Source organism: Arachis ipaensis, chromosome B10 (assembly GCF_059453495.1).
Source record: "Arachis ipaensis isolate K30076 ecotype BB chromosome B10, ASM5945349v1, whole genome shotgun sequence".
NCBI lineage: Eukaryota > Viridiplantae > Streptophyta > Magnoliopsida > Fabales > Fabaceae > Arachis > Arachis ipaensis.
In genome coordinates this window covers 109507781-109579869 of record NC_142435.1, presented here as the reverse complement: position 1 = coordinate 109579869, position 72089 = coordinate 109507781, and the positions used below count along the sequence as shown (strand labels likewise).

General features: G+C 37.5%; 1 non-coding gene across 1 annotated transcript; it reads right to left on the bottom strand.

Moving 5' to 3' along the window:
* Nucleotides 1–60799: 60799 nt before the first annotated feature.
* Nucleotides 60800–60903, bottom strand: LOC148581280 (small nucleolar RNA R71). Its single transcript, XR_015899331.1, has one exon. It is a non-coding gene; the product is annotated as a small nucleolar RNA R71 (small nucleolar RNA).
* Nucleotides 60904–72089: the final 11186 nt, after the last annotated feature.

The window sequence follows — 72089 nt, the reverse complement described above, 5'->3', positions numbered from 1 at the left end:
GTAATGTCTGCCTCATTAATGCATTCAGTTCATTGGTGAACAAGGGGGGTTCATCCTCCCAAGTCTTAGTACCAAATAACTTGGCATTCAGCTTTATGATTGCTCCTAGATATTTAGCAACTTTCTCCTCAGTGATGTCTTCATCCTCTTCAGAGGAAGAATATTCATCAGAGCTCATGAATGGCAGAAGAAAGTTCAATGGAATCTCTATGGTCTCTGTATGAGCCTCAGATTCCTTTGGTTCCTCAAAGGGAAACTCCTTTCTGTCCAGAGGACGTCCCATGAGGCTTTTCTCACTGGGACTCACGTCCTTCTCACTCTCTCCAGGTTCGGCCATGTTAGCCATGGTTATGGCCTTGCACTCTCTCGGGATTTTCTTCTGTGTTGCTTGGGAGAGTACTGGGAGGAGTTTCAGTAATCTTCTCACTCAGCTGACCCACCTGTGCCTCCAAATTTCTAATGGAGGACCTTGTTTCATTCATGAAACTTAGTGTGGTCTTGGATAGATCAGAGACTATGGTTGCCAGGCCAGAATGGCTCTATTCAGAATCCTCTGTCTGTTGCTAAGAAGATGATGGAAAAGGCTTGCTATTGCTAAACTTATTTCTTCCACCATTATTATTGAAGCCTTGTTGAGGCTTCTGTTGGTCCTTCATGAGAGATTAGGATGATTTTTCCTTGAAGGATTATAGGTGTTTCCATAGGGTTCTCCCATGTAATTCACCTCTGCCATTGCAGGGTTCTCAGGATCATAAGCTTCTTCTTCAGAAGATGCTTCTTTAGTACTGTTGGATGCAGCTTGCAATCCATTCAGACTCTGAGAAATCATATTGACTTGCTGAGTTAATATTTTGTTCTGAGCCAATATGGCATTTAGAGTATCAATTTCAAGAACTCCCTTCTTCTGAGGCGTCCCATTGTTCACAAGATTCCTCTCAGAGGTGTACAAGAACTGGTTATTTTCAACCATTTCAATGAGTTCCTGAGCTTCTGCAGGGGTTTTCAGATAGAAAGATCCTCCTGTAGAATGGTCCAATGACATTTTTGACAACTTAGACAGACCATCATAGAATATAGATATGATGCTCTATTCTGGAAGCATGTCAGTAGGACACCTTTTGATCAATTGCTTATATCTTTCCCAAGCTTCATAGAGGGACTTACCTTCCTGCTGTCTGAAGGTTTGGATTTCCACTCTAAGCTTGCTCATCTTTTGAGGTGGAAAGAATTTGTCCAGGAAAGCACTGACCATCTTTTCCCAAGAGTTCAGGCTTTCCTTATGTTGTGAATCCAACCATGTTCTAGCTCTGTCTCTTACAACAAAAGGGAAAAACATAAGCCTGTAGACCTCGGGATCAACTCCATTGGTCTTGACAGTGTCACAGATTTGCAAGAATTTAGCTAAGAACTGATGAGGATCTTCCAATGGAAGTCCATGAAACTTGCAATTCTGTTGTATTAGAGAAACTAATTGAGGCTTAAGCTCAAAGTTGTTTGCTCCAATGGCAGGAATTGAGATGCTTCTTCCATAGAAATTGGAAGTTGGTGTAGTGAAATCACCAAGCACCTTCCTTGCATTATTGTTGTTATTGGGTTCGGCCATGTCTCCTTCTTTTTCGAAAATTTATGTTAGGTCCTCTCCAGGGAGTTGTGCTTTAGCTTCTCTTAGCTTCCTCTTCAAGGTCTTTTCAGGTTCAGGATCAGCTTCAACAAGAATTCCTTTGTCCTTGTTTCTGCTCATATGAAAGAGAAGAGAGCAAGAAAGTATGAAATCCTCTATGTCACAGTATAGAGATTCCTTTATGTGAGTAGAAGAAAAGAGGAGAGAATAATTCGAACACAGAGTGGGGGAGAGGGTTCGAATTTTTTAAGAAGAAGAGAGGTGGTAGTAAATAAATAAATAAATAGAAGGAGATGAGAGAGGGAAGAATTTGAATTTAAATTAAAATAAAAGAAAAAATATTTTTGTTTTTATTTTAATTATTAATTAGAATTTGAAAATTAAAAAGAGAAATAAATTAAATTAAAATTTAAAATAATTAGTTAATTAAAAGAAATTTTGAAAAAGGGGTTAATAGTTTTCGAAAATTGGAGAGAGAAAATTAGTTAGGTGATTTTGAAAAAGATATGATTGAAATAGAAAACTTTTAAAATCAAACAACAAGTTAAGTAGTTAATTGAGAAAGATTTGAAAATCAATTTTGAAAAGATAAGAGGTTAGAAAAGAATTTGAAATTGATTTTGAAAAAAAAAAAGATATGATTGAAATGATTGAAATTTAATTTGAAAAGGAAATTAAAAAGATTTAATTTTTGAAATTAAAGTTGATTACTTGACTAACAAGAAACTAAAAGATATGATTTTAAAATTCAAAAATTAAACCTTTCTTAATAGGCAAGTAACAACTTGAAAAATTTTTGAATTAAAACATTAAATGTTAGTGAGATTTCGAAAATATGAAGTAAGAATAAGAAAAAGATTTTGAAAATCAATTAAAAAAAATTTTGAAAATATGTAAAAATAAATGAAAAAGATTTTATTTTTGAAAAAGATTTGAAAAGATAGAATTTTGAAATTGAAATTGATGAGTAAAACAAGGAAAGATATATTTTTTATTTTTGGATTTTTAGTAAAGAGAGAGAAAAACATAAAATTGATGCAAAACACAAGAAATTATGAATAAAAAAAAACTAATGCATGCAAGAACACTTTGAATGTCAAGATGAACACCAAGAAAACTTTTAAGATTAAGATGAACATCAAGACTTATTTTTGAAAATTTTTAAGCAAAGAAAAACATGCAAGACACCAAACTTAAAAATTTTTAAACTTTAGACACTAATAATTCAAAAATGCATATGAAAAACAAGAAAAGACACAAAACATAAAAATGCAAAGATCAAACAAAGAAGATCATCAAGAACAACTTGAAGATCATGAGGAACACATGTATGAATTTTCGAAAATTTTTAAGAAAAGTTAAAAAGATGCAATTGACACCAAACTTACAATTTGACACTAGAATCAAACAAGAAACACAAAATTCTTTTGGTTTTATGATTTTATTAATTTTTTTGGATTTTTCAAAAATTATTTGGAAAAAGAAAATAAGGAATTCAAAATTCTTAATGAGAATTCCAAGAATCATGCAATGCTAATCTAAAACTCCGGTCCAGGAATTAGACATGGCTTACTAGCCAGCCAAACTTTCAATGAAAGCTTCGGTCCAAAACACTAGACATGGCCAATGGCCAGCCAAGCTTTAGCAGATCATTACATTCAACAGCAAGATTGATAGAAATCAACAAGCTCTTGTGATGATAAGTTGAAATCTCGGTCCAAAAGATTAGACATGGTTTCACAGCCAATCAGACTTTAACAGATCATCATGAAACTCTAGAATTCATTCTTAAAAATTCTGAAGTCATAGAATAATTTATTTTTTTGAAATTTTTTTTCAAAAATAAAAATAATAAAAACAAAAAGCTTAAAATTAAAATAAAATTACCTAATCTGAGAAACAAGATGAACCGTCAGTTGTCCAAACTCGAACAATCCCCGGCAACGGCGCCAAAAACTTGGTGCACAAAATTGTGATCTCTAAAACGGCGCCAAAAACTTGGTACCCACGAATGTAATCTCAACTCTTTTTCACAACTCCGCACAACTAACCAGCAAGTGCACTGGGTCGTCCAAGTAATAAACCTTACGTGAGTAAGGGTCGATCCCACAGAGATTGTCGGCTTGAAGCAAGCTATGGTCATCCTTGTAAATCTCAGTCAGGCGGATTCAAATGGTTATGGGATTTTGATAATTAAAAGATAAATAAAATATAAAATAAGATAGAAATACTTATGTAATTCATTGGTGAGAATTTTATATAAGCGTATGGAGATGCTTTGCTCCTTCTGAATCTCTGCTTTCCTACTGCCTTCATTCAATCATTCATACTCCTTTCTATGGCAAGCTGTATGTTGGGGGATCACCGTTGTCAATGGCTACCGTCCGTCCTCTCAGTGAAAATGGTCTAAGTGCGCTGTCACCGCACGGCTAATCATCTGTCGGTTCTCACTCATGTTGGAATAGGATCCATTGATCCTTTTGCGTTTGTCACTACACCCAACACTCGCGAGTTTGAAGCTCGTCACAGTCATCCCCTCCCAGATCCTACTCGGAATACCACAGACAAGGTTTAGACTTTTCGGATCTCAGGAATGGCCACCAATAATTCTAGCCTATACCACGAAGACTCTGATCGTGAACCAGGAGGCTAAGAGATATGCATTCAAGCTTGTTTTCATGTAGAACGGAAGTGTTTGTCAGGCACGCATTCAAAAGTGAGAATGGTGATGAGTGTCACATAATCATCACATTCATCATGTTCTTGTGTGCGAATGAATATCTTAGAAGAAGAATAATCTTGAGTTGAATAGAAAAATAATAGTACTTTGCATTAATCCATGAGGAACAGTAGAGCTCCACACCTTAATCTATGGGGTGTAGAAACTCCATCGTTGAAAATACATAAGTGAAAATAGGGTAGACATGGCTGAGTGACCAGCCTCCCATGGAGGTCTCAGAACATAAAAGTTACATAATGTGTTCCAGAGATATAAAATAAATCACTAAAAGTATTTTTTATACTAAACTAGTAGCTAGGGTTATAGAAAATAAGTAACTAAGTGCAGATAGTGCAGAAATCCACTTTCGGGGCCCACTTGATGTGTGCTTGGGCTAAGCATTGAAGCTTTCATGTGTAGAGACTCTTCTTGGAGTTAAATGCCAGGTTGAAGCCTGTTTGTGGCATTTAACTCTGGTTTGTAACTTGTTTCTGGCATTTAACTTCAGAATAGGGCAGGAAGTTGGCGTTTGAACGCCAGTTTGCGTCATCAAAACTCGGGAAAAGTATGGACTATTATATATTGCTGGAAAGCCCTGGATGTCTACTTTCCAACGCAATTGAGAGCGCGCCAATTGGGTTTCTATAGCTCCAGCAAATCCATTTCGAGTGCAGGGAGGTCAGAATCCAACAGCATCTGCAGTCCTTTTTCAGCCTTTGAATCAGATTTTTGCTCAGATCCCTCAATTTCAGCCAGAAAATACCTGAAATCACAGGAAAATACACAAACTCATAGTAAAGTCCAAAAATGTGAATTTTTCTTGAAAACTAATAAAAATATACTAAAAAGTAGCTAGATCCTACTAAAAACTACCTAAAAATAATGCCAAAAAGCGTATAAATTATCCGCTCATCAGCTTCCAAATTTGATCCTCATGTATTCCTGGATCCCATATCTTGTCCCTACACCCCTCTTCAAGTTGATTATCATTAGTCTATCCGGGTGGCATGACCTTATAATTCTCACTTAAGCGACCAAACATCATCCTAGACCCAAGCAATCTAGTTCTACACCAACCCTTGCTATTAAGCCTTGAACATGTAACCATCATGAACTTTGATTTACAATGCCAACCACTAACCATCTCCCTTTTGCTCTTAAAGCCACAAAGAGCTCTAAGTTGACCATCTGTCTCAAGCAAACCATATTCAAATGGAATCATGAAGCTTAGGGATAAGAGATTTACTCACTTGAATGAAAGAATGGATGGTGATGGCTTGGGGAGAGGTGATTCCAATGATCTTGCAAGCTCTACTCCCTTGTGTTCTTCCTTAATTACTTCCACCTCTAGGCAAGCTTCTTCAATTTCAACCTCTTCCTGTTGGTAGCTTTCCTCCAATTCAATCTCTTCTTCATTGCTTACCAAGGGCATAGGAGGGTGTGCACCTTCTTCCTTAATCTCTATATCAAGTCCGATGGGAGAAGATTCAATTGTAGATAAGAATTCACCAATGATTGAATCCATCTCTTGATAAACCTCTTCAAAGTCTTCAACTATGATATACTTTGGAGGTTGTACACCCTACTCAACATCAATTTCAAGCTTCTTGGAAGAGGGCTCCATGATTCTATATTCCCACAGACTTTCAACATCTTCTAAATCTTCGACCACTTCTTCCTCTTCAACAACAATCATAGCTTCCTCCAATTGCTCTAATACAAAATTCCACTCCTTATTCTCCACTAGAGTTTCTAATCTCTCATTCATGCTACACTCATCATTTGATTCTTCACAATTAGCAATGGAAGTTCCTTGAGTGCTCAAACATTGGGAGGCTAATCAGTTTACTACCTTGTCCAAGGCGGCCATGAATCCTAATACCTCTATTTTCATCTCTTCTTGTCCTTGAAGGATAAGACCAAGGGTTTCATCTATTGGAGATTGGGGTGGATAGGAGGGTTCATTGTTTTGAAGGAAGGGTTCATAATAGGAAGGTGGTTCTTCTTGGTGAAAATATGGAGGTGGTGTATATGAAATGTGTGGTTCTTGGGAGTAATTGTATTGGAATGTGGGTGGCTCTATGGATTTTCTTACATAATGGTCACAAGGATGAGGTAAAGGTAATTGGTTATATGATGGATGAGGGCCATAGGAAGGTATTTGGTAAAAAGGAGCTTGTGAGTATGGTTAAGGGCTATGTTGAGGGTGAGGTTCATAGGCATATGGTGGTGGTTGTTGACAACCACAATGAGGATCACCACATCCATTAGATTGATATGCATTAGTAGTGGAATTATACCTATAAGAAACCAGAGGAAGTTGTTGCCAAGAAGGTTGTCCATAAGCTTGAGGCTCCTCCCACCTTTGATCGTTCCATCCTTGATGCATATCCTTATTGAAGCTTCCATTTCTTACAACATAGTTTGAACCAAACTCATAGCCAAAAGGATGAGAATTCGTGGTAGCAAAGGAAAATAAAAAATGAAAACTAGTAATAAATAAAGAGAACAAACTCCTACAACTACCAAAAACTAACAAAGACGCAAAATGCAAACATATTCACAATATTCACATATATACAATAACCAATAACAAGGCACACATTTGCCATTCCCCGGCAATGGCGCCATTTTGATGTTAGAAAAATTGTCGGTATAGAATTTCTCAACTGAAATCTTGTTGCAAGTATAGTTTCTAAACCAACAAACAATCCTCAATCAAAAATTTGTTTGTCACAAGTACAAACCCCAATAAAAATAACTGAAGTATTCAAACCTCGGGTCGTCTCTCAAGGAATTACAGGGAAGTGTGCTCAATTATTGGTTATAGCAAAGTACATTTTGGGGTTTTGAATAAAGGACAAGAAAAATAAATGACAAGAAAGTAAAGGAACTCAAATGGTAAAAAGGTCTTGGCAAGGGTTGATGATTAAGGATCTTTATCCTTGTTACTAACCACAACATGATAATTGCAAGGATTAATCTCATTAAGTCATCCTTTAACAAGTAAAGGAAAGTCACATGAGCTATATCAATCCTAATCCATAAGTCCTAGCCACCTCACTAATTAATTTAGTGAAAGCTAGAGTCAATGGACACCAATTATCAATCACTTGGACATTAGCAACTCAAGTTCACCTAAGTTACCATCCCAAGCCAAGAACACAAAAATCTACTCTAACACCCTTCCAAGCATTTTATCAAACACTTGGATGGCATAAAAGGAAAGCAAAATAAGATTGCAAGAAATATGAATCTAAAACTACCAATTGAAAGAAAATTAACAACAACAACTCAAGTCAACAATGAAAGGAATCAAATATAAATTACATTAAAGGAAAATAAAAGAAACAAGAGTGCATCAACAACAAAGTAAACAAATACAAAGAGTAAAATACTAAACTAGGAAAGCAAAGGTAAAGGAACAAGAAATTAGAAAGGAAAAGTAAATTAAAGCATGAATTAAACCTAGATCTAAAGAAATCCTAATCTACATCTAACCTAATTTTAGAGAGAAGAGAGAGCTTCTCTCTCTAGAAACTATCCTAAAGCATGATACAAAACTCTACTATATGCTCCCCCCATTGACCCCTCTTGATTTCTGCATGAAATAGTCTCTGGAATCAGTTGGATTTGGGCCTGGTAAGCTCAGAAATCACCCCAGCGTTTTCACTTTAATGAGATCACGTGCGAGCTACAATGCGTACGTGTCATGTCACGCGTACACGTCGCCATCGACTTCATATCCACGCATGCGCGTTTGTTACGTATGCGCGTCGATGTATGCACTCCAGATCCTTGATTTTCCATGAATTCTCTACTTTGCATGCTTTTCTCTTCACTCCTTTGATCCATTCTTAGCCTTTCAACCTGAATTCACTAACAAACACATCAAGGCATCTAGTGGACTCAAAGGTGAATTAAAATTAGCTATTTTAAGGCCTAAAAAGCATATTTTCACACTTAAGCACAAATTAAGGGAGAATTACAAAACCATGCTATTTCATTGAATAAATGTGAGAAAAGTTAATAAAATTCCCTAAATTAAGCACAAGATAAACCACTAAATTGAGGTTTATCAAATCTCCCCTTACTTATACCAAGCATGTCCTCATGCTAAACCAAGAAAGAGACAAAGTGTGTCAACATTATTTTAATATAAACTACCTAGATGCAACTACCTACATGCAATCTATCTAAATGAATGCAGTTACTTTGTCAAAATAAAAAAAATTATCTAAATGAATGTAAAAAAATTTATTTAATGCAAACTACCTAGATGCAACTACCTACATGCAATCTATCTAAATGAAATATCATAAATAGAACAGAACAAAAAAATTTAATTAAAAAATAAAAAATCAAGAACAACCTAACCAAAGAATCAAGAATAATCAAACCAAATGTACAACAAGACTAAACTAGAATTAAAAAAAATCAAAATCAGAATAAAAAACAATCAAAAGAAACTTGAGGCTGAGGCTCTATTGGAAAAGACGAACGAGATGTTGCTACAGAGGCGACAAGGCTAGAAGAACTGGAGAGAAAATTGAAATGAAGAATAAATTAAAAAATTAACAATAGTAGTGAACAAAAACAAATCAAGAACAGCAATCAATAATCAAGAAAAAATTTATAGCAAGAACAGAAAACGAAAAAATAGCAGACAGAGAATGAAAAATCAGAAAGAAAATCAAGAACAAACCTACGTGGTGAATGACATGATGGTTGGACTGCGCTGCACGGAGGGCAACATCGTGCTATTGATACGTGAACGACGACACTGGTGCATGCTGCTGCCGTGTCACTGCGTAGGGGATGATGGAGAGAGAACGGCTAGGAGGAAAGGAGAGGGAGAGGATAAAGAAGGAAAAGGCACTGCAGCCATGAGTGTGGCGCCTTCACAGTTGCTGCAGTCCAGAGGATGGCAGAGGAGAGTGGAGGACAAGGGATTGTGAGAGTTTAGAGTAGGGCGAAATAATGAGGTTTACGACACTAAAGAGGTGAGCGTGAATGAATGGGCTTCAATGTTGTGTGTAGGATCATTAAGGTTAGAGTAATTTATAAGTTTATTTATATACCGATTCAGTTCGGTTTAGTTCAGGTTTTCTCATCCAAAACAAAAAATCGAACCGAACCGAATAAAAAACTACCAACACTTAATTTTTTCGTTATTTCGGTTCACTTCATCGGTTTTATTCAGTTTGGATTGGTTTTGAACACCCATAATGTCACAACAATATCAATATGGTGTCATTTTGAATCATTTCTGTTAAATAATTGTTTGCGATTCTCTGTTGCTTTTTTCGCATGGTCCTGCATGTTGAATTATTGTATGAGTTTAATACGTTATGCAATTTAATGGTGTAAGTAAAATCGACTATGTTATGTATATACTAAAATTAGCTACCAAAGTCAGCCACCAGTATAAAATATATGTTGGAACACAAATACATTAGTGGCTGATTTGGTGTACGAATAGCATTTTTGAAGTAAAATTTACAGACAGGCATAATTATAATTAGTTTCCATCTCTACTACTAAAATGATATACAATAATGCTTTGCAACCAAGTTAATTATCCAACCAAGTTGGTATAACCTATTTGACATCCACGCGCTCCTATCTCTATCTGCAGTCCTTTTTCAGCCTTTGAATCAGATTTTTGCTCAGATCCCTCAATTTCAGCCAGAAAATACCTGAAATCATAGAAAAACACACAAACTCATAGTAAAGTCTAGAAATGTGATTTTTGAATAAAAACTAATAAAAATATAATAAAACGTAACTAAAACATACTCAAAACTATGTAAAAATAATGCCAAAAAGGGTATAAATTATCCGCTCATCAGTACGCACACTTTTTGAAAAATTCTCTGGGCGTGCGGACGCACACCCCTGTGCGTACACATACATCCTGTTTTTCAACTTAAACTTTTTTTTCAACTATTTCACCTTCCCAACAAGTTTGTAAACTTCTGAGACACCTATTTAAGACTTTTAGCTTGTTTTGGATATTAAAACATAGATAAGGTCTCAGGTAGAATTGATTTGGGGTATTACCTGGGAAAGTTAGGGAACGGAGGTTTAGGTTTCCGGTGTACTGAGGATGAGTTTGGTTGAGAGAGAAGGAAGAGTAGTGAACTTGGTGAATATTGACAATGAATTGAGAAATTGACGAACTAATGAGTTCGGAATGAAAAATTTATGAATTGATGATGGTTGTGATGAGTTGAGAACTTGGAAAGGAATGATGAAATTATTGAATTATATGGAGAGTGTGCCAGGTACTATATCCTTGGAATGTTGAGAAATGATAATTGAAAGGGGATTGAAATGAGAAATGGTGATGACTGGTGGTGATTTGAGGTTGATAGACTTATTGCATGTGAAAAGTGTACCAGGCACTATATCCTTGAAATGATTTATGATGAAATAGATGTTATTGTTGTTTTTCCTTCTCTGCTGCAAGAGTGTGCCAGGCACTATATCCTCGGAATGAGCATGCAAGTGTGCCAGGCACTATATCCTCAGAACAAAAGCGTGCTAGGCACTATATCATCGGACGTGGCAGAAAGGCGACATCCGAAAGGATGTGTCGGGTTGGCATTCATAGACCGACAAGTGATATCACGAGCCAATAGGACAGGCATTCATCATATGCATCTCTTATATGCTTGTTTGCTTTGATTACTTGAGTTTGCCTAATTGTATAACATGCCTGCTTGCTTCTTGAATTACTTATTGTATATGAATACTATTTGTGTTTTACTTGCATGCATTATCTTGTGTTTGTCTGGTGCTGAGGAGGTTAGGTAGGTGGTGGCGACGGGATCGCACGGAGGTTAGGTTGGCGAAGGCTGTGGGATACAGCAGTGTGATTAATACTAGTTAGAAATCCTTTAAGTTTAGAAAACCCTGTTTATTGTTTATGGTTTACGTTAATTATATTTGTTCTAAGCTTGAATATCCGTATGCGATGTGAAGTTCTAGAATTGCCTTCGATGTCCCGGAGCCTTACATCTTACATCACTGGGCACTGTTAGCATACTGAGATTCTCCGGTTCTCATACCATATTTTTGTTGTATTTTTTTCAGATGCAGGTCGCAACCCATCTCGGTGAGTTGCTTGGTGGTGACAGAGCGGGGGATCTTCATTATGTTTTGGGAGTCTTTTGATTATTTTGTATATGTCTCTCATCTTTTGTATTTACTTTTGCCTAGAGGCTTACCTTTGAGAGAACAATTTGTATAAGCTGTTTTTAATTGTCAAACTTCTATACTATCTGTATATAGCTAGCGGGCTTAAACTCCGCAAGCCGAGGTTAGATTCTTATGCTACTATACTATTATCTCTTATCATATTATATATATATCTTGTGCTTTAAGTTTGTAGCTTCGTGAGTACGATTTGCGCTTTTAAATCCTGTTTTTGATGCTATTTCCTTCATCAGGCTTTTAGATTATATTATTTCTTCTATATATCATATGTATGAGCTTAGAACTGTCATAACCTTTGATTAACCTTTGCTTTAAGATGCGAGGTAAAGCTTAGGCTAATTAGGGTGTTACACAAATGGCTACTGAGACTTGTATGCTAACAACAATTCATAGGTGGTATATTTGGTATATTATGAAGAAAATTCCACAGAAATCAAATGGTTACAAGAGACATGAAGAAATTGAACATGAAATGAGGCATGTTGTTTGGAACTCTTTTAGAAAAGATGCATTTGATAGAAACTAGAATGATTTTCTTATAAAGTATGATGTTAAAGACAATAAATAGATTTTAGGTAACGATGGCTTTATTAGAATTAATTGATGTTATTATTTTTAATGTTTGGATATTTATGTTTTTGCTTCTCTAATAATGGTGCAAACCTATATATGTTTTGGTGGATTTGGTTTTTGATTTATGTATTCTATCCTTTTCTTAGAACTTTTTGAATATCGTCATTTATGCATCCCTTTTTATCTTGATCCCTACTTTTGGGTTGGGATAAAAAGCATACAAAGGAGTGAGAGCATTCATGCTTTTTTTAACAAGTTTATTACGTGCAATAGCTCATTGATCCAATTTGTAAAACAATATAATAATTGCCTAGGAAGTAGAGAGGAAAAAGAGAGAGAATCTGACGCTGCAGATTTTCATACTGTTATACTTTGTACAACAAAATCATCAATAGAAGCTCAATTTTAGCATGTGTATACTCATGAGAAGTTTAAGGAAATTCAAGCACAATTTAGAAAAAAGGTGAATTGTATCACAAGATCAACAGAGTCCACTCTAGGTTTTATGACATATGAAGTTGTAGAACAGGTTTCAAACTAACATTCAATAAGTTTGTGGTTACATATGACGCGATATCATGTGAATTAAAATGGCAATGCTTTTTATTTGAGTCAACAGGTATATTGTGTCATCATTCTTTGAGTGCGTTAAGTTTTGAGTGAGTAGATAAAGTGTCACCGAGATATATATATATATATATATATATATATATATATATATTAGAACAATGGAGTAATAATGTAAAGAGGAGGCACACACATCAAGAACATCCATGATGAGCCTTTATTAAAGTCAAGAAGTAGAAAATTTGATGTTTGGAGTTTCGACCACACAATATTTGTAAATTTGTATTAGAATTTGAGGAGTTAATTGCAATCACGCTTATGATAATATGATGGCTGAGATGCAAGAATATAAAGTCAAAAGTAAAGGAAAATATTTGTTATCACATGAAGATGCTTCCTTGGATGATATTAATGACCTTCAAAGCCCGTCACGTATGAGAACAAGAGAACATCTCAAAAATAGATTGGGATCAAATACTAAAAAATAGATTACAAATGCATTAAAGAAAAAGAAAAAGAAAGCTCTAAGTGAGGTAAAATTAATGTGCTTTAATTAGGTAAAATTGTCTTTGTGCATGTTAATACTTGTGCTAATATATAATTCACTTTTTGTAATTGAACCTTTTAGATGGTGAATTAATGATGCAGTCAAATTCCAGCCTTTATTATGGACATATTATGAATTATCAATTCAGAGATTTAAAGCAATAAAATAGCTTTTTTGGTGTTTAGTGGAATGAATTTCGGTGTTTCATTGTAATCGTTTTGGTGCAATTGAGTTAATATTTTTTTATCAATGAAAATAAAGTTTATTTTTTGAATTGTGTTGTGTTGTGTTATTCAATAGTAACTTTTGATTTTTAAATTACTTTCTACAATTGTGTGATGGTGAATAGTTTCAAGTGTGAATGTGAGAAAATTTTAGTATAGTTGTTTCTTCAATATATTCAATCTAATAAGTGTGAAGCTAGATTCATTCAAATGAATAGGATTACAATATAGTACATACATGTTCATTGAAGTTTAATATAGCAAAGGAATGAATATTTACAAGGAGGTAAAGGATGTGTTTGTTTTAACTAAATAATACACACAAAAATTCAATACACAACCAAGTCTAGAAATTCATAACATTTTATAATATTTAACCTATTTATTTTCTATATCTCCTAATGAAAATCTACAAAAAGGACTTGATATTATAGCGGATGGTTTGGAGTCTTATGCAGTCAGATTCTGCAATGACTTTATCCCTCAATTTATTTATTTCATCAAAGAGAACCATTGAAGCATATTTCTATCTAAAATGATCAACTTCTTCTTACACTTGAAAGAAATTTATTAATCTGTGTTAATTTAGTAGAGAATAATATGTTAGTTTAATGATACTTATTTATTTCTAATTTCTCCATGTGTATTTTCCTTTTTTGATCTTTTTAGGACTAATTGGCTCCATCCATTTCAGGACATATATTCAACAATCTCAGCTAATGAAATAGTAAAATATGTTTAATAGGACATTAACAGAAAAATAGAGTAAAATTTATTAAATAACTCTACAATAGCGAAGAATATAAAAAGATCGATACATTGTTCGCTGACCACTATTTGAAATATATGGTTTTCAATGCCCTCTACATTTTCTACCAAAGGTTTTACTCCGACATACACCATTATTTGGGATATCATCAAGCTCTGAAAAGCACAGAAAGCCAAATATAAGAAGCATTACATTGAAATCATAATCGCACTGAAATTACACCAATTTTATATGATTTAATTGCACCAAAATCTAGGACCACAATACAAAGTGAATCTCAATTCAAACATAATTGTACCAAAATTACTTAATGATTACAACAGCAAACTGAATTCAAAACAAGCACACAAACAAGAGAATTCATAAAGAAAATAGAAATATGTATTATGTAAACAACTTACAACAAATTTATTAGGTAGCGTTTGTTTTGAAGTATTAGGACGGAGACTAAGAGATTGGAACTTAGTATCATATTTGTTGGCCTAGAGACTGATACTAAAATTTCAGCCTTTGTTTCCAAAATTTTAGTATTTCAGTATCTCTAAAAAGTGGGAATACAAGGGACTGAAATTTTTAGGGACGGAGATAGAAATTTTTTTCAACCTTTTATACCTAAAATACTCTTTTTCAATTAATTAATTTCAACTTTACTTTTTGTGCAAATTAAATTAGAACTTCATTCTTATTTCAGTCTTTGTCTCCCACTTTACACCAAACACAATACTGAGACTTATTTTAGTCTCTGTCTCTCAATCTCTAACTCTCAGTCTCAGTCTCTCAGTCTCTGTCTCTCATTCAAACGCTACCTTAAGGCTTATTCTTTCATTAGAGGGAGATTCTTTATGAATGAGGTCAAGCACATGACAAATTTTCTTTTGATCATCCATAATCCACAGCCATTATTGGCCCCCATTGCAAATTGGGGTAAATATCTGAAGTTTGGGCAAATAGAAAAATATTTTAGTCTAAATAATACCAAATAAAAAAATTATTTAAGAAGTTTTAGATTTGAAAACTTACAAATAGATGAGATGCTAACCTTTTTTTGTATAAAAAAGGTAGGTATTCCTTAAATTCATTGATATGGATGGCCTTCTTAGTTGTTGACTCAATGTATTTGTGCCCATGCTTCATCAATATATTATTCTGCACCAAAATAACTATTTTTAGCACACAATATATTTTCAAAAAGTACCAAAATTAAGGTTAAAGTTTAATAGTAGTAGAAATCACCACAATATCTTATGGGATATAGTATATTAGTTATTCAAATATTTTACATTTCTTGTTGTTGAGAAGTAGACACACTATAGAGATCACCTATAAAAACAAAGGATCCAAATTTATTAGATATATGGCATACTAACTTATAAGAAAATCCATTAGTGTTATAGTAGAAGAATTTACCATATTTCCTACAAATTCATGGAGTTTTAAAGACGCGAAGTGAAATCTAGCTCCTTCCAATTGAGCTTCATGGTTTAACTTGAATACGATTTCCCATTTATTACTATTCTCATCTCTGAAAGTTTTGATATTTATGGCCCAATGATAGCATTTTTCTTTAAACTCCTATGATATTTTATTTTGCTTTATTGGAGTCTTGAACTTATCAAGAAAGCTCAAACTTGGCTACACATCTTCTTGCTTTAGTTGTGGACTTGTCTCCTTAGCATATTGCAATGCTGTTGCAATCCCAACATCCATAACTTGAACTGACTTTTTTAACTCTTTAACTAACAACGGGCTGTCTTGGGTTCCAATTTTTGGAGATTTTTTCATGTTGGCTGGTGGCTTGATAAATCTTAATTTTGTGGTTTATCTTGTGTTGAATTTCAGGGATTTTATCAACTTATCTCACATTTATTCAATGAAATAGCATGGTTTTGTAATTCTGCCTAAATTTATGCTTAAGAGTAAAAACATGATTTTTAGGCCTTAAAATAGCTAACTCTAATTCACTTTAATTCCATTCGATGCCTTGATATGTTTCTTGAGTGATTTCAGGTTCGTAAGGCAAGGATTGGGTGAAATAAGTGAAGAGAAAAGCATGCAAAGTGGAGAATTCATGAAGAAATGAGTATTTGGAGAACTCAAGGCCACGCGCACTCGTCATCTACACGTACGCGTGAGGAGGACATTCATGGCCATGCACACGCGTCACCCACGCGTACGCGTGAAGAGGAAATCTGCAGACAACGCGCACGCGTGACGCTGATCACGTGACCTCATTAAAGTGAAAACGCTGAGGCAATTTCTGAACTTTCCAGGCCCAAATCCAACTCATTTCTGAAGCTATTTGATACAGAATTGAAGATTGAACAAAGGGTGAGCAATTAGATTAGCTAGGATCATGCTTTAGGTAGTTTTCTAGAGAGAGAAGCTCCCTCTTTTCTCTAGAAGTATGTTAGAATTAGGTTAATCTCAACTAGATTTAGGTTTTAATTCTTGTTTCCATCTTGTTTTCTTTACAATGTCTTGTTCCTACATCTTTGTTCTCTTAGTTTATATTGTTAATTTTCCCTTTATGCCTCTTTTTATGTTGATGAACTCTTGTTGGATTTGAATTTTCTTTTAATGCAATTTATGTTTTATGTTTCTTTGATGTTTAATTGAGTTGCTATTGTTAATTTCTTGCATTGGGTAGTGGTAGATTTTATTATTTCTTGCAATTTATGATGCTTTCCTTTTATGGCTTCCAAGTGTTTAACAAAATGCTTGGTTGGATGTTAGAGTAGTTTTTTTAGCATTTTTGGCTTGGAAAGAGAAATTAGGTGCTCTTGAGTCATTAACACCCAACCTATATTGGTGATCTAGAGTTGTTAGTTAATATTGTTTCCATTGACTCTAATCTCTTACTAATTTAATTCGTAAGTTGACTAGGACTTTAAGATTGAGATTAACTATTCTTATTTGACTTTCTTCCTATGTTGAAGATAACATTGTACCTTCTTCCGATGTTGAAGATGATAAAATAGGATTAGCTCTTGTTAATTGTTGTATGATCATTAATGACTAGGATAGAAAGCATAGATTCTCAATCCTTGCCATGAATGTCTCTCTTTAGTATTTGCTTTCTTTAATTGTTTGCTTTATTTACTTGCCATTTATTTTCTTGCCCTTTTATCAACCCAACCCCTTGAACCTCATAACCAATAATTAAGCACTCGATTGTGATTCCTAGAAAGAACGACCCGGGACTAATACTCTCGGTTACTTTTATTGGGTTGGACTTGTGACAACCAAAATTAAACTTTGATTGAGTGTTAGTTGTCCGTTTGAAACTTTACTTGCAATGAGGTTATTTCTCTTTTACCGAGAAGAAATTCTAAGCCGACGGGTTCTACTCTTTCAAGTTTTTGGCGCCGTTGCTGGGGAATTGCAATGTGTACTTATTATTGGTTATTGTATATATGTTAATATTGTGAATAGCTTGATTTCGGTTTGTTTACTAGTTTTTGTTAGTTGTAGCATCTTGTTTTTTCTTGTTTCTTGTTAGTTTTTGTTTTCATTTCTCTTGCTACTATGAATTCTCACCATTTTGGCTATGAGTTTGGTTCAAACTATGTTGTAGGAAATGGAAGCTTCAATGAGGATATGCATCAAAAATTTGGGAATCAAAGGTGGGAGGAGCCTCAAGCATATAGACAACCTTCATGGCAACAACCTCCTCCAGTTTCTTATGGGTACAATCCAACTCCTAATGCATATCAACCTAATGGAGGTGTTGACCCTCATTGTGGTTGTCAACCACAATCACCATATGCATATGACCATCTTCCTCAACATAGCCCCCAACAACCCTACTCACAAGCCCCATACCACCATTCACCTCCATATAATCCTAACCCATATCTATTATACCAAGTACCATATGAACCATACCTAGAGCCACCACCATTCCAACACCAACACTCCCAAGAACCACCATTTTCTTATACACCACCTCAAGATTTTCACCAATATCAACCACCTTCCAACTATGACACTCTTCCTCCAAACAATGAACCCTCTCTTCCACCACCACCTTCACTGGACGAATCTCTCCAACCCCTAATGCAAGAACAACAATAACTTCTAACTCGTTGCCAAAAGCAAGGGGAAGTCATGGCTAGCTTAACCGAAGTGATGAGCCAGTTGGCATCATTGTGCCCAACTATCCAAGACACCCTTATTATTAAATGTGGAGGATTAATTGAGGAGAACAATGAGAAGGAGAATTTGGAGTTTCAAGGTGAAGAAAAGAAGTTAAGGCAAGAAGTATAACAAGAGGATGAGGTAGAGATAATTGGACTAAAGAAAGTGGTTGAAGATTTAGGAGATGCTGATTACAAAGTGATGTTAAGGAGGAAAGTTGAAGAGCCTTCTTCCATGGAGTCTGAAAGTGATGTTAAGGAGGAAAGTGCATAACCTCCAAGGCATATTGTGAGTGAAGAATTGGAAGAAATGCTACAAGGAACAAGTCCCCCTATCTATGATAATTCCGCATCAACATATGACCCTTTTGAGATTGATGAATCCTTTCCCATTGAACTTGGAATTGATGTTGAGGTTGATTTTACTTAACCTCTAAAATATGATTTGAGTGATGGGGAAGATCTAGAGGACATTAGTGAAGAAGCATGTAAACTTGAGGAAGCTTGGCAAGAGGTAGAGCTTGAAGAATCTTGTCAAGTGGTGGAAGGCCCAAGAAGAGGATGGACAGAAGTAGAAATTGCTTTATCAAGGCCGTTAAAAACTTCTCTACCTAAGCCGCCATCTAATCCTTCATTTGAGTGGGTAAAACTTATATCCCTTAGCTTTACTGTCCCTCTTGAATTTGGTTTGCTTGAAACAGATGGTCAACTTAGGGCGCTTTGTGGAATGAAGCATAAGAAAAGGATGTTTAGTAGTTGGCATTATAAATCTAGGCTCATTATGGTTGAGGCTTCAAAGACTAGATGCAAAGGTTGGACTAGTGCTCAATTGAATGGATCTAAGAGGGTAGTTTGGTGCCTAAATGATAATTTGGCTTGCCTACCACCCGAAGGGAATTACCATGATCAACTTGAAGACGGGTGTAAAAACAAGGTTTGGGATCTCGGACCACAAAAAAAGGATCAATTTTGGGAGCTCATGGTTTATGGAAAACTCCATCAAAGCTTGATGCAAATGACATGGAATGATGGAGCTTATTGGAGATTCAAGTATTGGTGGAAGTTTCAAGATGAATTCAAGCACAAGCCACCTTGATGAAGAGCTCCCTATAAGTACAACTTAAGGACAATAAACAAAAATTCTAGGTGGGAGACACCCCACCATGGTAAACTCTTTTCATTTTTATCTTTTGTATATATTGGTAAAATTAGTTTTATTTCATGTTTTGCTTGGTTAGTTGAGTTTATTTGGGAGTCTAGTATGTTAAATAAGGTTTTATGGTGTTTTGGTAGCTGTTTGGATGTTTGGAATGCTTGGTTTGGTGCTAGAACTTGAAAAATTTTGAAAAACAAAGCACCCATCCATGCGTACACGTCACCCACACGTATGCGTGACCCCCAAGTCCAACACCTCACGCGTACGCCTCACCCACGCGTACGCATGACCCCCCCCCCCCCAAAATTTTCAGGTGTAGTAAAAAAACCAGAGAGTTATGCGGGTAGGGTGCTGAAATTGTGCGTCTAGCACAATTTTGAACCACGCGTACGCGTGACCCACGCGTATGCGTCATCTGTCTCTCTCTGCACTATCACGTGTGCGCGTCGACGATGCGTACGTGTCGCACCCTATTGCTGCCATTCACGCGTACGCGTGAGCTGATGCGTACGCGTGACCCTGTGCCCTGTTTTACTCATTTCTTTTCTTCTCTTCTCTCCATTTCTTTTCTTCTTTTCCCTTCTCCTCTTCTCTTTCCCTCCTTCAACCATCATCCACCACTACCAATCACCATCTCTTTTAGTTAGTTAATTAGTTAGTTACTTAGTTAGTTTAATTTTCTGTTTTTTATGAAGTGTTGGATTATTAATCTTGTTTGCTGTTTATTATTGTTGATTACTGATAGGATGTTATTTTAACATCATTGTTGTTAATTTTCATTGTTGGGTTTCTTTTATTGAGGTTATCTTTTTGTTGCTTGGTTTTGAGTTCTTCATGCTTAATATTTTTGAATACCAAGTGTATGACATTGCCTTCAAACGTTTTAAAACTTTTGAATTACATGTTTTGGCCAGCATGTGATTTGATTTCATTATCTATGATGAGGCAATTGTGTACTATCAATGCATTTTTTTTGCTAGGTGATACTTGTTTATGATTGACCCTTATTTACATTACCTATTTCATGCATTGAAATTTTGGAATTGTGAAATTGGATCGTAAGCTTACCTAATTGCATATTTTTTAGCTTTCTAAGCTTTGTGGACCATGCTTGCTATGTGATTGATTTTAACCTCTAGCTCTCTTGTCCTAAGTTCCATAGCACCCATGTGTTTCACCTCTATGTCACTTAGGTGTTGCAAACAAACTTTAATATATGTCATTGTTTGATGTGTGAGCTCTATATTTCAATTGGTTCACTAAGTTTACTTACACATCAATCAATGTCCATTCATTATCCAATTCACAATTGCTTGATTATTTGCTTGAGTGCTTTCATGCTTCTTTATTACATGTTTGTTTATCTTAACGTACAAGTTTCTTTGAAGTATTTCAAGCACACTAGAATGAGTGAAGTGCATGCTTCTTTTGTGTAATTGTGACATAGCTCTCTATGCTAGTGTGTGTGTTCTAAATCGCATGCAACTTAGAACTCACACACTACTCTTCCTTAATGTCACACTAATTCACTCACTCCATTCTAGTAGTTCTTACCTCATTCCAACATTTTACACTTTCTTGCTTTTGCATTTTCTCATCTTGCTGTGCTATTTTCTATTTTTCATGGGTGAGTCATCATAAGTAAAAACGAAAGCGGGAGAAAGAACACACAGCAGCCGGTTGATCCACCAGCTGAAGGTGGCAATCTGGAAAGTCGTCGTACCCCCTTGCTCATCTTTGAATGCACCGAGGACGGTGCAAACTTTTAAGTGTGGGGAGGTCGTCCGACCAATCGGCCATTTTTGGGTGACAAATTTCTAATCCCAACACTTTCGCATCTCATTTTAAGGTCTTTTAGGATTTTTAGTTGTATTTTCTTATTTTGCATATATGTATAATAAGCTTATTCAAAATAATGAAATTTTCCAAGAAATTTACCTATAGGGCACCCAATTGATTGAAAAAAAATTTTAGAACTTGTTTGAATTATATATATTGTGGAACATGTTTTGAGCTAAGAATACACAAGCATATGAGTTTTGAGCCTAAATTGTGTGGTTACGTCATATAACCACTATTTTCCTTCTTGTGTGTATTATTCTCTTTCTATGATTGTAATATTTGATTTGTTTGATTCTTTATGTCCATTATTTTATGTATGAATGCATTTATATGATTGAGGCCTTTATTTCATTTGAGCTCACTTACCCAAATGACCTTACCTTTTATCTACCATTGTTAGCCAATTTTGAGCCTATGCTAAACCCCTTTTGTTCTTAATTTTAGCACACTACAAGCCTTAAAGCAAAATGCAATAAATGTCCCTTGTTTGGATCTTTGATTAGCTTAGGCCAGTGAGAGTGTTTATCATTCAATTGTGGGAGATTTGGGAATATTGAGTAGAGATAAAAGTGTATTTTATAGCTTTGTTGAAAATCTTGGGAATTGGGTACTGGTAGCACAAATTGCGAATCACACTTTTCACAACGCGTACCACTGACCAGCAAGTGCACTGGGTCGTCCAAGTAATACCTTACGTGAGTAAGGGTCGAATCCCACGGAGATTGTTGGTTTGAAGCAATCTATGGTTATCTTGTAAATCTTAGTCAGGAAGTCAATTATGTTTATCAATTGAATTGTGAGTAACCAGTAGAGCATAAATTAAAAGTTACTTGTTGTGCAATAATGGAAAATATGTTGGAGTTTTGGAGATGCTTTGTCTTCTGAATCTCTGCTTTCCTCTGTCTTCTTATTCACGCACGCACGTCCCCCTACGGCAAGCTGTGTGTTGGTGGATCACTGTTGTCAATGGCTACCTTCCATCCTTCCAGTGAAAACTACGCTCACGCGCTCTGTCACAGCACGGCTAATCACCGGTTGGTTCTCGATCCGGTTGGAATAGGATTTGCTATCCTTTTGCATCTGTCACTAACGCCCAGCCTTCAGGAGTTTGAAGCTCGTCACAGTCATTCAATCCTTGAATCCTACTCGGAATACCACAGACAAGGTTTAGACTTTCCGGATTCTCGTGAATGCCGCCATCAGTTCTAGCTTATACCACGGAGATTCTGATTAAGGAATCTAAGAGATACTCATTCAATCGGATATAGAACGGAGGTGGTTGTCAGGCACACGTTCGTGGTTTGAGGAAGGTGATGAATGTCACAGATCATCACCTTCATCACAGTTAAGCGCGAATGAACATCTTAGATAGGAACAAGCGTGTTTGAATGGAAAACAGAAATACTTGCATTAATTCATCGAGACACAGCAGAGCTCCTCACCCCCAACAATGGGGTTTAGAGACTCATGCCGTCAGAGAATACAAAGTTTAGATCTGAAAATGTCATGAGATGCAAAATAAGTCTCTAAAAGTTGTTTAAATACTAAACCAGTAGCCTAGGGTTACAAAATATGAGTGGACTATGATGGATGATGCAGAGATCCACTTCTGGGGCCCACTTGGTGTGCTGGGGCCCACTTGGTGTGTGCCGGGGCTGAGACTTTAAGCAATTCACGTGCAGAGGCCATTTGTGGAGTTGAACGCCAGTTTTTGTGCCAGTTTGGGCGTTCAACTCCAGTTTTTGATCCTTTTCTGGCGCTGGACGCCAGAATTGGGCAGAAGGCTGGTGTTGAACGCCAGTTTACGTCGTCAATTCTTGTGCAAAGTATGGACTATTATATATTGCTGAAAAGCTCTAGATGTCTACTTTCCAACGCAATTGGAAGCACGCCATTTCGAGTTTTGTAGCTCCAGAAAATCCACTTTGAGTGCAGGGAGGTCAGAATCCAACAACATCAGCAGTCCTTTTTCAGCCTGAATCAGATTTTTGCTCAGCTCCTTCAATTTCAGCCAGAAAAATACCTGAAATTACAGAAAAACACACAACTCATAGTAAAGTCCAGAAATATGAATTTTTCCTAAAAACTACTAGAAATAGACTAAAAACTAACTAAAACACACTCTAAACTATATGAAATTATCCCCAAAAAGCATATAAAATATCCGCTCATCACAACACCAAACTTAAACTGTTGCTTGTCCTCAAGCAACTAGACAAATAAAATAGAAGACTAATAGGTTGAGAAGCAATAATATCTCAGAGTTTTTTGATTGAAGCTCAGATTCTAATTAGATGAGCGGGACTAGTAGCTTTTTGCTTCTGAACAGTTTTGGCATCTCACTTTATCCATTGAAGCTCAGAGTGATTGGCATCTATAGGAACTCAGAATTCAGATAGTATTATTGATTCTCTTAGTTCAGTGTGATGATTCTTGAACACAGCTTCTTTATGAGTCTTGGCCTTGGCCCTAAGCACTTTGTTTTCCAGTATTACTACCGGATACATAAATGCCACAGACACATAATTGGGTGAACCTTTTCAGATTGTGACTCAGCTTTGCTAAAGTCCCCAATTAGAGGTGTCCAGAGTTCTTAAGCACACTCTTCTTTTTGCTTTGGACCTTGACTTTAACCGCTCAGTCTCAAGTTTTCACTTGACACCTTCACGCCACAAGCACATGGTTAGGGACAGCTTGGTTTAGCCGCTTAGACCAGGATTTCAGTCCTTTAGGCCCTCCTATCCACTGATGCTCAAAGCCTTGGGATCCTTTTTAATTGCCCTTGCCTTTTGGTTTTAAGGGTTATTGGCTTTTTCTGCTTGCTTTTTTTTTTTTTTCTGCAAGCTTTGTTCTTTGCTGCTTTTTCTTGCTTCAAGAATCATTTTTATGATTTTTCAGATTATCAATAACATGTCTCATGTTCATCATTCTTTCAAGAGCCAACATATTTAACAGTCTTAAACAACAAATTCAAAAGACATATGCACTGTTCAAGCATTCATTCAGAAGACAGAAAGCATTGCCACCACATTTAACCAATTAGAATTTATTTTATTTAAACTCGAAATTTTATTGCTTCTTATTCAAAAGATCTACTATTTTATTCATGTTTGCTGATGATGAGAAAAATAAACTATAGCCTAATTGGAGATAAAATCAAAATAGATACTAATTACTACTATATGACGTCTAAGGTAAACTTTTTATAAGGACACTGTCACAGAGTTAAGGCAGAAATTGGAAATTAACAACCTTTATCTGGGGGTATGGGGGTTCCTCTGATCCTTGGGAGGCTTGGTATCACAGAAGATTTTTGGCGCTTCAGTTCCCTTAAGTCACGTCCCTGCTCCTCTTGTTCTTTAAGCATATGGGTTAGCATTTGACTGTGTTCCTTCTGTTGTTTTATTATTTGCTCCATAGCTTCCTGTATCTTGGTGACAGACGTCTCAAGATGTTCCCAATATTCTGCTTGAGGAATCTCTGGAAGGAATTCCTGTGCTCTTTTCTTTATAGGATCCTCCTGTGCTTGTTGTCTCTCCATTGATGCTTTGGTGATTGGCCTTTCAATTAGGATATATTCAGTTATTCCCATCTTGACTCCAGCGTCCTTGCAGAGCAGAGAAATCACGCTTGGATAAGCCAACCTGGCCTCTCTTGAATTTTTGTTAGCAATCTTATAGAGCTCTGTTGAAATCAGCTGATGAACCTCCACTTCCTTTCCCATCATGATGCAATGAATCATTACTGCTCTTTTAACTGTGACTTCAGAACGGTTGCTGGTGGGCAACAGAGAACGCCCAATGAAGTCCAGCCATCCTCTGGCAACTGGTTTGAGATCCTCCCTCTTGAGTTGATTTGGGACGCCCTTTGTGTTGGTGGTCCACCTGGCTCCAGGAATACAGATGTCCTCTCCAATTTTATTCAGGCCAATGTCTGCTCTCATCATCCTCCTGTTGAAGGAGTCTGGATCATCCTTTAGCTGAGGTAGCTTTAGTATCTCTCTGATCTTGTCAGGGGTGGTATGAACAATCTTTCCCCTGACCATGGTCCGAAATTCGTAGCAGGCTGCTCCAGATAGTCTTTGCTTGTCAGTCTGCCACATATTAGCATAGAACTCCTGGACCATGTTCCTTCCTACTTTCGTTTCAGGATTAGCTAGGACTTCCCAGTTCCTGATTTGAATTTGCTCCTGGATCTCCGGATATTCATCTTCTTTCAGATCGAATCTAACTTCCGGGATCACTGATCTCAGACCCATTACTTTAAGATAATGGTCTGAATGTTCTTTAGATAAGAACTTCCCTTGATTCCAAAGTGGTTTTGGAACGCTCTCTTTCTTGTCTCTAGGAGTGTATTGTTTCCCTTTGGGAGCCATGATCTTAGTGATTTCGGAAAAACACACCAAACTTAGAGGTTTGCTTGTCCTCAAGCAAAAGAAAAGAAAGGAGAGGGATAGAAGGAGATTGAGTAGCACTTGTTGATGAAGGAGGGGGGGAGGCCGAACCCAATTTAAAGGGGGGAGGGGTGGATTTTCGAAAAATTGGAGGAGATAAGATAAAAAGATTGAGTTGAAAAAGATAAGATAGAAGATATAGTTTAATTTTGAAAAGATAGGATAGTTTTTTTTTTTTTTTTTTGAAAAAGATAATTCTGGATTTTGAAAAAGATAATATGAAAAAGATATTGAAAAAGATATGGATTAGTTGAAAAGATTTTTGAGTGAAAAAGATAGATTTTGAAAAAGATAGATTTTTCAGAAAAGATTTTGAAAAGAGTTGGATTGAATTTGGAAAAATGGATTTTTTTTTAAAAATTAAGGATTTTAGAAATCAGGGTTCTTGATATATTCATGTAAAAATCATGCATTGAAGCATTCAAATTTAAAATTAAATTGGAAATTCGTGTGGAATCACTGGAAATGGCTCCTCCCTGTCCTCCTGGCGTTTGAACGCCCAAACACTGCCTGTTTTGGGCGTTCAGCGCCCAAATGTTGATCTCCTGGGCGTTCAGCGCCCAGTTGCTGCCATTACTGGTGTTCAACGCCCAGTGGGTGGCCATTCCTGGCGCTGAACGCCCAAATGCTGCCATTACTGGCGTTCAGCGCCCAGTGGATGCCCATTTTGGGCGCTGAACGCCCAAAATGCCCCTTTACTGGCGTTTTCTTGCCATTGAGCTCTTTTACTCTGTTTTGTGTGCCGAGGTCTTCTGTAAATGATTATTTACCTTGTTGTCAATGAACTATATATAAAATATAAAGATAGAAATAGGGCAAAATGCTTGGAGGATTGTTGCCCCATGGCTGGGTTGCCTCCCAGCAAACGCTTCTTTATTGTCTTTAGCTGGACCTTGCTGAGCTTTTAATCTAGCTTCAGCCTTGAGCATTCTTGCTCAGTGTTGCCTTCAAGATAATGCTTGATTCTCTGTCCATTGACAATGAACTTCTTATCAGAATCAATATCTTGAAGCTCCACATAACCATATGGTGACACACTTGTAATCACGTATGGTCCCCTCCACCGGGATTTCAGTTTCCCGGGGAATAGCCTGAGTCTAGAGTTAAACAACAGGACCTTCTGTCCTGGTTCAAAGATTCTAGATGACAGCTTTCTGTCATGCCATTTTTTTTATTTTTCTTTATAAAGCTTGGCATTTTCGAAAGCTGTGAATCTGAATTCCTCTAGCTCATTTAGCTGGAGCAATCGTTTTTCTCCTGCTAATTTGGCATCTAAGTTTAGGAATCTGGTTGCCCAATAGGTCTTATGTTCCAGTTCCACGGGCAAGTGGCATGCCTTACCATACACGAGTTGGTATGGAGAGGTCCCTATAGGGGTCTTGAATGCTGTTCTGTAAGCCCACAGAGCATCATCCAAGCTCCTTGCCCAATCCTTTCTACGGGTATTTACTGTCCGTTCCAGGATTCTCTTTAATTCTCTGTTAGAGACTTCAGCTTGCCCGTTGGTTTGTGGATGATATGGAGTGGCCACTTTGTGGCGAATTCCATACCGAACCATGGCAGAGTAAAGCTGTTTATTGCAGAAGTGAGTGCCCCCATCGCTGATTAACACTCTAGGGACACCAAACCTGCTAAAGATATGTTTCTGAAGGAATTTCAGCACTGTTTTAGTATCATTGGAGGGTGTGGCGATAGCCTCAACCCATTTTGATACATAGTCAACTGCCACCAGAATATAAGTGTTTGAGTATGATGGTGGGAAAGGTCCCATGAAGTCAATTCCCCATACATCAAACAACTCTATTTCCAAGATTCCTTGTTGAGGCATGGCGTAACCATGAGGCAGATTACCAGCTCTTTGGCAACTGTCACAATTACGTACAAACTCTCGGGAATCTTTATAGAGTGTGGGCCAATAGAAGCCACATTGGAGGACCTTGGTGGCTGTTCGCTCACCTCCGAAATGGCCTCCATATTGAGATCCGTGGCAATGCCATAGGATTCTCTGTGCTTCCTCTCTGGGGACACACCTACGGATAATTCCGTCTGCACATCTCTTAAAGAGATAAGGTTCATCCCACAAGTAGTACTTTGCATCAGTAACTAATTTCTTCTTTTGTATTCTATTGTACTCCTTGGGTATGAACCTTGCAGCTTTATAGTTTGCAATATCGGCAAACCATGGTGCTTCCTGAATGGCAAATAGATGCTCATCAGGGAACGTCTCAGAGATCTCAAGAAAGGGGAGGGACGTCCCTTTCACTGGCTCTATCCGGGACAGATGATCAGCCACTTGGTTCTCTGTCCCTTTTCTGTCTCTTATTTCTATATCAAACTCTTGCAGAAGCAATACCCATCTGATGAGCCTGGGTTTTGAATCCTGCTTTGTGAGTAGATATTTAAGAGCAGCATGGTCAGTATACACAATCACTTTTGATCCTACTAAGTATGATCTGAACTTGTCAATGGCGTAAACCACTGCAAGTAGTTCTTTTTCTGTGGTTGTGTAATTTTTCTGGGCATCATTTAGAACGCGACTGGCATAATAAATGACATGCAGAAGCTTGTCATGCCTCTGTCCCAATACTGCACCAATGGCATGATCACTGGCATCACACATTAACTCAAATGGCAATGTCCAGTCTGGTGCAGAAATGACTGGTGCTGTGACCAGCTTAGCTTTCAGCGTTTCAAACGCCTGCAGGCATGCTGTGTCAAACACAAATGGTGTGTCAGCAGCTAGCAGATTGCTTAGAGGTTTTGCGATTTTTGACAAATCCTTTATAAACCTCCTATAGAATCCTGCATGCCCCAGAAAGCTTCTGATTGCCTTAACATTGGCAGGTGGTGGTAATTTTTCAATTACCTCTATTTTTGCTTGATCCACCTCTATTCCCTTGTTTGAGATTTTATGCCCAAGAACAATTCCTTCAGTCACCATGAAGTGACACTTTTCCCAGTTTAAAACTAGGTTGGTTTCTTGGCATCTTTTCAGAACAAGTTTCAGGTGATCAAGACAGGAGCTGAATAAGTCTCCATATACTGAGAAGTCATCCATGAAGACTTCCAGAAATTTTTCCACCATGTCAGAGAAAATAGAGAGCATGCATCTCTGGAAGGTTGCAGGTGCATTGCATAGCCCAAAGGGCATCCTTCTATAAGCAAACACTCCGGATGGACATGTGAATGCTGTTTTCTCTTGATCCTGGGGGTCTACTGCAATCTGGTTATAGCCTGAGTAGCCATCCAAAAAGCAGTAATAATCATGACCTGCTAGTCTCTCTAGCATCTGGTCTATGAATGGTAAAGGAAAATGATCCTTTCTGGTGGCTGTATTGAGCCTTCTGTAGTCAATACACATGCGCCACCCTGTAACTGTTCTTGTAGGAACCAGTTCATTTTTTTCATTATGAATCACTGTCATGCCTCCCTTTTTTGGGACGACTTGAACAGGGCTCACCTAGGGGCTATCAGAAATGGGATAAATAATCCCAGCCTCTAGTAATTTGGTGACCTCTTTCTGCACCACTTCCTTCATGGCTGGATTTAGCCGCCTCTGTGGTTGAACCACTGGTTTGGCATTATCCTCCAATAGGATTTTGTGCATGCATCTAGCTGGGCTTATGCCCTTAAGGTCACCTATGGACCACCCAAGAGCTGTCTTGTGTGTCCTTAGCACTTGAATAAGTGCTTCCTCTTCCTGTGAATTTAAAGCAGAGCTTATGATCACTGGAAAAGTGTCACCTTCTCCTAGAAATGCATATTTCAAGGATGGTGGCAGTGGCTTGAGCTCTGGTTTAGGAGGTTTTTCCTCTTTCAGAAGAAAGTTCAGAGGCTCTTTCATGTCCTCTGAATCCTCCAAATCAGGCTGAACATCTTTAAAGATGTTTTCCAACTCTGATTCGAGACTCTCAGCCATGTTGATCTCTTCTACCAAAGAGTCAATAAGGTCAACTTTCATGCAGTCTGTTGATGTGTCTGGATGCTGCATGGCTTTGACAGCGTTCAACTTGAACTCGTCATCGTTGACTCTCAGGGTTATTTCCCCCTGCTGGACGTCAATGAGGGATCGTCCAGTTGCTAGGAAGGGTCTTCCTAGAATGAGAGTAGCACTCTTGTGCTCCTCCATTTCCAGCACAACAAAGTCAGTGGGAAAGGCAAATGGCCCAACTCTGACAATCATGTCCTCAATCACGCCTGATGGGTATTTAGTGGAACCATCACCAAGTTGGAGACATATCCGGGTTGGTTTAACTTCTTCAGTTAAGCCAAGCTTCCTGATAGTGGATGCAGGTATCAGGTTGATGCTTGCCCCAAGATCGCATAAAACTGTCTTGGTGCAATCACCTTCCAATATGCATGGTATCAGAAAACTCCCAGGGTCTTTAAGCTTTTCAGGAAAGCTTTTCAGAATGACTGCACTGCATTCTTCAGTGAGGAGAACTCTTTCTATTTCTCTCCACTCCTTTTTATGACTCAAGATCTCTTTCATGAACTTGGCATAAGAAGGTATTTGCTCAAGTGCCTCTGCAAAAGGAATCTTTATTTCAAGAGTCCTTAGATAATCTGCAAAGCGAGCAAATTGCTTATCCTGCTCCTCTTTCCGGAGTTTTTGAGGATAAGGTATCTTGGCTTTATATTCCTCAACCTTAGTGGTTAAAGAAGCCTTTTTAGAGGGGTTGTTATCAGCACTTGTGTGTGTCTGATCCCTCACTGGCAATTGAATACCAGAGTCAGAAGTTGGAGTGACGTTAGACGCCAACTCACTGTCTATTCCTGGCGCCTGAACGCCAGAAATGTGCCCCTGTTGGGCGTTCAACGCTGGATTCTGCCCCATTTGTGGCGTTGAACGCCAATCCTGCCTTGTTTCTGGCGCTGAACGCCAGTTTTGGGCATGGTCTGGGCGTTCAGCGCCAGCCTTCCACCCCTTTTCTGACGTTTTAGTGCCAGAATTATTTTTCCCTGGGCTCTTACTGTCCTTATGGGAATCTTTGGTGGGGTGCTCATTTCTTGAATTTTTGATGCCTTGAGGTGGGGTATTTAATGTTTTCCCACTTCTTAATTGAACTGCTTGGCATTCTTCTGCTATTTGCTTTGATAGCTGCTGCTTTGTTTGCTTAAACTGTTCTTCCATATGTATATTAGCTATCCTTGTCTCCTGTAACCTGTCTTTGAATTCAGTTAGCTGTTTTGTTAGAAAATCTAATTGCTGATTGAATTCAGCAGCTTGTTTGACAGTACTGAATTCAGCAGTTACTGTTTTAACCTCTTCATTCATGGAAGGGTTGCTGCTTAGATACAGATGCTGATTCCTGGCAACTGTATCAATGAGCTCTTGAGCTTCTTCAATTGTCTTTCTCATATGGATAGATCCACCAGCTGAGTAATCTAAAGACATCTGAGCTCCTTCTGCAAGCCCATAGTAGAAGATGTCTAACTGAACCCACTCTGAAAACATTTCAGAGGGGCATTTTCGTAGCATCTCTCTGTATCTCTCCCAGGCATCATAAAGAGATTCATTATCTCCTTGTTTAAAGCCTTGGATGTCCAGCCTTAGCTGTGTCATCCTTTTTAGAGGGAAATATTGATTCAGGAATTTTTCTGTCAGCTGTTTCCATGTTCTTATGCTGGCCTTAGGTTGGTTATTTAACCACCTCTTAGCTTGATCTTTTACAGCAAATGGAAACAGTAATAGTCTGTAGACATCCTGATCTATTTCCTTATCATGTACTGTGTCAGCAATCTGTAGAAACTGTGCCAGAAACTCTATAGGTTCTTCCTGTGGAAGACCGGAATACTGGCAACTTTGCTGCACCATGATAATGAGCTGAGGATTCAACTCAAAGCTACTAACTCCAATGGAGGGTATGCATATGCTACTCCCATATGAAGCAGTAGAGGGGTTAGAATATGACCCCAGAGTCCTCCTGGACTGTTCATTTCCACTTATGTCCATGATGGATCTATGGATATAACTTGGACTGATTTATCTTTTTATTTATTTTATTTTATAAGAAGTAAATACTTAAATAAAATAAAATAACTAAAAAGAATTTGAATTTTGAAAATTAATTTTTTATTTTTTTATTTTTTTATTTTTTTATTTTTTTTTTCGTAAAAAAAATTAAAATAATTAGTTAAAAAAAACAGAAATTTTTGAAAAAGAGGGGAGATATTTTCGAAAATTTTGAGAGAGAGAGAGTTAGTTAGGTAGTTTTGAAAAAGTTAAGAAACAAACAAAAAGTTGGTTAGTTAGTTGAAACAAATTTTGAAAAGATAGGAAGTTAGAAAAGATATTTTGAAAAGATATTTTTGAATTTAGTGAGGAGAGAGAAAAACAATAAGATAGTACAAGATTTAAAATTTTTAGATCTAATGCTCCTTGTTTTTGAAAATTTTGGAGGGAAAACACCAAGGAACACCAAACTTAAAAATTTTAAGATCAAGACACAAGAAAACTCAAGAACACTTTGAAGACTCACAAGAACACAAGAACATGAAGGAAGAACACCAAACTTAAAATTTTTAGAAAACCAAACCAAAATTTTCGAAAATCAAAGGGGAATCAACAAGAAAACACCAAACTTAAAGTTTGGCACAAGATTTAATAGAAAAAATATTTTTGAAAAAGAAGGTTTTGAAAAGAGTATAAAAGATTCTAACCCAATCAAATTAATGTTCTAGCCAAATGAGTTATGGGACCTTATTAAAGTTTGGCACAGGATTTAATAGAAAAATTATTTTTGAAAAAGGTTTTTAAAAGTATGCTAGCCAATTACCATGAACATAAACACCACGTTCTAATTAACTGAGCTATAAATTTAAAGTGTTTTAACAAGGGATAAATAATAAAAGACTCTAAACCAAAAAAGAGAAGATTTTTCCTAATCTAAGCAACAAAATAATCCGTCAGTTGTTCAAACACGAACAATCCCCGGCAACGGCGCCAAAAACTTGGTAGCACAAATTGCGAATCACACTTTTCACAACGCGTACCACTGACCAGCAAGTGCACTGGGTCGTCCAAGTAATACCTTACGTGAGTAAGGGTCGAATCCCACGGAGATTGTTGGTTTGAAGCAATCTATGGTTATCTTGTAAATCTTAGTCAGGAAGTCAATTATGTTTATCAATTGAATTGTGAGTAACCAGTAGAGCATAAATTAAAAGTTACTTGTTGTGCAATAATGGAGAATATGTTGGAGTTTTGGAGATGCTTTGTCTTCTGAATCTCTGCTTTCCTCTGTCTTCTTATTCACGCACGCACGTCCCCCTACGGCAAGCTGTGTGTTGGTGGATCACCGTTGTCAATGGCTACCTTCCATCCTTCCAGTAAAAACTACGCTCACGCGCTCTGTCACAGCACGGCTAATCATCGGTTGGTTCTCGATCCGGTTGGAATAGGATTTGCTATCCTTTTGCATCTGTCACTAACGCCCAGCCTTCAGGAGTTTGAAGCTCGTCACAGTCATTCAATCCTTGAATCCTACTCGGAATACCACAGACAAGGTTTAGACTTTCCGGATTCTCATGAATGCCGCCATCAGTTCTAGCTTATACCACGGAGATTCTGATTAAGGAATCTAAGAGATACTCATTCAATCGGATATAGAACGGAGGTGGTTGTCAGGCACACGTTCGTGGTTTGAGGAAGGTGATGAATGTCACAGATCATCACCTTCATCACAGTTAAGCGCGAATGAACATCTTAGATAGGAACAAGCGTGTTTGAATGGAAAACAGAAATACTTGCATTAATTCATCGAGACACAGCAGAGCTCCTCACCCCCAACAATGGGGTTTAGAGACTCATGCCGTCAGAGAATACAAAGTTTAGATCTGAAAATGTCATGAGATGCAAAATAAGTCTCTAAAAGTTGTTTAAATACTAAACCAGTAGCCTAGGGTTACAAAATATGAGTGGACTATGATGGATGATGCAGAGATCCACTTCTGGGGCCCACTTGGTGTGCTGGGGCCCACTTGGTGTGTGCTGGGGCTGAGACTTTAAGCAATTCACGTGCAGAGGCCATTTGTGGAGTTGAACGCCAGTTTTTGTGCCAGTTTGGGCGTTCAACTCCAGTTTTTGATCCTTTTCTGGCGCTGGACGCCAGAATTGGGCAGAAGGCTGGTGTTGAACGCCAGTTTACGTCGTCAATTCTTGTGCAAAGTATGGACTATTATATATTGCTGAAAAGCTCTAGATGTCTACTTTCCAACGCAATTGGAAGCACGCCATTTCGAGTTTTGTAGCTCCAGAAAATCCACTTTGAGTGCAGGGAGGTCAGAATCCAACAACATCAGCAGTCCTTTTTCAGCCTGAATCAGATTTTTGCTCAGCTCCTTCAATTTCAGCCAGAAAAATACCTGAAATTACAGAAAAACACACAACTCATAGTAAAGTCCAGAAATATGAATTTTTCCTAAAAACTACTAGAAATAGACTAAAAACTAACTAAAACACACTCTAAACTATATGAAATTATCCCCAAAAAGCATATAAAATATCCGCTCATCAGGTACATACTCATGCATTAAATGTTTAAACCATATGTATTGGTACCTTTGTATATAATTCGTCAAAAAGAAAAAGAGAAAAACAAAAGAAAAATAAAAGAAAAAAAATGTAGAAAAAATAAATAAATAAAAAAAAGAAAAAGAAAGCAATAAAAATGGGACAAAATGCCCCAAAGTAAAGTTCGATAATGATCAATGCATATGTGTTGTGATCAAAAAGAGAATGCATGAGTGTGTGAAAAAGTGAAGAATGGGTAGTTAGGTTGCATTAGAATTGAATAGGTTGTTGTAGGTTAGGTGGGAAGTATAGGTTAATCAAAGATTCCAATTTGAAGCTCATTTGACTATATACAATCCTACCTTGACCCTAACCCCATTACAACCTATGGATAAGTCCTCATGATATTTGTATGCTTTTATTGAATAATTGTTGATTGTTAGATGAAAAACAAATCTTAGAAAGTATGATTAGAGAAGAATTGAGTGAATCAACCCTATACACTTGAGCGACTAGAGCGGATACACATCCGGTGAGGGTTCGATTGCTCAATTACATGTTTTCACCCATGATCATCTCTTTTTGGATTCTACTACGAGTTTTTATGTTTTTGGGCAATTTCAGGTATTTTCTAGCTGAAATTGAGGAGTTGGAGCAGAAGCCTGATTCAGAGACAGAGAAAGCACTGCAGATGCTGTCCAGATCTGACTTGCCTGCATTTGGAAGAGCTTTTTTGGAGCTACAGAAGTCTACATGGCGCGCTCTCAACGGCTATGGAAAGCTGACTTCCAAAGCTTTCCAAAAATATGTAATAGTTCATACTTTGATCCGAATTAGAAGGCCCAAAACTGGCGTCCAACGCCAGCTTTCTGCCCCCTTCCAGGCTTCTAGCGCCCAAAGAGCAGAGCCAGCGTCCAAAGGCTCAAAGAGGACCCCCTAGCTGGCATTCCACGCCCAAGGAGCCTCATAGCACGTGGATCTTATTAAAGCTCGGCCTGAACACTCACCAAGTGGACCTCAGAAGTGGATTTTAGCACTAAATAGACTGTTTTATACTTATTAGTCATCTTTTTAGTATTTAAAGGGATTATGTTCATGTAAATCAAAAAAGGAGAAGACGGACTCTCCGATTCAGGAGAGCTCCATACACGTTTTTATCTTTGTTTTTATTTTCAGTATGAGTTTCTAAACCTCCTAGGTTGAGGGGAGGAGCCCTCCTGAGTCCTATGAATTAATAAAAGTACTATTTCTTCCTCTTCGATCCGTGCTTGATCTATCTCTAAGATGTATATCCCGATCTTCATCGTGATGAATAGGATGATCTGACATATTCGCTCTGTTCATCACATTAAGACGAACGTGCCTGACAAACACCCGCGTCTACTTGGGTTCGTGTGAGTACCTGGAAGAAAAGCACGAGCCAACAGCTATGGATTTACATCTCTTATACGGTTAATCCACGATTTCGTTGGGGACTTCTCGAGACACCAGTTCAGCCGATCTTTGGAGAGATTAAAGTCTTCGTGGTATAGGCTACATCCAAGAAGCAGTGTTCTCTGATCCGAAAGATTCTACCTTGTCTGTGGAGTTTTGACTAGGATCGCCAAGAGAATGGACTGCTATGCGCTTCGCCCTTTGTCAGATTGAATATCACGACCACTGGCCATGGCTGTGTTCAACCTGTAACAGAGGAGATCAAGGACCATTGGCATGGCTTTGATCACTTACAGCCTGCCATAGAAGAAGATCATTCACAAGCAAAGAAGATGATAGTACCAGAGTTACTTCAGAAAGACAAAGCAACTCCGACTCTCAACTCTCAACTCTATTCCTATCCTTATTTCAACTTAACATCCAAATGTTTGATATTCCTATCCTTACTTCCACTTAATACCCAAAAACCTTCTGATTATGCCTGACTAAGACCTGCAAGACAACCATAAGCTTGCTTCAAGCCACAATCCTCGTGGGATCATCCCTAACTCGTTCAGGTATCACTTGGACGACCTAGTGCACTTGCTGGTACTACTGCTGTTGTACAAAATAGTGTGGGTTTTGCGTACATACGCACCAAGTTTTTGGTGCTGTTGCCGGAGATTGTTGAGTTTGGACAAACTGCCGGATTGTCTTACTCCGTAGATTAGGTAATTTATTTTATTTTATTTTAATTGAGTCTTTAATTTTTGTTTTCTTCTTCTTTAATTTTTGAAAAATCTTAAAAAAATTTCAAAAATATTTTTCTTTTCTTTGTTTGATTTGTGTTCTTGGTTTGAGTCTTTGAGTCTTTTAATTTTATTTTTCCTTCTTTAATTTTCAAAAATTTCAAAAAGGTTTTTCAAAAATATTGTTAAATTTGTAGCTCAATTGGCTAGAGCATTGTGTTCATGTTCTTGGTAATTTGTGTTTCTTTGAGTCTTTCTTTCTAAAAATTTTTTAGAAATAATTTTTCTTTGTTTAATCTTTTGTCAAGTCTTTAATTTTGGTATTTTCTTATTTATTTTCTTGCAATTTTCGAAAATCTTATTTTAGTTCTCTAAAAATTTTAAGTTTAGTGTTCTTTTCATGTTCTTTGATGCATAATTGAAGAATTGAAGATTGAGGATTGAAGATTGAAGAATTGAAGATTGAACAAAGGGGGAGCAATTAGATTAGCTAGGATCATTCTTTAGGTAGTTTTCTAGAGAGAGAAGCTCCCTCTTCTCTCTAGAATTAGGTTAGAATTAGGTTAATCTCTTCTAGATTTAGGTTTTAATTCTTGTTTCCATCTTGTTTTCTTTACAATTTCATGTTCCTACATCTTTCTTCTCTTAGTTTTTATTGTTAATTTCCCCTTTATGCTTCTTTTTATGTTGATGAACTCTTGTTGGATTTGAATTTTCTTTTAATGCAATTTATGTTTTATGTTTTTTTGATGTTTAATTGAGGTGCTATTATTAATTTCTTGCATTGGGTAGTGGTAGATTTTATTATTTCTTACAATTTATGATACTTTCCTTTTATGCCTTCCAAGTATTTGACAAAATACTTGGTTTGATGTTAGAGTAGGCTTTTTAGAATTCTTGGCTTGGAAAGAGAAATTAGGTGCTCTTGAGTCATTAACACCTGACCTATGTTGGTGATCTAGAATTGTTAGTTAATATTATTTTCATTGACTCTAATCTTTTGCTAATTCAATTAGTAAGTTGATTAGGACTTTTGGATTAAGATTAACTAGTCTTATTTGACTTTCTTCCTATGTTGAAGATAACATTGTACCTTCTTCCGATGTTGAAGATGATGAAATAGGATTAGCTCTTGTTAATTGTTGTATGATCATTAATGACTAGGATAGAAAGCATAGATTCTCAATCTTTGCCATGAATGTCTCTCTTTAGTATTTGCTTTCTTTAATTGTTTGCTTTATTTACTTGCCATTTATTTTCTTGCCCTTTTATCAACCCAACCCCTTGAACATCATAACCAATAATTAAGCACTCGATTGTAATTCCTAGGAAGAACGACCCGGGACTAATACTCTCGGTTACTTTTATTGGGTTGGACTTGTGACAACCAAAATTAAACTTTGATTGAGTGTTAGTTGTCCGTTTGGAACTTTACTTGCAACGAGGTTATGTCTCCTTTACTGAGAAGAAATTCTAAGCCGATGGGTTCTACTCTTTCATGGCTCATCCTCTTGAATAAGTGAAGGTTCATTACTTAATTGAATTATGCCAAGGTCAAATAATGGTGCACCAAAGTCATCATATAATACAAAATTAAGTAGAACTACAGGATGACGTATAAAACAGTTTAAGAAAGTACCGAAACTATTCAAAAAAATTTATTAAGTAGAACTTATGCATTAAGAGAAACTTCATGGTGACATTCATTTGGAAGAGCTTCCTCAGGAGCATCTTATTGTGGTTGTGAAGGACTGTAGGATGGCACAAAAAAATTATTAAGAAAGCCCTGAAAAGAATTTGCACCAAAACTATTAAAAAAGGATTTCAAGTAGAACTTACGCATTAATAGATTCTTCTTGCAGACATTCTTTTGTAGGAGATTCTGTAGCTGGTTGTTGTTTAGTTTGTGGAGGATTGGAGATAGAGGTTTCTTATGAAGAAGCAATTGCTTGAAGGGACACTCTAGTAAAGGAAAACAATAAAGAACTTAATATGTAGTCAAAATTCAGGTGCGATGCGAAACAAATTTCGATGTAAATGATTAATTCCGTGATTAGAACAGAAAAGTAAAATGAAAAACTCACATATTCAATAGTTTAGATTGACTTTTTTTTTCAAAACACAAACCTTTGTTCTTTAGGATCAATTTCGAGATTAATAGTTAAGCTACTCATATTAAATAAAATTTGGTGTTAATAAAAGTATATAAAATATAAAAACTCATTATTATTAACTAAATTGAAGCCAGGATTAAATTGAAAACATCATTCAATCAATAAAATTAAATGAAATATAAAAACTCGTTATTATTAACTAAATTAAACACTTTATTGACTTGTCAGATTTCGGTGCATCTTCCATCTTTTCTTGCAATTGGATTTCTTTCTTTATTCTTGCTTCTTTAGTTGGGACAGCATCTTGAATAGGGTTGACTTCTTCGAGTCTCTTCTTATACTTTTTGAACATGAAAAGCATCGGAATTATGTCAACACAGCACACAAGTATTGAATAAGAACACAACTTTTGTTGTATGAAAACTTACATAGTTACAAGCTGTAAACACTTTTTTTTCTTTTTTTCGTGCTTTTTTTTTCTTGAAAAAAGTCTTACAGGAGTTTGTTGCTTTTTTTTTTAAAACAAAAATATGAAATTAAAAAGTACATTATGGTAGCACAAGAAATAAAAAAAATGATAAGAGAAATTATATGAGATCATTTGATGTATTTACAAACTCCTGAAAACTTAATTGTGTTTGAAATATAGGATCATTTTCGCTTGATAGATTTACAGGTGGCATTGTAAGGACAAAATAAACATTAGCAAAGAAACTAGAGAAATTACATCAGTTTTTAAGAAATTTTAGCAAAGAAACAAAAATAAAACAATATAAGATATTGAATCTTACGTTTGTAAAAAATTATAGTGAGCTTCTGTTGAGTCGTGGCCACTTTTTGGTTCAGGCTAAACAAGCTTTTTCTTTTTTAGTGTTTTTGTCTTTCTTGAAACATCTTTGTTTTTGGCTTACATCTTGGAAAAGCAAAGAATTATCAGACAAATAAATAAATAAATATTAAAAAATAACACTGAAAAGTAACATTCTCTTCTGCCGGCTTATGATTTTTTTTTCTTCATCCTTCTTTTTTCTTTTTTTTTTTAGATTTCTCCTAGATTTTTTTGCTTCTAACAATGCATACAAAAACTTCTGTTTATACAAAAGATTTTAATGAAAAATAGAATATAATTTTACAATAAGAGTTTCTGAATCTTACTCATCATCAGAGTCAGTCTCTGTTTCTGAAGATGAATCTACAATAACACGCTTTCTCTTTTTGGCTTCCATCCCGAAAAAGTACAAACACATGAGGTAAATAAACACAATAAATATTTAAAAATTACACCAAAAAGTAACATTTACTCCTTTGTCATTCTTTTCATTTGTTTTCTTTTCTTTAATTTTTCCTCTAAGTCATAGTCAGAATCAAATTCATAGTCAGAATCAATTTTGCTTTTCCGAAGATGAATCCAATATAACAGATTTCTTCTTTTCTTGCTTCTTTTTTTCCCTTCTTTTCTTATTTTGCTTCTTCCCTCAACTGTGCTCTTTTTACGAGGCTTTAAAATAGAAACTTATTTAATTAGCATAATATATTATAAATAATTATACCAAATTATAAAAAATTATTTTTTTTAGTTACCATTTCATCCTTTGTCTCACGTTCTATCTTCTTAACCAACCTCTCCCTTGTTCAATGTGGCACCCATGGTTGTCCGGGTGTTATATCCGCTGGTGTATCAATGTATTTGGATTTATGAAAATATATAATCATCAATACAAAAAGACACTCATTTACAGCATATTTATTTTCCTTCTTGTGACCTTTGATTCCTTTAATGAGGCTCAGCACATAAGTAGCTTAATTTCATTCTTGTATGGTGTCAATATGAAGGATTGCTGACTGATAAACCACAATTTTATAGTTTATTTTGTATTGAATTTGGTAGATTTCATCAACTTTTCCAGCACTTATTCACTAAAATGGCATGGTTTTGTGAATTCTTCCTAACTTGTGCTTCGTAACACCCTAACTATCAAAACGTCACACTTCTGGCTGTGCCACTCTGATAGCTGGGGTATTACGGCGACTCTTACAATATTTAATAATAAAATATGAGCCTGTTTAAAACGTAAACCGTATTTTTTATTTTAAAAGACCATTTAAAACAAAGCATAAATCCATAGTTACACCCATACACATACATATACATAGTATTAGCTTACAAGCTTTACATAAAACAAATCCTATCCCTCTTACAAATTGTGAAAGATAAAGGCGTGGGAACAATAAATAATAACTAAAGCAATGCAAAACATCGCGACAACAACTAGGTAAATTCTTCATGACTTCTGCATCCATATCCTGAAAGGGAAAATCTGTGGGGGAGTGAGAACATCGTCCTCAAAAGGGTTCTCAGTTGAGGGTTTCGAGAATTGTTATAAAAAGATATTTTTAACGAAAACTGTTTTAAAAACTCAGTAGTCATCGTTGTCTTATGAATCTATTCAAATATCAACATATGGTTAAATTCGAAATTCCAACACCCACATCTTAATTTTGTAAAGTTCCATTCTTTATAAATAGACATAATATTCAATATAAATACCAAGGGATCAATCAACCCAAACTTACCAATCACGGCCTTCGGCCCAATACACAATCAAATCTCGGCCTCCGGCCCAACAAAACTCATCACCATTGCAATCAATCCACCACCAATACTTAAAGCAGAAATCAGTCACAAGCACAAACAAATACAAGGCAAATACACTAAAAGAACAGTTACAGCAAATATTACAGTTACCAGTTAAGCAGAACTTATCAGATAGACAAACCAAAACAATTTAAGCACACCCAAACAATTGCAAACAAATGGTGTATGATGCATGTCTGTCCTACTGGCCAATTGCAAACAAATGGTGTATGATGCATGCCTGTCCTACTGACCGTGAACTCACGTGTTGATTATTTTGCCAGAGCCTGACACATCCGCTAGCTAACCCGGATATCATCCTCTTGAAAACCGGTGGGCGGTACACCACCACGAACCCCACCATTGTGAGCGGTACACCACCACGAACCTCGCAAGATCTTCAATTGGAAAACAATACACACATGTGGGCGGTAAACCACCACGAACCCCACAAAGCATTCACTTTTAAAAACATGTGAGCGGTACACCACCACGAACCTCATACAACATTCTCTTTAAAAACATGTGGGCGGTACACCATCACGAACCCCACATACGTCTCGACAATGGGCAAGCGGTAAACCACCACGAACCTTGCTAGGTCAAGCTCAAAACAATTTCATATTTAAACCTCTTTCTCAACATTTCACCAACATTTTATCAGCAAGTACTACAACAGTACATTCTTAAAAACATTTGATAATAATATAGGAATCTTTTCTTAAGATCCATACCCAAGGTAGTTACCAAAATAACATCGGCAGCCTAATTTCAATTCTATTTTTAAAATACCAAATGAATTTGGAATTACACAAACTTTATGTCCAGGCAACCGTCTTGGATTAAGATTTCTAATAAACTAAAAATCATAATTTTCTAATCAATCTAGCCTCGGGAATAGAAGGAAAATAATGCTGCTCTACAGTGCTTAGAACCAGAAAAACAGCAACAGTGTGTCATATTCAATATTCCATATAAAATTCAAATTAATTCCAACCACCTTTAAAATTAATATGGTTAAACTTAACTTATTCAAGTTTCTTTCTCAATAGGTTCCAGGTCAACATCATTTTTAATGAAGAAGTTACATAATTTGAAAGTTGGATAGAAATAATTCAAAATCTGTTTTAAAAATCAATCAGCTTAGTATCTTTCAACTTATATAACTTTTACTACAAAACTTCAATTAGGCTAAAGTTTAGCTTGAAAACTCCTAACTTATCTGGACACAAGTGTGTCTTGTTTGCAACACAATTGCTATTTAATTCTAAGAGTTACAAGCATTGGAAGTTGATGCATAACTTGTTGAAAACTGATTCTTTCCGGCTTTGATCACCAGTTTTAAAAAATTCACAACTCCCATTCCTTAACTTCTAAAATTATAAAATTTTAGTGAAATAAACCAAGTTAATCAAATTTTAAAACAAAATTGGTTTCACTCCAAAACTCATGTCGTAGGAGTCGCAGCAAGACAAACAAGTTTCTGCCCTGTTTGAACTTCTCTGCTGCAGGACAGATTTATCAACTTAACTTTAAAAATTTGCCATAAATTGTACATTTAACAAAAATGCCTCAAATTTTCCAGTTCCATTCCCTATGCTCCCAAGTTTAATCCAGACTTGGTCCCATGCAATTTCGATCATCACAGAATTAGTTATATCTTTTCAAAGTTTCTAACTTCGTTAAAAAGTAATGCAGAAAATCAACTTTCATAATTCAACTTTGAAAAATCATAACTAATTCTCTAGTTAATACGAAACCTTTAAAATTGAATATTGATAACTATACTTGTTGTAGTTCGCTTCGCTTTTAGTCTCATGTAACTCCAATCACTATTAAGATGCCGGTTCACTTTCAAAGTTGCCGTTTCATTTCAAAACTTCAGATTTTCAACAAGTAGTTTAGTATTTCAAAATTCAACCCCTTTTATACTTCTCAAAATCAATTCCAAATCAACTACCAACCAAATTCATCGCCATCACAATACAGCAATAACCAGCTCAACGACAACAATTCAATATAATCATCAAAATTTAGAAATTCTTAACAATTGGTCATCAAACAATTCCCAATCCACATAATCAATCAATATCACTAATCAACAATTCAACCAACTTCCATATACTCAATTAAGATCCACAATCTCTAGACACCTCAATCACCTCAATCAGTCAATAGCTCAATCAAGCAAACAATTTCGTTATACAAAATAACTCAATTCAATCCATAATGTTTATGTAATCATAGAGTAAATATATTTTTCGCTTTAATATCAATTTTTAACAACTCTTGAAAATAAAATAAGTTTAAGAAAAATGCCCCTACCTCGAGGAATTAAGCCCGCCGCGATTCTAACGCAATAAGTCCCTTTTTCCTTTGGCTCGCAACAACACAGCCTCAACCACAGTTACTTACTGCTTCCACAACAACAGCCGCAACTTTAGATGCAATGTAAAATAACCAAAACTCACCCCTAAGCAATAACGCCACACATTCCTCAATAACGTAAAGCAGACGGTCAACTAAACTAGTTTTCGGAGTAAAGCAACTTACTGAAATCGAGGATAAGTGGGGGAACCAAACCGCAGCGGCTCCGACGAGCTCCAACAGCGATAAAAACTTCAGTGACGGCGGCTGTAACAACATGCAACAACAATAAGACTCTCGGAATCTCAAAATGATGTAAACTCAACTCAAAGCCCTTACCGGCAGTATTTCCGACAACGGAAGCGGCGTTCCCTGGCAGCAGAAGCGGCGGTGAGCTGGGCGCGGGTCTTCCCTCTCTCCTCTGTCCCCCGTGCTCTCTCTCTCCCTTTCCTGTGCGACCCAACGGCTTCCCTATCAACGGCACGGCGGCAGTGACGACTGGGAACCACGGACAGCAATGGCAGGCAAGACGCGATGGTGCGAGACGTCGGCGACGGCTCCCCAGCTCGTGCTCATCCTCCCCTCGGTGGCGTCAGTGGCGACGGTTCAGCGGCGACGGCGCGTCTCCCTCTTCTCTTCTTCGTCAACAATGGGTTCCGCGGATCTCCTCTCTTCTCTGTCAGCGACGGCGGCGACGGTGGCAGTGACGCCCACCGCGCCGCCTTCCCTTCTTCCCTCTCTCCATGCTCTCTGCGGCCCCCCTTCCCTCTTCCCCTTTCTTTCTTTTTCTTCCTTTATTTTCTTTCTTTGCTTACCGTAGGTTTGGGGGTTGGTGGGCTGGTGGCTAGGAATATTGTGTAGCTGAGGGATGAGTGTTAGTGAAATTAGGGTTAGGTTTTTGGAAATTTTGGATTGATTTGGGTTTATTTTAATTTTAATCAAATTAGGACATAGAATAGGAATTTAAAATTCAATTAAATTTTTAAAATTATTTTAAAATATTATTTGTTGTATTAAAATACTAATTGATTCTCAATTAATTATTTTAATTAAAAATATATAGTAATAAAATTAATTTTTTTTTGTCCTTAAAACTTAATTTATTAAATTATAAAATATAAATTATTTAAATCAATTCATACAAAATTCTTATTATTTAATAACTATCAACTTTATAATTTAAATATAGAAAATAATTCAATAATTATAAAATTAGATAAAATTTTATTTTAAATAACCAAACCTCATTATTTTTGAATTTCTAAAATTTTAAGTTGTAAATAGAAAAATACTCAATAATAATAGAGTTTGGATAAAACCTTAATTTATTCCAAATTCAATTAATCGATACTGTCTTTAATTATTCTCAATAAAATCATTTATGAAATTAAAACTGTAAATAAATATATGATTTGAAATTTATTCATGATAATACTTTTCAAAAGTTTTAGGTCTTATATGCTTAAGAGTAAAAGCATGCTTTTTAGACCCTTAATTTGCTAATTTTATTTCACTTTAATTCCATTCGATGCCTTGATGTATTTGATGATGTGATTTCAGGTTTCCAAGGCAAGTATGGATTGAAGGAGTGAGAAAAAAACATGTAAAAGTGAAGAATTCATGAAGAAATGAAGTTTGGAGTATTTTACAGACATGCGTACGCACAACTGCAGTTTTTACATCCATGCGTATGCACAGGAATTGATGCGTATGCATGATTACATTTTTACATCCATGCGTACGCATGGTTAGACATGCGTATGCACGAATGCAATCAGTGACTCATTAATGAGAAGACGTTGCAGGTGATTTCTGGACCTGCTAAAGCTCAATCCAACTCATTTCTGAAGCTATTTGAGGCCAAATTCAAGAAGGATGAAGACGGAGCAATTAGGTTTAGTTTAGAATCATGTTTTAGGTTATATTCTAGAGAAAGAAGCTCTCTCTTCTCTCTAGAATTAGAGTAGATTTTGGTTAAATTTCTCTTAGATTTAGGTTCTATTTCTTGTCTTGATTTAGTTTTCATTGCAATTTCTTATTACTACATCCTTGCTTTCTTAGTTTTACTTGTTATTTCTTGTAATTAGTTACTTTTATGTCATCGAACTCTTGTTGATTTTCATTTCCTTTAATGCAATTGATGTCTTTTTATATTTCTTATTATTTAATTGAGTTGTTATTGTTACTTTCTTGCATTTGGTAGTTTTGGATTTTATTATCATTACAATTTTACCATTCCTTTCTTTTATGCCTTCTAAGTGTTTGATAAAATGTTTGGTTGGATTTTAGAGTAGAATTTTATATTCTTAGCTTGGGTTGAGTAATTGAAGACTCTTAAATTGTCAAATTATTTTGTTAATTGGTAATTGATGATTGCTAGTTAACTTGAATTACACTAAAGCTAGTCATTTCCTAGGATTTGAATTATCTTCACTTGACTTTCCTTCAATTATTAGAGGTTAACTAAGTGAGAGTAAAAGACAATTACCATCACAATTGAGGATCATAATGATAATAGGAATTTTAATTCTCACTCCTTGTCAAGACCTTTCTTAGTTGTTAGCTTATTATTTCATTATTTACATTTCTTGTTTCTTATTACAAAAATCCCAAAATATTTCATAACTAATAATATGCACACTTCCTGCAATTCCTTGAGAGACGACCCGAAGTTTAAATACTCTCGGTTATTATTGGTTTGACTTAAGTGACAAACAAAATTAAACTTTGATTGAGGGTTAATTGTTTGTTTGGATCTATACTTCGACGAGATTATTTTTATGAAAATTCTAAACCAACGATTTTCCTCCGTCACTGACATGTGAACTGAAAAAATTTTGCTTATTGTTGTTGACAACAAGAAGCATTTCTGGATGAAGAGAATGAATGTCCTTTTGAACTTCAACTGATTTTCATGTCCATCCACACTCATTTCCAACAAGGATTTTGTCAAAACCGACAAAAAACAACCTTTGAAGGTTTCAACAATCCTCTTTTTCTCCTCAGTGATGTCTTTATAGATAATTTTTTTTTGGAAAACAATCCCTTGCAACAACACCGAAATACCTTAATAAGAACAAAATAACGTAAAAATAACACTGAAATTTGATTGATATAATATACAAGAAAAGAGAATTTTATTAATTATATTTAAATCAAGGGCATCCCCTATCTTTGCAGGGGTGATCTTGATTTTTCCATAGCGTATATTCAAGGAGCTTTTATATAAATCAAAAGAATGAGCTTGTTCATTTAACTGCTTGTGATTGACATTTAAGCTTGTGATATGTCTCAGAACACCAAATTCTAATTTCTCCATAAGAGCTATCTTCTCAGTAGTCATTTTGTTGAATATTTTAAAAATTATTCTTATACAGCATCTCAAATCATGATTTTTCTGCAAAAAATTGAAAAGTTATATGATATATTTATAATACAAAAATAGAGTTGATTTAATATGCTTACTTACATCATATACCAGTGCCTCCTTTTTTAAGATGCTCTTTTCAGCAACTTTTTTTATTGTCATTTTTTCTATAAAAAATAAAAAATTCGGTTAATATATAACAACACTACATTTAACTCCTCATTATACAAAATAATGATCAATATAGTTTAAAGGACACCAGAAGCACTACAATAACATTCTATGACCAAATTATACAAAATACAGGACAATAACACCAAGTACACCTCACTTCACTCCTAATTGTACTGACATTACTTAATAATTGCTACACATAAATTCATTTAAAATATAAGCACTCAAACAAGACTCAAATATTTACAAAAATACATGCATGTAAATTTTCAATCCAGAAAACTCATTAATATGAGTTAGATAACACCGGCCTAATACATTTATCATAAAACAAACACTATAGAGAGAACTACTATTCGTAATTTCTACTTTATCGCAAGAACACAAACTGAATTTACTAAATACATAGAAATATGACTATCTAGTGTTTCGCAAGAGAGAATGCGAAAGAGAAAACTGAATAGAACTTGTCGATTAGTTTAGAGTACCTTAAATAATCTTTCGTCTCTTCTTGCAATGTTTCTTGTTGAAGATTTTAAATGTAGCATGAAGATTTCCTTGAGTTTTCGCAGATATTTTTGATAGATTTTGAGAGTGATTTAAAATTTCTGTGTTGCAGTTTTGAACGAAGAGAGAGAAATCGTTTATCATATTAGAGTGCGTGGCACGTGAAACGTCTCTTCGTTATTGAACACGTGACGTGGATGCGTGTGTGCACGCTTTGTGTATTGAAAATTATTCTTGTTGGGTTTAAGCCAATTTAATTGGACTTAGTTATCAAAAATGCTTGTATGTGTATGATAAATTCTAATTTTGTGGTTTATCTTGTGTTGAATTTAGTGGATTTTATCAACTTTTCTCACATTTATTCAAAGAAATAGCATGGTTTTGTGAATTTTTCCTAAATTGTGCTTAAGGGTGAAAATATTCTTTTTAGGCCCTTAATTTGCTAATTTTAATTCTCTTTAATTTCATTCCATGCCTTGATATATTTGTTGAGTGATTCCAGGTTTATAAGGCAAGGATTGGATTGAAGAAGTGAAGAAAAAGTATGCAAAGAGGAGAATTTATGATGAAATGAGGTTTTGGGAATCTGCCATACGACGCGAATGCGTGACCCACACGTATGCGTGACTTGAAAAATGGCAATATGACGCGTACACGTAACCCACGCGTACGCGTGACAAGCAGCACGTGACTTCATTAAAGAAAATATGCTAGGGGCAATTTCTGGACTTGCTGAAGCCCAATCCAACTCATTTATGAACCTACTAAAGGCCAAATTCAAGAAGGAACAAGGGGAGAGCAATTAGGTTTAGAATAAAAATATGCTTTAGGTTATATTCTACTTAGAAGCTCTTTCTTCTCTCTAGAATTAGGGTAAATTAGATTAAATTCCTCTTAGGTTTAGGCTTTAATTCTTGTCTTGATTAGTTTCTTTATAATTTCTTGTTGCTACATCTTTGCTCTTTTAGGTCTTCTTGTTAATTTCTTATTTTGGTCATTTTTATGTTTATGAACTCTTGTTGGATTTTGATTTTCTTTAATACAATTTTGATGTTTCTTTGTTTATTGATGTTTACTTGAGTTGTTATTATTGTTATTTTGCATTTGGTAGTCGTAGATTTTATTAATTCTTGCTATTTACTATACTTTCCTTTTATGCCTTCTAATTGTTTGATAAAATGCTTAATTGGATTTTAGTGTAGAACTTTGTGCTCTTGACTTGGGTTGAGTGGTTGGAGACTCTTGAGTTATCAAACTCTTTTGTTGATTGGTGATTGAGGATTGCTAGTTGGCTTGAATTCCACTAAAACTAATCTTTGATTAGGACTTGTGGATTAAAGTTGACTTTGCTCACTTGACTTTCCTTCAATTGTTAGAGGATGACTAAGTGAGAGCAAGAGACAATTACCATCACAATTGAGGATGATAATGATGATAGGAATTCTAATTCTCATTCCTTGCCAAGACTTTTCTTAGTTGTTAGCTTATTTCTTTTGTTATTTACATTTCTTGTTCATCATCTCAAAAACCCAAAAATACTTTCTCATAACTAATAATATGTACGCTTCCCTGCAATTCCTTGAGAGACGACCCGAGGTTTAAATACTCTCAGTTTTTATTGGGTTTGACTTAAGTAACAAACAAATTAAACTTTGATTGAGGGTTATTTGTTGGTTTGGAACTATACTTGTAATGAAATTATTTTGTGAAAATTCCTAACTGACAATTTTCCTTCATCAAGTTTTTGGCGCCGTTGCCGGGGAATTGCATATGTGCGCTTGTTATTGGTTATTGTATATATGTTAATATCGTGAATAGTTACTTTAGTTTCTTTGGTAGTTCTTGCTAGTTGTAGGACTTTGCTTTTCTTTATTTCTTATTAGTTTTGGTCTTTATTTTCTCTTACTACTATGAATTCTCATCAATTTGACTATGAGTTTAGTTTTAACTATGTTGTAGGAAATGAAAATTACAATGAGGATATGCATCAAGGATGGAACAATCAAAGGTGGGAGGCACCTCAAGCATATGATCAACCTTCATGGCAACAACCTCCTCCAATGTACTATGAGCATGAGCCATTCCATAATGCATACCAATCCAATGGTTATGGTGGGTCTACTTGTGGTTATCAACCACAACCACCATATGCCTATGAAGCCCCCTCTTCAACATAGCCCTCAACCACCATACTCACAAGCCTCATATGACCAAACACCTCCATATGACCCTAGTCCATATCCACCATACAACTACCATATGAGCCATATGAACCATACTTAGAGCCACCATAATTCCAACATCAATACTTTTAAGAACCACCACCTCACTATTCTTACCAAGATGAACCACCTCCTATATATGAGAAGTTTTAACCACATGATGAATTCTCCCTTCCACCAAAATCCTCGATGGAAGAATATTCATATCCATTAATCCAAGAGCAATATGATCCTACTTATGTTAGCCAAGAGGAACAAGAGCAAGGGATTGTCTCATGGAAGCGATGGATCAGCTTAGAAAAATCTTGATTCAAAAGGAGCAAGAGGAAGTCCAAAAGAGGCACGAAACTATCATGGCTAACTGTTCATACCATGGGTCGAGCTATGCGACCTGGGATGGATGAAGACAAAAACGACTGACCTCTTATAAAGGTTGGTCAACACCGACCTCTTCCCAAAGAGCTCGGCCAACTTGCTATAAGAGCCCAAGAAGGCCCAAAGCAGAAGATCACAGCCCATCTAAAGGCGGCTGACTAAAGATAAGGGGACTCACCCACAAAAGATAAGATAAGATAATTAATTTATCTCAAGAAAGGTCACCCCACACTACTATAAATACACTGGAGCACCCAGGTATAACTCATATTCTGATTCTGCATAAAAAACCTGCATAAAGCATGTGCTAACTTAAGCATCGGAGTCTCTTGCAGGTACCACCACCCTCTGGTGACCAAGGATCAGCAGCATCTCAAGGCTCAGCAAGTTAAACACGACAGCTCCGACCACAACGGCAGATCTCCTCCGAGATCGACCTTCAGTTTCAAGTAACCCTCGGAACATTGGCGCTGTTGCCGGGGAACTTGGAAGTCATCCCATCATCATGGAGGACAACCTTGACAACGATCACAACTCTGGCTTGGAGGACAGAATGCCGCATAAGAACACGAATGCCACACCAAAAGATACACCTCAAAATAAGGGAGATAAACAAACCCCAAACACAGAAATCCTGGAAGCTATCTGTGAACAACAGCATCACCTTAAACAGCTTGAACAAGAAGCCGACCGGCAGCGGGAGGCCAAGCGAGACCTTCGTAGAGAAACAAGACGGCGTCGAGAGCTGGAGGACAAGCTCCTGAAGCTCAAAGATGATCTCAAAACTAAGACCACTCAATCCAGCCACGAAGATAGCCCCCACAAGGACCAAGGCCCGTTCACAAAGGAGATCATGGAAGCTAAAGTTCCGAAGGACTTCAAAGCCCCCGACATGACCCTGTACGACGGTACGTCTGATCCAAGTCATCATCTCAGCAATTTCAGAAGTCGGATGTATCTTACGGATGCCTCAGATACAATCCATTGTAAAGCTTTCCTGACCATTTTGACCAAGACGACAATAAAGTGGTTCGACAGCTTGCTACCAAGGTCAATAACAAGCTTCGATGACCTCGCCAGGAAGTTCCTAGCTAGATTCTCCATCCAGAAAGACAAAGCCAAACATGCCCCAAGCCTGTTAGGGATTAAGCAAGGAGATCGGGAGAGCCTCCACAACTACATGAAAAGATTCAACAAGGCATGTCTGGACATACAAAGTCTGCCAACAGAAGCTGCCATTATGGGTCTCATTAATGGCCTGCGAGAAGGACTCTTTAGCCACTCCATATCCAAAAAGCACACAACATCTCTGAACGAGGTACAAGAACAGGCAGAAAAGAATATTAATATGGAGGAGAATTCTCGACTAGGAGAAACCCCAAAATCCGGATTCTCCTATCCACCTCGGGACAAGGACAAAGAGTCCATAAAAAAAGAAGATCAGCCTACTGAAAAACCTAAAAAATACCACAACTACACTCCCCTCAAGGTGTCTGATAAACCACTATTTTATGGTTTATATTGTATTTATTTATGTGGTTTTATCATGATATTTACCTACTTATTCATTAAATAAGCATGCATTTATAATTCCTTCCTAAAGTTATCGCATGATTGAAAACTTGCTTCCTAGAGACTTTTAATTATATATTTTATTCCTCCTTTATTCCATTCAATGCCGTGATCTGTGTGTTAAGTGTTTCCGGCTTTATGGGGCATGAATGAGTTGGAGATTGGAGAGGAAGCTTGCAAAAATGGAAGGAACACAAGAAATTGAGGAGATGACCAGCGAGAAGCGACACGGCCGCATGGATGACGCGACCGCGTGAAGAATAGGAAATCGCAGTGACGCGGCCATATGGATGACGTGACCGCGCGGCATGGAATAGCACAAGCGACGCGGCCGCATGGACGACGCGACTGCATGGCAAAGCAGAAAGCCGAATGACGCGGCCGCATGGATGACGCGGCCGCATGACATGCGCGGTCTGCATAATCTGTAGAATCGCTGGGGGCGATTTCGGGCCCTATTTTGACCCAGTTTTCGGCTCAGAAAAGCAGACTAGAGCCAGAGAACATGCAGAAACCAACAACAACATTCATTCCGCATAGTTTTAGTTTTTAGATCTAGTTTTTCTCTCCTCTAGGTTTTTCGCTCTACACATTCATAGTTTTTAGGATTTGTTATGTTCATTGTTTTTGCATTGGGATATTGAGAAGAGTTATTGCCTCATCAAGACTTCGACATTCTAGTTCGTTTTCTTTTCTTGTCTCTTACTCTTCCATGTTCCTTAATTTACTTAATTTTACCATTGGATTATTTTAGCATTTATCAATACAAGAACTACTTTTATTTTTAATTAATCGTTTGATCATTATTTATCATGTCTTTCTTTAATTCCCTCTTTTATTTTATGGATTTTGTATTTACAATGAGCGAGTAGTTCCCTAACTTGATGGGGAGTTGATTGAAAGGAACCCTTGAGTTAGGATGCTCAAGAGAGAGATTGTAATTGGGTTTATTGTTGGATTGCTCTCTATTCACTAATACCAATCCTCCCAAGAGTGGATTGGAACTTGTGGATAGAACAGCATTCCAACTCGTTTGACTTACCCTTACTTAGTAAGGGACAACTAAACACAATAACCCTCAATTGTCAATTAATCTTGAGAGTACTCCAACACGAATAGGGCTTCCAGCTAATCAACTCCCAGTCAAGGCTTTTATTTAAATTTAAATAAATTCTCTAATTTAATTTTCTGCCATTCAACTCAAACCTTTTTGAAAACATCTGATTAATAAAATAGCACACTTTTCTGCAACTCGTTGGGAGAGGAACTGGGACTCATACTCCCAGTATTTTGATTTTAATTTCTGTGACACCCTTCTAAATTGATGAGCGGATTTCTGGTTGGTTGAGAACTATACTTGCAACGCATATTTTATAATCATTCTTAACTCGCCGATTTCCGCACGCATCAATTTTTGGCGCCGTTGCCGAGGAGTTGCAATAGAGTGCTAAAGTTATTAATTAGAATTTATTTATTTGCATTTTATTTTATTTTACTACTATGAGCTGCTTGTTTCTTTTGTTAGATGACACGTTCGCTTCCTGATCCAAGCTTGCTAATATTCGATCCTGAGATTGAAAGAACTATTTCACGAATAAGGCAAGCTCGGCGTCAGTTAGTCCTTTCTGAGGGCGGATCTGAAATGTCATTTGAGAAAGAAACCAGCCTCCGTTCTACTGATTTGGTTGTATCATGCGCAGGTAACTTGGCAGCAGCCAAGAGAGTTACTATCCAGGAGGCTGGAGCCCCTGATTTTACAATGCAACCATTTCAAGCGCATCACCCAGCGGTAGCTACAGATTTTGAAATAAAGACCGCATTGTTCAATTTGATGCCCAAGTTTCATGGCTTACCTGCTCAAGAGCCTATCAAGCACCTGAGAGATTTTCAGGTAGCCTGTTCTACTGTCAAGCGTGAGGGTGCAGATGAAACTTCAATTTTGCTGAAAGCTTTCCCGTTTTCTCTTGAGGGAAAGACAAGAGAGTGGTACTATACTCAACCAACAGCAATTGTATCCAACTGGGATACACTGAGAAGAGAATTCTTGGAAAAGTTCTTTCCAGCTGAAGTTACTGATAAACTAAGGAAAGACATTTCCATGATTGTTCAGGATGACTCCGAGACGCTTTATGAATATTGGGAGCGCTTCAATAATCTTCTGGAAGCTTGCCCCCACCATATGATTGACAAGATATTATTACTCGGTTATGTCACACAAGGAATGAGGCCCCAAGATAAGACCACATTGGAAAGTGCTAGTAATGGGTCTATGAAAAAGTACAAGACCATTGATGAGGCATGGCAATTGATCAGCGACTTAGCTGAATCTACTATGAACCATAGGCAGAAACAAGACCGTTCAAAAGCCGTTGCAGAAGTATCCTCTAGCAGAGAGACTACTGCTCTAACTCAGAGTATCTGTGAAATGACCAACTTGTTGAAGCAGATGCAATTGAACCAACAACAAGTTCAGTAAGCTCAACCTTCTCTAGCACAGCAAAACCAACAGTTAGTCCCACAGAGAGTTTGTGGAATCTGTGCTGATTATAGCCATTATACTGATGAATGTCCGCAGCTCCAGCAGGAAGACAACACCGTGACAGCCACACATAACTTCTATGACCGCCCTAACCAAGGGTACAATCAAGGTGGCAATTACAACCACGGATGGCAAGACAATTTTAACCAGAATTGGAGGGACAACAACAACAACAGGCAGCAGAATCAGAATCAGCCTTACAGAGTACCTCACCTAAGGCAATCCCAAGGACCATAGAATACCCAACAGCAGACCTCTCAATTTACCCATCCTTCTTCATCTGCCAATGATGACTTACTACAATCTATTGATCGAAGACAGCAGACCATGGAAAATAGCATTAATGTCACCCTAAATGGTCTGAACACTACTTTGCAAGTTCTTGTCTCACAGATTGGTTCAATGAATAACTCCAATAATCAACCTTTGAGCTCCAGTGGTATTCCATCTCAACCATTACCCAATCCCAAGGGTGGTATTAATGCTATCACCCTGAGGTCCGGAACCACACTGCAGGAGAGGAACTAGAAGGAGCCAAACCCACTAGAACACGCCTCAGCTGAAGAGGTAGTGGAGATAGAAGATGTTGAAGAAGAAGAGGACATACAGGATGTGGCTGAAGAAGAAGAAGTGCAACCACAGGAGGAAGCACTAAAAGGCACAGACACTGCAGAAAACGCCACTCCCATCCCATTTTCACAACTTGCAAGGAAGCCCAGGAAGCAGCTGGAACCTGATCCAAAAATGGTAGAGATATTCAAAAAGGTTGAGGTAACTGTTCCTCTATTTGATGTTATTCAACAGGTACCTAAATATGCAAAGTTTCTAAAAGATTTATGTATACATAAGGACAAAATTAATGAATTAGAAACTATTCCTTTAGGAAGTTCCATATCTGCTTTAATGGGAGGTTTACCTGAAAAGTGTAATGACCCAGGTCCTTGTATAGTTAATTGTACTATTGGTGGTGTGATAATTTTTGAATGCATGTGTGATTTAGGAGCATGTGTGAGTATAATGCCTTTGTCTATATATGATGTTTTGAGGCTCCCTCCCTTAAAAAGGTCGGCAGCTCGTTTTGTGTTAGCAGATAAAAGCATTATTACAGTGGTTGGAGTTGCTGAAGATATACTAGTAGGCATTAAGGGACTCACGTTCCCCACTGATTTTTATATCCTGGAAATGCCCCAAAATGACTCAGACAAGCCATCATCAATCCTACTCGGAAGATCATTCCTGAAGACCTCAAAGTTTAAATTAGATGCTTTTTCAGGAACATACTTTTTTGAAATAGATGGCCGAGTAGTGATCTTCAATCTGAATGGAGTTATGAAGCATCCTCTAGAGGATCACTCTATCCTCAAGTGTGACATTATAGATGAAACCGTGGCTGAAGTTCACCAGGAGGAATTTGAAGAGAAGCACACAGGACAAGGTCCAAGTGTGGGGACATTCTCAGAGGACAATGACAGTGCCTTACCACTGTTACCAGCTCCAGACAACCCATAGCCTGAACATGATCAGAAGTTAGAATTAAAACCCCTTCCTCCACACCTCAAATATGCTTACCTTGAAGACGGGCAGAAGATTCCGGTTATCATTGCAAGGGAACTCAATTGGTGTGCTAAGGAGGCACAAGAAGGCAATTGGTTGGAGTTTGGCAGACATAGTAGGCATCAACCCCCAAGTCTGTGAGCATAGAATATTTTTAGAAGAGGGAGCAAGACCTGTCCGTCAACCCCAGAGAAGACTGAACCCCACTATCCTAGAGGTTGTCAAAAAAGAAGTGACCAGACTACTAGAGGCAGATATCATCTATCCCATCTCAGACAGTGAATGGGTAAGCCCAGTACAAGTGGTGCCAAAGAAGTCTGGAGTCACTGCAGTGAAGAATGAGCATGGAGAGCTCCTGACAACCAGAGTTCAGAACGCCTGGAGGGTCTGCATTGATTACAGACGCCTCAACCAAGCAACTCATAAGGATCACTATCCTCTTCCATTCATTGATCAAATGCTGGATTGCCTGTCAAGTAAATCGCATTATTTTTTTTAGATGGTTACACAGGTTATTTCCAAATTCATATAGCTCTTAAGGATCAGGAAAAGACCACTTTTATATGTCCTTTTGGGACTTATGCTTACAAGAGAATGCCCTTTGGCTTGTGCAATGCACCAGCTACTTTCCAGAGGTGCATGATGAGTCTTTTCTCTGATCTTATTGAGGACTGTATGGAAGTTTTTATGGATGATTTTAGTGTTTATGGTGATTCCTTTAGCCTTTGCTTAGATGGATTATCTAGAGTATTAGATAGATGTGTCAGTACAAACCTGGTGTTAAATTTTGAAAAATGCCACTTTATGGTTAAACAAGGGATTGTACTAGGACATGTTGTGTCTAATACTGGCATCTCTGTAGATCCAGCAAAGGTGGATGTTATTTCTAGTTTACCTTACCCCTCTTCTGTGAGGGAGGTCCGTTCTTTCCTTGGCCATGCAAGTTTTTACAGGATGTTCTTTAAGGACTTCAGTAAGGTAGCACTTCCCTTATCCAGACTACTACAGAAAGATATTGAGTTCGAGTTCAGTGAAAATTGCAAACAAGCGTTTGATAAGCTGAAGACTGCACTGACTCAAGCCCCAATTGTAAGAGGACCAGACTGGAGCCAACCATTTGAGATAATGTGTGATGCTTCCAACCATGCAGTAGCAACAGCACTGGCTCAGCGTGAAGGTAAGGATCTTTTTGTTATTGCTTACGCGTCTAAAACCTTAGATGCCGCTCAGTCGAATTACACTACTACTGAGAAAGAGCTTCTTGCTATTGTTTTCGCTTTGGATAAATTTCGAGCCTATTTACTTGGTACTAAAGTAGTAGTGTATTCGGACCACGCAGCTCTAAAGTATTTATTATCTAAAAAGGAGTCCAAACCAAGGCTTATACGTTGGATACTGCTATTACAAGAATTTGATTTAGAAATTAAGGACAGGAGTGGTAACCAGAATTTAGTGGCAGACCACTTGAGTCGCCTTGAACATATTACAGATGATTCCACTCCTATATCTGATAATTTCCCATTTGATAACCTGCAAGCAGTATCTGAGATAGTCCCTTGGTATGCACCTGTAGCTAATTATCTAGTTAGCCGCACCTTTCCTCCAAACTTTTCTAAGCATCAAAGAGACAAGCTGAAAAGCGAGTCTAAATATTATATATGGGATGACCCATATTTATGGAGATGTGGCGCTGACCAGGTAATAAGACGGTGTGTGCCTCAATCAGAATTCCAGTCTATCTTAGAGGCCTGTCACTCATCTGAGAGTGGAGGACATTTTGGCCCTCAAAGAACTGCTAGAAAAATCTTAGACTGTGGATTCTGATGCCAAGGCATCATAGGCTAGTTTCACTAGCATTTTTCTGTTAGTTTTAGTTGTTTTATGCATTTTCTTGAGCTTAAAGTAACCAAAAATGGTTAAATGAAGAACAAAGCAATGAACCATCCAAACAATATGATTTTGATGCAAATTCCATGAGTTTTAGTTATATTACTTAAATGCTATGAATGGAAGATTTCTCATGAAATTTTGCAAGACTTTGATGCAATTGTTTGGATGATTTCAGGGAAGAAGAGGCTAAGCAAGGAAGCAACAAAATCAATAAAGGAAGCTTGAATATCACATGTGAAGTTTAAGTTCCAGTTTAAGCCTAAACTGGAGCTTAAACGCCAAAATCATGAAGGATAAGAAATGCTGGGATTGAAGTTTAACCTCCAGTTTGACCTCAAACTGGAGGTTAAACGCCAGAATGAGTATGCCACCCAGGGAGGAGTTTCACGTTTAACCTCCAGTTTGACCTCAAACTGGAGGTTAAACGCCAGAACCAGGAAGAGTACCAGGGAGCCATTCCACGTTTAAGCTCCAGTTTGACCTCAAACTGGAGCTTAAACGTGTTCGACAGCTTTTCTCCTCCAGGGTTGCTCTCTCCATTTCCACGTTTAACCTCCAGTTTGACCTCAAACTGGAGGTTAAACGTGTTCGACACCTCCAGGGCTGCCCTTCCTATCTCCACGTTTAAGCTTCAGTTTAACCTTAAACTGAAGCTTAAACGTGTTCGACTACATGACTCTCCAGGGCTACCTTCTTCCATTTCCACGTTTAAGCTTCAGTTTAACCTTAAACTGAAGCTTAAACGTGCTTCTACAAAAGGGCTCACTGGAAGTGTCTGGCGTTTAAGCTGCAGTTTAAGCTTAAACTACAACTTAAATGCCACTCTTGGAAAAGGTTTCTGGGCCAAAAATATTGTGATTTAAGTTAGTCTTTGAGCACAAATATTAACTTAAACTTACTTTGGTATGAAACCCAATTGAATATCATGGTTTATGGGATTGGGCCTGAAGGATTGATGAGTCTGAAATCTCAATTTATTGAGTCATGTGTCATTATTTGATTATCACTAAGTTGGCTCAATAAATGTTACAGGATTTGGATCAACAACCTCATCAAGATTATGGATCATAAACCCAAGGCAAAAGGAAAGCAAGGAGAGGCCTCAAAGCCCAAGAAGCACAACTGAAGCTCAATATAGAAAGTGTATAAATAGGATAGAAGTTAAGTTAGAGAGGACTTTTTTTTTACTTTCACTTTAGCTAGTTTTCCTTTTCTTTGTAATTGAATTCAGAGCTATGATTCACTAAACCCCCTTTCATTGGGTTAGGGAGCTCTATTGTAATTCAATGAATCAATAATAGTTTATCTTCTTCTTCAATCTTTTCTCTTGAATTTTGTTAGAAAGCTTCTCGATCTAATTCCATTGAGTAGTTGTCTTGGGAAAGAAACTACTCATACTTGGAATCCTTCGGAGCCTTGGGAAAGGAATGGAGGATTCATGCTAGAGAAGCTTTCTCACAGTGAATTGGATTGGGGTTTGGATGGATATTGTGACATGTAATCCTACCAAATTGTGGTTCATGAAATTGTGTGGTATAATCAGTGATCAAACATCATCTCTTCTTATGAACATTTAAACCAAGGGATTGGGAATTTGTTCGTTTTTAGAGAGAATTGGTGAGCCAAGGGATTGGGATCCAATCATATAAGATTGCCAAGCAAAATTCAATGAACGCATTGGTTGAGGAAGGGATAAACATGTTTTGATTCGGAGATCTCAATATCTCCTATAACCCAATGAATTCCCCATTTCTGATTTCCACTTTCTCTTTACATTCTGCTACTCAATTCATGCAATCACCCCCATTCCCTTTTAATTTCAGCAATTTAGTTTCTGCTCTTTAATTCATGCAATTTAAGATTCCGCCATTTCAATTTCTTGTCATTTACTTTTCCCGCCAATTTTACATTCTGCAATACTCATCTCAATCTTGATTCCGCTCAACTAGAACACACTTCTAATCCGAATTGCTCACTCAACCAATCCTTGTGGGATTCGACCTCACTCTATTGTGAGTTTTTACTTGACGATAACCGGTGCACTTGCCGGAAGGAATTTTGCCGATCGTGCAATTTCCTAAATCGTAGCATAACTAGTTTATGTGCATCAAGTTTATGGCGCCGTTGCCGGGGATTGGTTTTCGATTGACAATTCTCAAATTGGAAGCTAACTAGATTGAGCAATTTTCTCTTGCTTTGTTAATTCTGTTCAAGATACTTGTTGAATTTTAATTTCTGCACTCGGTTACATGCTTTCCTTCTTTACGCCTTTAAATTCAGGCAACTAACTCACTGACTCACTAACTGTTTGAATTAATTCCTCAATTGATCTAACCATACTCTTCCATTAACCAAGAGTATTTCACTTATTTGTGTTCGAGCTGTGTTCTTGTATGACAGGTAGGAGAGGAGAGACATCAACTCCTCCATATACCGAGCCAGAGAGGACCCTTCATAGACTTAGAAGGGAAGCAAGAGGGAAGAGAGTAGTGGGAGAAGAGGAATCTGAAGGAGAATCTGAGGACAATTTTGAGGAAGCTTTAGATCTCAACATGGATAGAGAAGTTCACAACCATGAGAGAGCTGATGGAAACGATGCCATCCCTGAGAGGAGGGTTCTTAGTTCATACATAAACCCAACCTCTGGGAATTGTGGTAGTAGCATCCAGAAACCACCCATTCAGGCCAACAATTTTGAGCTCAAGCCACAGCTAATATCACTAGTGGAGAATCATTGTTCCTTTGGAGGAAGTGCTAATGAAGACCCAAACCAACATCTCACAAAATTCCTGAGAATTTGTGACACTGTGAAGTCCAATGGAGTCCAGGAAGATGCCTATAAACTGCTTTTGTTCCCATTTTCACTTAGGGACAAAGCAGCTAAGTGGCTGGAATCATTCCCAAGGGGGAGTCTAACAACATGGGATGAGGTGGAAAGCAAGTTTCTGGCACGTTTCTACCCTCCACAAAAGGTCAATAGGCTTCGATCTGAGGTTCAGACTTTTAGACAACAAGATGGTGAAACTCTCTACGAGGCATGGGAGAGATTCAAGGACTTGACAAGGAAATGCCCACCAAACATGTTCCATGATTGGGTGCAATTGCACATCTTCTATGATGGGCTCTCTTATGAATCAAGGAAGGCTGTAGACCATTCATCAGGAGGTTCATTGAACAGGAAAAAGACTGTGGAAGAAGCCATTGAAGTGATCGAGACAGTGGCTGAGAATGAGTACTACTATGCATCAGAAAGGCACAACACTAAGGGAGTCATGGAGCTGAACCATGTTGATACAATTCTAGCCCAAAACAAGGTGTTTGCCAAGCAACTAGCAGAGCTTACCAGGCAATTAGAAACAAAGCAAGTGGCTGCAATACACACACAAGATCAAGAGGAGGTAAGCATTGAAGGAGGTGATTGGGATGAGGCCAACTATGTGGGAAACCAACAAAGGCAATCATATGATCCACACTCCAACACTTACAACCCAGGCTGGAGAAACCACCCAAACTTTGGGTGGGGAAACCAACAAACCCAACCACAAAACCACAAACCTTACAACCACAACCAACAAAACAATTCCACATACCAAAACTCCAACCAAAGATCATACCAAGCCACACAAAACACTTACCCCCAATCATCATATCATGGCCAAAATAATCAACATACCCAACCTAATCCGAACCAACAATTTCAAGATCAATTAAACCGGATAGAAGGAATGCTTGCAACCATGAGCCAAGATATAATTGAATTGAAAGCTTTTAAGGAAGAAGTAAATTCTAACTTGCAAAACCAAGGAGCTGCCATCCAGAAGCTAGAAAATCAAATTTTGTATTTGACTAAGCAAGCCCCTGGGACAAGCGGTTCTCATGCTGCCAAGGCTATAGCAAGGGAAGAATGTAAGGCCATAACCCTCAGAAGTGGAAAGAATCTAAAGGAGATCTCAAGGGAAACCACAGAGGATGAAGCAAAGGAAAATGTGAAAGACAAAGAACAAGGACAATCTTTTACACCGTTTGCAACAAAAGAGAAAGAAAAAGAGGTCCTGAAGCCTTACACACCAAAAGCACCTTATCCTCAACGTTTGATGAAAAGTGAAAAGGATGGCCAATTCTCCAGGTTCTTGGAGATTTTCAAGAAGCTTCAAATCAACATTCCCTTTGCTGAGGCAATAGAGCAAATGCCACTCTATGCAAAATTCTTAAAAGAATTAATGACCAAGAAGAGAAGCTGGAGAAATGAGGAAACTGTGTTGTTAACTGAAGAATGCAGTGCCATCATTCAGCACAAATTGCCTCAGAAATTGAAGGACCCAGGCAGTTTCCAAATCCCCTGCATCATAGGAGAAGTCATGGTGGAGAAGGCCTTGTGTGACTTAGGGGCCAGCATCAATTTGATGTCGCTAACAATGATGAGAAGAATGAAGATTGAGGAAGCCAAACCAACAAGAATGGCCCTCCAATTGGCAGATCGAACTTTTAAATTCCCTCATGGGATAGTTGAGGATTTGTTGGTGAAAGTGGGAGAATTTATATTTCCTGCTGATTTTGTGGTGTTAGATATGGAGGAAGAAGCCAAAGCTTCAATAATTCTGGGAAGACCCTTCCTAGCTACTGCTGGAGCCATCATAGATGTACAAAAGGGTGAACTCACTCTTAGACTACATGATGATAAATTGGTGTTTAATGTATTCAAGGCAATGAGCTATCCATCAGAATCACTAAGGGAATGCATGAGGGTTGATGTAGTGGACATTGCAGTACAAGAAACTTTTGAGGAAACAATAAAGGAAGTGGCAGAGGAGGAGTTCACCAAGGATATTGAAGTTAGTGATATCAAGGGTGCTGAAACAACCATGCTAAGCATGCCAGAGAAAGTGAAAGAAGAAAAGGAAGCACCAAAACCTGAGCTCAAAGCATTGCCCCCTAATCTCAAGTATGCATACTTGGGTAGTGATGAGAGTCACCCTGTTATCATTAGCTCGGCCTTGAGCCAAGAACAGGAAGAAGAATTGATCAAGGTGCTGCAAACTCATCAAGATGCCATTGGATGGACCCTAGCTGATTTGAAGGGGATAAGTTCATCCATATGCATGCATAAAATCTTGTTAGAAGAGGATGCTAGACCCTCCATTCAAGCTCAGAGAAGATTGAATCCCGTCATGAAAGAAGTGGTACAAAAGGAAGTCAGGAAGTTATGGCAGGCAGGGGTAATCTACCCCATTTCTGATAGCCCATGGGTTAGTCCCATCCATGTAGTTCCCAAGAAAGGTGGCATAACTGTGGTGCCAAATGAGAAGAACGAACTCATACCCACAAGAACCGTTACTGGGTGGAGGATGTGCATAGACTACAGGAAGCTCAATGAAGCCACCAGAAAAGATCATTTCCCACTCCCATTCATGGATCAGATGCTTGAAAGGCTTGCCGGACATGCTTACTATTGCTTCTTGGATGGATATTCAGGCTACAACCAAATAGTAGTTGATCCTAGTGATCAAGAGAAAACATCATTTGTTTGTCCATATGGAGTTTTTGCTTATAGACGCATGCCCTTTGGATTGTGCAATGCACCTGCCACTTTCCAAAGATGCATGCTGTCCATCTTTTCGGACATGATTGAAAAATTTATTGAGGTCTTCATGGACGATTTTTCTGTGTTTGGGGATTCTTTTCCCAGCTGCCTACACCACCTTGCCTTGGTGCTTAAGAGGTGCCAAGAGACTAACCTAGTATTAAATTGGGAAAAGTGTCATTTCATGGTCACAGAAGGAATAGTCCTTGGCCACAAAATCTCTAATAGAGGCATGGAGGTGGACAGAGCTAAGGTGGAAATCATTGAAAAACTACCTCCACCAAGTAATGTCAAGGCAGTTAGGAGCTTTTTGGGACACGCTGGTTTTTACAGAAGGTTTATTAGAGACTTTTCTAAAATAGCCAAACCTTTGAGTAACTTGCTTGTCTCTGATACACCCTTTGTATTTGATAAAAATTGCATGCTAGCCTATGAACTTTTGAAGCAAAAACTTTCCTCTGCACCTATCATTGCCCCACCTGATTGGAACTTACCTTTTGAGCTGGTGTGTGATGCATCAGACCTTGCTATTGGGGCAGTGTTAGGACAAAGGAAAGACAATTTGGTACATGTGATTTATTATGCCAGTAAAGTCTTGAATGCTAACCAAAGGAATTACACAACCACTGAAAAAGAACTCTTGGCAATAGTCTTTGCATTTGAAAAATTTAGATCTTATCTCATTGGATCTAAAGTCATTGTCTTCACTGATCATTCAGCTTTAAAATATTTACTTGCTAAACAAGAATCTAAACCGAGACTTATTAGATGGGTTCTTTTGTTGCAGGAATTTGACATTGAAATCAAAGACAAGAAGGGTGTAGAGAACAAGGTGGCCGATCATTTATCAAGGATACCATGTGAAGAAGGAAGCACACAAAACACACATGTAAATGAGTGCTTTCCTGATGAACAACTCATGGTAATTCACAAAGCACCCTGGTTTGCAGACATAGCAAACTTCAAGGCCACTGGGAGTTTACCTTTGGAATTTAACAAACATCAAAGGAAGAAATTGGTAAATGATGCCAAATACTTCATCTGGGACGAACCATACTTGTTCAAAAAATGTTCCGATGGCATACTCAGAAGATGCATATCCGAGGAAGAAGGAAGGGAAGTTTTATGGGACTGCCATGGCTCCACTTATGGAGGGCACTTTGCAGGAGAAAGAACAGCAGCTAAGGTGTTGCAGTGTGGTTTTTATTGGCCCACTATCTTCAAAGATGCAAAAGAATTAGTGAAGCACTGCCATGAATGCCAGAAAGCTGGGAACCTGCCAAGAAGAAATGAAATGCCACAACAATTCATTCTGGAACTTGAATTGTTTGATGTATGGGGGATAGATTTCATGGGACCATTTCCCTCCTCATACTCAAATAATTACATTCTTGTGGCAGTAGACTATGTCTCTAAATGGGTTGAAGCAATAGCAACTCCAACCAATGATAATAAGGTAGTCATGAACTTCCTCAGAAAACACATTTTTTGCCGTTTTGGGGTTCCAAGAGCAATCATCAGTGATGGAGGAAGCCACTTCTGCAACAAACCATTAGAGGCATTGCTCCTAAAATATGGAGTCAAACACAGGGTAGCCACACCATACCATCCACAGACAAGTGGGCAAGCCGAAATATCTAACAGAGAACTCAAAAGAATCCTGGAAAAAACTGTGGGGACTTCAAGGAAGGACTGGTCGATTAAGCTAGATGATGCTCTTTGGGCATACAGGACAGCTTTCAAAACACCAATTGGAATGTCTCCTTACCAACTAGTATATGGAAAAGCTTGCCATCTTCCACTGGAGTTGGAGCACAAGGCATACTGGGCCTTGAAACTTCTGAACTTGGACAACAAAGCCGCTGGAGAAAGAAGGATGTTGCAAATTCAAGAGTTGGAAGAATTCAGAGCGGAAGCTTATGAGAATGCCAAGATTTACAAAGAAAGAACAAAGAAGAAGCATGACAGCAACATAGCCCCAAGGAAATTTGAAGAAGGGCAAAAAGTATTGCTCTACAATTCTAGGCTGAAGCTATTTCCAGGGAAGCTAAAATCAAGGTGGTCTGGACCATTCCTTGTCACCATGGTCTCCAATTATGGACAAGTAGAAATCATGGAAGAAAAGTCACAACGAACCTTCATTGTTAACGGTCAAAGACTCAAACATTACTTGGGAGATGTGGAGGAGAAGGACAAAGTTAAATATCACCTCAACTGAGGAAGCTGACCGTCAAGCTAATGACGTTAAAGAAGCGCTTGTTGGGAGGCAACCCAACCTGAGGTAATACCTTGTTGCTATTTCTTTTATTTGTTTTAATAAAAAGGGTGAAGTAGTTTCTGTGCATTGCAAAGAATTAAGTTTGGTGTTTCACACCAAACAATGAATTCATGGATCAATAATTCAAAGGGGAATGTGTGACTCTAAGTTTGGTGTTCCACCATAAAGATCAACTGAACACAACAACCTTTGAATTATATGAAAGGAACAACTATTCTAAGCAGTCACAGAAATGCTTAAAACCCTTAGTAGCAACATCATTCCAAGATAACTCAAGGATTCAAAAGAACAGAGAAGTAAGTGGGAGATTAAGTTTGGTGTTCACACACCAACCTAAGAATCCGATACTTACCCACACATAGTTGAGCTAACCACTCAAGTGCTTGAGAAGCAAGCAACTTCATTACTCTTTGCAGGAAAGGAAACAAGAACCTTAAAGCATGAAGCAACATTTAGGAAGAAGAAGGAGAAATCAAATTGTTTCCTGACAACAAAGAGAAAACAAGGAATTTCATAAGGTGGTATTGTTCCTTGATAATTCTTTAAAAAGGGCAAACAAAAGCATGCGTGTTCTGGTTTAAACTGTAAATGTTGAATCTTTCTGGAATGTGTAGTTTTTTTTTTTAGTATGTGTGTGTTAATTGCTTTGAATAAAGTGAATGCCTGGATGTTTGGATACGACTTCACCTTCTTAAACATGTGCGTGCCATGCTTGTTCTGTTTCCAAAACTAAAAGAAAAAGTTTGAACAAAAGTAACTTGGCTAAATTAGTGACAAATCAAGTAGAATTAAGTGGTGGTATGCATGCTTGATTGTTTAGTCAGATCACTGGAATTAGAGTGTAGAATTATCATTTTTTATGTAGAAAGTGAAAATTGTCTATGGATCTTGATGAATACATGTCTTTGGCCATAAAAAAAAAAGAAAGAAAAAAGAAAAAGAAAAAGCCACGGAAAAAGGCAACCAAAAAGCAAAAAAAAAAAAAAAAATGAGAAAATAAGCTAGGTACCAATGGTTTGAACTTCTGAGACAAATGCCTGTGGTGTTTATGTATTAAGGATATGCTTGGATGAATAGGTTCGGAGGAGTGTTTCAACACTTGGTAACTTGGGTTAACTAACCCGGGATTATCAACCAAAAGTCCATTATCAAGAGCAACCTAAATACAAAACATTTAGTCACACAAAGAGGTGCTGGGCACCAATGTCTCAAGAAGAAATGTGAACTAAAATGCCTAAAGTGGATATGTGTAGTGCACTGATAAGAAAAGGAAAATGCCAAAGGCTTGTGCAACACATGACACTAAGCAAACAAGGAGCAAAGGAGCTCTTAGAAAAAGAAAAGAAAACAAAGAAGAGAAAAGTGCCAAAGACATAAGAATAACAAGAGGCCATAGCAATGTTTGATGGATGCAATGAAAAAGTGATAATCCTACCTGATAAGTATGAAAAAGTGATGCTGCAACTTTCTGCATAAAACCCTTCTGATGAACTTCAAATGCTTGCTAATATAGCCAATGTAATTGCTTTCTGTTTCATACTTTCTTCTCAAATAACTCAGGACTTGCTTAGGGACAAGCAAGTATTAAGTTTGGTGTTGTGATGCCAAGGCATCATAGGCTAGTTTCACTAGCATTTTTCTGTTAGTTTTAGTTGTTTTATGCATTTTCTTGAGCTTAAAGTAACCAAAAATGGTTAAATGAAGAACAAAGCAATGAACCATCCAAACAATATGATTTTGATGCAAATTCCATGAGTTTTAGTTATATTACTTAAATGCTATGAATGGAAGATTTCTCATGAAATTTTGCAAGACTTTGATGCAATTGTTTGGATGATTTCAGGGAAGAAGAGGCTAAGCAAGGAAGCAACAAAATCAATAAAGGAAGCTTGAATATCACATGTGAAGTTTAAGTTCCAGTTTAAGCCTAAACTGGAGCTTAAACGCCAAAATCATGAAGGATAAGAAATGCTGGGATTGAAGTTTAACCTCCAGTTTGACCTCAAACTGGAGGTTAAACGCCAGAATGAGTATGCCACCCAGGGAGGAGTTCCACGTTTAACCTCCAGTTTGACCTCAAACTGGAGGTTAAACGCCAGAACCAGGAAGAGTACCAGGGAGCCATTCCACGTTTAAGCTCCAGTTTGACCTCAAACTGGAGCTTAAACGTGTTCAACAGCTTTTCTCCTCCAGGGTTGCTCTCTCCATTTCCACGTTTAACCTCCAGTTTGACCTCAAACTGGAGGTTAAACGTGTTCGACACCTCCAGGGCTACCATTCTAAGCTTCCACGTTTAACCTCCAGTTTGACCTCAAACTGGAGGTTAAACGTGTTCGACCTCCAGTATGCCTCCACCCTTTTCCACGTTTAACCTCCAGTTTAACCTTAAACTGGAGGTTAAACGTGTTCGACCTCCAGGGCTGCCCTTCCTATCTCCACGTTTAAGCTTCAGTTTAACCTTAAACTGAAGCTTAAACGTGTTCGACTACATGACTCTCCAGGGCTACCTTCTTCCATTTCCACGTTTAAGCTTCAGTTTAACCTTAAACTGAAGCTTAAACGTGCTTCTACAAAAGGCCTCACTGGAAGTGTCTGGCGTTTAAGCTGCAGTTTAAGCTTAAACTACAACTTAAACGCCACTCTTGGAAAAGGTTTCTGGGCCAAAAATATTGTGATTTAAGTTAGTCTTTGAGCACAAATATTAACTTAAACTTACTTTGGTATGAAACCCAATTGAATATCATGGTTTATGGGATTGGGCCTGAAGGATTGATGAGTCTGAAATCTCAATTTATTGAGTCATGTGTCATTATTTGATTATCACTAAGTTGGCTCAATAAATGTTACAGGATTTGGATCAACAACCTCATCAAGATTATGGATCATAAACCCAAGGCAAAAGGAAAGCAAGGAGAGGCCTCAAAGCCCAAGAAGCACAACTGAAGCTCAATATAGAAAGTGTATAAATAGGATAGAAGTTAAGTTAGAGAGGACTTTTTTTTTACTTTCACTTTAGCTAGTTTTCCTTTTCTTTGTAATTGAATTCAGAGCTATGATTCACTAAACCCCCTTTCATTGGGTTAGGGAGCTCTATTGTAATTCAATGAATCAATAATAGTTTATCTTCTTCTTCAATCTTTTCTCTTGAATTTTGTTAGAAAGCTTCTCGATCTAATTCCATTGAGTAGTTGTCTTGGGAAAGAAACTACTCATACTTGGAATCCTTCGGAGCCTTGGGAAAGGAATGGAGGATTCATGCTAGAGAAGCTTTCTCACAGTGAATTGGATTGGGGTTTGGATGGATATTGTGACATGTAATCCTACCAAATTGTGGTTCATGAAATTGTGTGGTATAATCAGTGATCAAGCATCATCTCTTCTTATGAACATTTAAACCAAGGGATTGGGAATTTGTTCGTTTTTAGAGAGAATTGGTGAGCCAAGGGATTGGGATCCAATCATATAAGATTGCCAAGCAAAATTCAATGAACGCATTGGTTGAGGAAGGGATAAACATGTTTTGATTCGGAGATCTCAATATCTCCTATAACCCAATGAATTCCCCATTTCTGATTTCCACTTTCTCTTTACATTCTGCTACTCAATTCATGCAATCACCCCCATTCCCTTTTAATTTCAGCAATTTAGTTTCTGCTCTTTAATTCATGCAATTTAAGATTCCGCCATTTCAATTTCTTGTCATTTACTTTTCCCGCCAATTTTACATTCTGCAATACTCATCTCAATCTTGATTCCGCTCAACTAGAACACACTTCTAATCCGAATTGCTCACTCAACCAATCCTTGTGGGATTCGACCTCACTCTATTGTGAGTTTTTACTTGACGATAACCGGTGCACTTGCCGGAAGGAATTTTGCCGATCGTGCAATTTCCTAAATCGTAGCATAACTAGTTTATGTGCATCAGATTCTGGTGGCCTACTCTTTTTAGAGACGCTGCTGAATTTTGTAAATCTTGTTTCCCATGCCAAACATTTGGTAATATATCCAGGAGGGATGAGATGCCTCAACAGATTATGCTTTTCTGTGAAATTTTTTATGTTTGGGGCATTGACTTCATGGGTCCATTTCCAAATTCTAATGGTTATTTTTATATTTTGTTAGCTGTGGATTATGTTTCCAAATGGGTAGAAGCAATTCCTACCCACACTGATGATGCTAACACTGTTGTTTCCTTTGTGAGAAACCATATTATCTGTCGCTTTGGATCACCACGAGCAATCGTGAGCGATCAAGGCACCCATTTTTGTAACAGGAGACTAACAGGACTAATGAAGAAGCATGGGATAATTCATAAAGTTGCAACAGCCTACCATCCTCAGACTAATGGGCAAGCTGAGGTGTCAAATAGAGAGATAAAGCGTATCTTGCAGAAGATAGTCAAACCTCATAGAAGAGACTGGAGCACCAGGCTACAAGATGCACTCTGGGCATACAGAACAGCATACAAAACACCCATTGGGATGAGTCCTTTCCGCTTAGTTTATGAAAAAGCTTGTCATCTCCCTGTTGAAATAGAGCATAAAGCCTTTTGGGCAGTAAAGAAATGCAACATGGGAATTGGAAAAGCCGGAGCTGAAAGGAAGTTGCAACTGCAGGAACTGGAAAGCCTTCGCTTAGAAGCTTATGAGAACTCAAGACTATACAAGGAGAAGATGAAGGCTGTACATGATCAGCACATCAAGAGAAAAGAGTTCCAACCTGGGGACTTAGTCCTCCTTTATAAATCTCGACTAAGGCTCATGCCAGGCAAGTTGAGATCAAGATGGGAAGGTCCATACAGAGTAGAGAAGGCCGAACCGTACGGAGTTTATAACCTAAGTCATCCTTCAAGCTATGAACCTATCAAAGTTAATGGACATCGTTTAAAGCTGTACCATGGCGAGAAGCTGAAGAAAAACAAGGAGCTTGAGATCTTCCTCTTGGAAGATCCCCACATAGCCGAAGATTGAGCTAGTGGAGCGTCCAACTTACGGACGTTAAAGCAAAGTGCTAGGTGGGAGACAACCCACCATGGTATGATCGTTCTTTTCCTTATTTTTAATTTTCTTATTCAATAACTCTTCTATTCATTAGTCCATTTCGTGCATCTGCATTCACATATTTAAAAAAAAAAATCACGCGACGCGACTGCCTTATTGACGCGTCTGCATCACAGGGAGCTGGGAGACAATAATAATATGAACAGAGAGTTACGCAGGAGCAGGGCTGGAGGCGTGCCAATGGCACAAATCATCCCACGCGACCGCGTCATATGGGAATAATGGCCTCCCACGCCACCGCATGCCCCACGCGGCCGCGTGACCTGGATTTCGACGTAATAAGGGTGCACAGCTGAAAGTTGTGCTAGAGTGGTGCTGGACTGGCGCTGGACGCGCAGTCCCTCTCACGCGATCGCGTGCCCCACGCGACCGTGTCGTATCCCACTAATTGACCACTCATGCGATCGCATGCCCCATGCGATCGCGTCACCCAAAATTTGGCACTAATATGATTTTTAACAAAGAGTTGTGCGAGTGCGAGGCTACCCTCGCGCCATTAGCCTAAAACGGGTCACGCGACCGCGTGACCGACGCGATCGCGTCATTGAGTTTAAGCGCAAGTCGCGCGACTGCGTGCCCCACGCGACCGCGTCGATTGCGCCGCACAGCCTCCCTAATTTTTCCAATTATCATATCTTTTTCCCCCAAATCCTATTTTTCTCTTTTCCCTCCTTATTTCCTCTCCCTCCCTTCTCCCCTTCTTCCTTCTTTCTCACTTTTTACTCTCTCTCACCCCCATTAACAAGGTTTTTCTTTCTCCTTCCCTCCTTACTTTTCTATTTCTTCTTATTTTTTCTATGTTATCTTCTTCTCTTTTCTTTTTACCTTCATTGTTCATATTTTCTTTTTCTTTCTTTTCCCTTTTTACTTGGTATTATCAATTTATTTGAGTCACTATTTATTATTATATGCTTGTGGATTGTTGTAAATTTGTTTGACAATTATATATTATTTTTTAAGGGATTACTTGCATGTTCAAATTCTTATTTTCAAGAGCCTCTTCTACATGCATGCTATGTGTTTGTGAAAAAGCCCATATGGCATTATAAACTTCTCCACATTTTCTACTCTAATATTCAATGCTTGCTTTTCACAAATTCCCTTTACTATTTTATTCATTAAATTTAATTGTCAATACAAACGTGATGGTTTGTTACGAGTGATGCTTGATCTATGCTACTCATGCCCTTTGTCGGCATGCCAATAAACACCTTGCATTCACTTGCCATCATATGCACTAGTTATTTTCCATTAATGAGTTTTCACATGTACTCATGATCGTGTGTTAATATCATTTACCTTTTTATGTGCATCTATAACCATCCTTTCCGTTCTCTTCCTTGCTC